The 72,089-nt window shown below is 40.1% G+C and overlaps 1 protein-coding gene across 2 annotated transcripts; it reads left to right on the top strand.

Annotated features, from left to right (window-relative positions):
- The first annotated feature begins 6,895 nt into the window (after positions 1–6,895).
- On the top strand, positions 6,896–32,394 carry Npbwr1 (neuropeptides B and W receptor 1). Of its 2 annotated transcripts, XM_052718024.1 has the most exons (5): positions 6,896–7,643; positions 7,848–7,932; positions 10,719–10,843; positions 27,341–28,451; positions 28,748–32,394. In XM_052718024.1, exon 5 carries the CDS (start codon positions 28,943–28,945, stop codon positions 29,930–29,932), a length of 990 nt encoding a protein of 329 aa, XP_052573984.1. In that variant the 5' UTR covers positions 6,896–7,643; positions 7,848–7,932; positions 10,719–10,843; positions 27,341–28,451; positions 28,748–28,942; the 3' UTR covers positions 29,933–32,394. The 2 variants fall into 2 exon arrangements, with proteins under 2 accessions (XP_052573984.1, XP_052573985.1); XM_052718025.1 differs by having other exon boundaries at positions 27,341–32,394.
- The last annotated feature ends 39,695 nt before the right edge of the window (positions 32,395–72,089 follow it).

Raw genomic sequence — 72,089 nt, forward strand, 5'->3', positions numbered from 1 at the left:
TACTGTAGGGCTTTAGTGGACACATGTTGTCTTGGCTGTTATTATGTTTTTACCCTGGTTTCTAGGCATCTAGGTTTGGGACAAAAGTTTTGTCTTTGTTGGATGGATGTTCCATTTGTTGATTTCTGTTGTTCTCTCTAGTTCTTAGGATAGTGAGGTGGCTGTTTGTTGTGTATTAGGGAATGTTTCTGAGATTCTGCCAGGTGAAGTTACTGGGAGTTCTTGGTCAAATGCATTTCTGGGTATTGACATTGATGAATGTGGATGGGCTAGAAGCAGGGACTTAGGGGGTGCACAGGAAGGAGGAAAACATGGTGTGCTATCAGGATCCCCATAATTCTCTAGGAATGAGGACAGCAAGATGGTCTGCTACAGAGCTGGGGATGGGTCTGTGGGATTAGATTTGGAGAAGAGGGAGAGTGAATATAGTCTACGTGTTTCCCTGCCTGGTCTGCGTGGCAGGTGCCCAGGGAATGCCTGTAGAATTTGGCAGTTGAGACAAAGGGATGTGGTAGTGAGGAAGGGGGTAGAGGATCTCTGTGATCTGCTGGAGATGGGACAGAGAGGAATGGGAAGCTGCAGCTGGTGTTCTGCTACAGAGCTGGGGTTGAGACTAGGGGTTTAGATATTGCTGAGAGGAGGAAGACTGCATATCACCTACCTGCTTCCCTGGCTGATGTCAAAGCTCTAGATTTTAAAGTAGAAGTATCTGGAGAGGGCAAAAGTAATAAATAACATCATGTAGAAAACACAATCATGGTGAAATGGGCATAAAGCATATTTGATTAAATATTCTCTCAGATGAATATTAGTGTTTCAACCCCTGCTTTGCCAACTAATTTTAAAATGTAAATTTAGTTCCTACTGTGTTTATCTAACACCATGACACCAATTGCCAGGAATTTACAGCTTATTCAGAGACCCACACATGTAAACAAGTTACTTTACACAGAAGTACAGTTGTGACATCAGAGAAATAAAGTGGAGGAGGTATCAGAAGCAAACATACATACTGAAGTACTGTACCACCCAATTTGTTCTTCCGTTCATTTATGCAGCTTCTAGATCTCAGGAAATGCCATAGAACTTAAACCAGAAGGGATAATAGTATCTTTCTAGTTTTGCACATCCTTTTTTCCTTTCTTCTAAATTGTGTTTTAAATATTGTCTTTGCTATTTTGCATAGTTTTCTCCTGGGAAAAGCAGAGCATTAGCATAGTCATTTAGGTAGACCAAACAAAATGTTTTATATGTATTTTTTCTACATTTCAACCTAGATTATAGAAGCATTATTTCAGCTTTGAGTTAGATTTATTTTGAAGCCAAAGAGAGAAAGGACAAAGAATGGAAGATCTAAAAGAGTCTATTAATTTTTCTCAGTTAAATCTTGAGTGGCTGCACTTCATGAGGCTCTTGAAACTGCTGGAGGATAAAAGCCTCAGAGAGGCTCTTGACAGCATCTTCCGCCCTCCCTTCAGAGCCCAGTCCTCTCCTGCTGGGGTGGGTCCAGGACATTAGAGACTGGCCTCCAGGGCCCACACCCACAGCCTCCTTTGCACCTTGGCTTCCCCTGGCTTTTCTGGTAGACACCAGCAGGAGGCCAGAGGGCAGGATGCAAATGGGGGTGTTTTCTCATGGACTCATTCCTGTGCAGCAAATGCCGTGCCCTGTCCTGTCATACAGGTCTGACCATAATACGATCTTGCTTATTCCCTTCAGACAATGTTCACCCCTCCTGCCCTGAGGCTGGTTCCATAGTGCATTACTTTCCTTTTTTCTCCCCCCTTCCTCCCTCCCTCCCTCCCTCCCCCCTCTCTCTCCCCCCCCCCTCTCTCTTTCTTTCTTTCTTTCTTCTTTTTTAAAACTCAAGGCAGGGTCTCACTATGTAGCTTAGGCTGTTCTGGAGCTCACTATGTAGACCAGACTGGCCTTATGGAGATCTGCCTGCCTCAGTGCTGGGATTAAAGGCATGAGCCATTTGTCTTTAATGGTGCATTTTTTTCTATCTTTTGTTATTTCTCTAGGTGTTACCTACCTTTGTAGTTCTTTTAAAAATTCTTGGAGTACCCAGAGTTTCAGGATGCTACTGGATTATCATGGGATGGGACAAACTGTATAGTGTATTTCAACAAAATCTCTGACAGATGATCAATGTATAAATTGACTAAATTGAGATTTTAAAGAGCACCTTCCTTAGTAACAAAGAATAAAGAGTTGACCAATTATAAGGGAAAACTCTAGTTCCTCAGAATTTTATTTCATTATAAATTTATGTATTAGATTTTGTATTTAACTAAAATAAACTTTGCCCACTTAGAAGCTTTGCTAGGAAAATCATAATGTATGAATGTAAAATATGATATCATGCTAGTGTAACATATGTAACTACAACTGAACCTTACAAGAATATCAGTTCATACTTACTAACAAATGAATATGACAAAAGTGAACATTATAACTAAAAATAAAAATGTATTCATAATAGGATTAAATTAAGTTAAATTTAAATTAAATTTCATTACAGAATTGAAAATGCGCACAATTTTTAAAACTGGTCTGTCTTCTGCTTGAAGGTTGTATTATCCTTGGCCTGCAAATGGAAGAGGTTATTATAACATAGCCCATAGTCTTCTATGAAGACCCTAACTGACACATCAAAAATAGACTGGAGAGATGGCTCAGAGGTTAAGAGCACTGACTGCTCTTCCAGAGGTCCTGAGTTCAATTCCCAGCACCCACATCGTGGCTCACAACCATCTGTAGTGAGATTTGGTGCCCTCTTCTGGCGGGTAGGCATACATGCAGGCAGAACACTGTATACATAATAAATAAATAAATCTTAAAAAAAATAGACATGTAGCATGGATCTTAGCAGGTCTTATTAAATAAGAACAAACCTGGAGCCAAGTATTGGGGTGAATGCTGGAAGATCTGAGAAGCAGAACAAGCCACAGCTACCTTACCTTGCCATTTTCCTCAGCTGATCCTTTTTCCTCAGACTGGAAGCCTCTGAGTCCTCATTCAAATGAATCTCAGTCAAACTGATGCACAAAAGCCTAAAAGCTTAACCAGGCTCTAAGTTCCTGGTCCTCATGCCTTATGTACCTTTCTGCTTTCTGCCATCACTTCCTAGGATTAAAGGCATGAGTCACCATGCCTGGCTGTTTCCAGTGTGGCTTTGAACTCGCAGAGATCCAGATGGATCTCTGCTTCTGGAATGCTAGGATTAAAGTCATGCTAGGATAAAAGTCATGTGTGCCACCATTTTCTGGCCTCTATATCCAGTGTCTGTTCTGTTCTCTGACCCCAGATAAGTTTATTAGGGTACATGATATTTTGGGGAACACAAAACATGGACTTAAAACAATCTTGATGCAAGAAGGTTAGAATGGTAACTACCATTTTAGCAGCACCAAGAACTGACATTTCCAGCAACATTTTACGAGGGAACTAGAAGTGTTGGTGTCTGGGACAATATTAGGCAAACTGGCTGATCTTATTGAGTCTAATTTCTGTGCCTCATTCCATAATTTTTAATTCTAAGAATTTTCTCTTGTGCAGATTATTATAAGGCATCTTGGGTGTTACATGTTGTTCCTTGTTATTCTGTAGAAATAAAGGAGCAGTAGCTCAGGGTTTAAACAGGGAGCAAGGGGCATGGCCAGGCTCTATGGTCTCTGCTAGCCACTCTGTGACCTGGATCAAGTGGCTTACCTACTTCAATGCCTTACTCTCTGCACAGTGGTTCTGATGACTGAATGTGTTTGGGATTGATGAACCACTTTAGACAGTACCTGGCATTTCGCAAACATTCAATACATGTAAGTTATCTTTTCTTAAACAGGGTTTTCTTGTGGGCTAGCTTCAAACATACCCCATCTCCTCTTAACCATAACAGATGGTAAAATGAAATATTCCCTGGAGCCAATCACCAAGGATGCAAGATTTCTTGACTATTTCTTTTTCTTTTTTTTGACTATTTCTTAATCACTAAATAATCTTGAAATAATTCAATCTTTAGAAAGAATCCAAACAACCCTGACTCACTGTCTTAGGTTGACTACAGATAGGAAGGTGCTACAGGCCTCAACTTGTAGGCTGTTTCCTTATTTACCCCACGGAAGCCCTTCAGTTTCCCAGGATAGACTTGCATACTGCTGATTTGGTGTCCTATAAGCACCAGTGCTTACTTACCGAGCCAGGGTTACCTGATTATGGTCAGAGGGAATGTCATCTATCAGGGACACGTCAGAAGGGTCACAGCAAGAATAATGCTGTGACAAGTTTATTGTAAGCAATCAGGCATTTTATACCCTTATCAGAAACAGAATATAATGGCGGTTGCCAGGAAGAATACAATTGTAGTTTCCAGGATACAATGATGTTTGTAAGCTCTACATGATTAATGTCTAAGATTAATTGTTCTGCCAGGCTTCTGTATGCTTTGCTGATTTTTAGGGAACACAGAGATAAAAAGGAAGCCTGTACACCCCACTGCCTAAGGGAGTGTCTCAGTTTCTCAGGGACTAAAAGGCACACAGTACCCCAGGATCCACAGACTATAACTTGAAAAACCTATGACGTGTGCCTCTTAAGGCAGCTAGACCAGGCCAACTCCATCATTCCCTGCAGTGTCTGAAGACAGCCTGGTCTGGTACTCAATGTGCTACAGTTGGTAGTTAAAATGCTCCCAGCCCACCCCCCCTTCTCTCTTTTCCTCCCTTCCCCAGCCTTGCACATGCTAAGCTGCTGCCCTGTCACTGAGCTGTACCTTGACTCGGTCTGGTTTCCAGAATCTGTGCACTATCTTGAAGAGCAAAGGTCATCTAAAGAGAACCCACTCAGTGAGCACAGCATCAGAATTCTCAGACCACAGCAGGAAGGGGAAATATTGTCAAGAAAAATAAAATCTGAGTAGAAAATTGCCATGCAGATGCAGTGGTTATCATGCCATGCACACCATCTCCTGTTCTCAGTACTGTATTCTAAATACTAATCTCCAGGAATTATCAATAATAACTCCGTGATACTATAACAGAGAACAGATAAATGACAATAGCCTTCAGTCCTTTATTAAAGTTCTGTGACCTTTAAGCTACAGAAACTTGGGCCATACATAAATTGCCAGCTAGGCGAGCTGACTTGGTGCCAGAGCTAAGCTGTAAAAATGGCTAATTTTAAGGGCAACCACAAAAATGACTCAGCTGGTTAAGAAAGGTGATGGAGAAACCATGAATAATGATGTGACACTAAATGCTTACACCTCTAAGTGTGCACCCCACAGGGAACATATCAACTGTGATTTAGGAGTGATCAGATGCAGCGTGGACAGCAAATGCTTCTCCATTAGCGGCCATGGACCTGAAAATGAACAGGTGTTCTTTGGGTTGAAATAATGCTGAAATACTTCAAATAACAAATGTTCCCTGATATAGCTTTCGACCAACCCAGTGGCATTCTTTGATGTGTTTTGGGGTTTGTCCATTTATTAAATGCAGCCTGAGTACCTCCTATGTGCCTGTCACTAAGAGTACAGAGATGACACCTACACTCTTGTCTTGTACCACTCAGTCAGCTTAGAATCAAGCATCGGATGAGGCTAAGGAAGGATGTGCAGATGAGACCAATTGTCATAAAGATGTATGAGGAGTTAAGTGTGGTTGATTGGCTAAAGTACTTGCATTCTTTTTTACAATATGCAATTAAACTGATACATTTTAATCAATGAGAAATGAGATTAGATTTCAGTTTGATAGATATTACTCAGGAGAAAGGCTGGGAAAGCAGATATATCAAGGCAGTTGTTGTCTAGGATAGGTATGGTGTGCATGTCTGGCTTAGCAGGAATACAAAGAAGGACGTGGACTCAAGTGGGACTCAAAGTCCAGGTTGAGCAGTTCTAACTAGAAATGAGTGCCACAGGGAAGGTCTCTAGTCAGTCATGTCATATGTAAGTTGGTGCCATTTCAAAAAAATTATGGCAGATTTGAGGGATGGGAAGAGTGGCATGGACAGCTGAGTGAAAGATGCTTGTGCATGCAAGGAAAAGTATCAGTGGGTGCCTAGATAAAAATATATGGACTACGGGGAGAGATCTGGGATGGCTGCAGACATGGAGGAGACATCACCAATACAAAGAGGCAGCTGGACCTAGGTGTGTGTGCAACCCATTATAGTTTGGACTCCACATGGTCCAGACAGACCATGACAGCATCAAATAAATAACAGTGTAGGTTTTGAGTGAAGGGTGCAAGCATGTTTTCCAGTGTTTAGTGAAAATATTTTTCAGATGATGTTTTGATGTTACTAGAGCTCTTAGAATTCAGTGCTGTGTTATAAAGCCCCATGTTCTCTTTACTACTATTCTAAGTAATTCTAATTTATTTACCACAGCAAAAAGGGATATCATATTCTCAGCAGTCACAAGGGACTGTTCTTTATCTACTTGCTAGAATTTCCAATAAGAACATCTCCTTCCTCTTTAAAAGTTATACAAGTGCATGATTTATTCATTATGTCCCATTCGCATTCCTAGAGATAAGTTTTGTCTCTGACTCCTGCACTGTGACATGGTAAAATGTTCGTAAGGGCTTTTTTTTTTTAAATAAAATTTTGTAAATTTAAATGGTATAGATTTTGATTTTCAGTAATTTGTGTACTTACCAAGTACAGTTCTTAAGCAAGAAATACAATCAGTATGTCCTGAGGGCACAACTCATTTTTTAATGATAAAGTTCAGACTTCAAAGTCTAATTGGCTATAACAAGATCATGACCAATATTAAGGGAAATTATATTATTTAAAGGTATACTCAAATGAGCAAAATTCAGCTTCTAAATCATTTTTAGACAAAAATCTTTATTTTGACATTTAAAGAGAGCCCTCCCAGTTAAAACCTGAGATGGTGCTCTTATAACAGAGATAAACATGTGGACTCTTTTGGCTTTATTACAAAGACATTGAAAATTGTGCTATTCCAGAAGGATTGCATGAAGATGACTTTTGAATGCATCCTCAGTCTTAGATGTAGGTGAGGCCTTGCTAATTGTTGTTTGTTGATGCTTGTACCCTCATAAAATATTTTTTCAAGTAAAGACTTTGTTCATTTAACAGGAAAGGTGAAATAAAAGTATAGCAGTTGAACTATTACTGATAAATAAAATCATGGAATACTATAAAAAATATCCAAAATTATCCTCTCCAAACATAGCATTTAGTATTTCCATATATTTATTAATGAAGTGTAGCTAGCACTTTAAAGCCCTGAAATTGAAAGCTAGTGGTCAGAGGCATAGATAGTTGATATTTACATGCATGCATATTGTATTAGATACTTTTCTCATTGCTGTGATAAAATATTTTGCAAAGGCAATATAAAAAGGCAGAGCTCATTGTGACTTATAGTTGAAGGTAGCTGGATATTATAGAAGGGAATGCATGGCAAGTGGACTATGAGGCAGCTGGTTGTACTGTGACTGAAGTCAGGAAGCAGAGAAGGGATGTCTATGCTCCACTCATGGTCTCTTTTTTATTGGTACAGACTCCACCCATCAAATGGTGCTACCTGGAGTTAGGGTAGTTTTCCAGCCTCAATACACTCAATGTAGAAACTTCCTCAAAGATGCCTGAGGCTTGTCTCCTAGGTGAGTCTAGATCTTGTAATGTTGAAAGTTAATATTTACCATCACACATATGAATAATGGTTAAACATTGTTGTTAACATTACTGGATCGAAGGAGCCTAAAAAGTGGGTGAAGCACACTTCTGTGAGTATCTGTGAAGATATGTCCAAGAAGCCTGGTGTCTGGGCAAGTGAACTGAGTGCTAACTTTCTGCCCTGAATGCAGACAGCACCATCCAGCATGCTGTGAGACCAGACGGAACGGAGGAAAAGAAGAGGAAGGCAGCCCCACACACTCACTTCTTGAACAGGTGTGTTTTCTTGCTGTTGCCACTGTGTTCATCAGACTCTGGGTTTTTCACTCCTGGGAGATAGGATTGAATGAATACTTGAAGGTACCCAGGCCTTCAGTCTTGTATCATTGCAACCTGCTCACTGCCCTCTCAGTACCTCTTTTTAAAATATAATGTTTTAATTAATTCTCATATTACATATAAATTGACTTGACTACATATAAAGGGACTTGATGAGTTCATTTAGTACTGCTCGTATGTATGTGGATGCCCACAGCCTGGTAGCAGGTCCATGAAGGTATTGTGACTCTGAGTTCATAAAAATGTACAGCGGCAACTGATATCCACAGAACACATTTGCTTACCTGATTGCTGAGAACCTCCTCTGCAGGGGATGCTTGATAAGTGTTCACACAAGAAGGATATTTGTTACTTTTCTTGTTTAGGTGATAAAACATCCAGTAACAGCAACTTAAGAGAAGACCATGTTGAGGGAATATATTCTGTTATGACAAGGATGGCATGGTGTTCTTGGTAGCAGGAGCTGTCAGCATGACAGCTTAATGGATCATGATGAAGAGGGGAATGGAAGCAGGGCTAACCTACAATCCTCAGAGTTTGTACCTAGGCCTCTAGCTAGGCTCTACATCCCAAATGTTTTACAACAGTAGTACCAGCTGGGGACCAAGTATGCAAACACACAAGACTGTAGGGGAGAAGGAGGAAGGACATTTTAGATCCAAACCGTCCAGATGATGTGGAGGACAGTATGTAGGACTGGTCAGCCCTGACACCAGGGGCTCATGCTCCTCTTGACCGGGTGCTGGACCCTGGAAACAAAACCCTGCAAAGACAATGAAATGGCACTTTTGAAGACAGCTGTGAAGACTGATCTCTCTCTTGCTTGCATCCCTCTCTCTCTTCTTGCCTTCCTCTTGGTTGAGAAGAGGGTTACCTGCCTGAGAATAATGGTCAATCACTGGCCAGTTGCCAGCAAGGGACTGAAGTATTCAAATTTGGAAACTAATTCTTGCAACAACCAAATAAGTGAGCCTCAGAATTGATCCTTCTCTGGGAGATAGATCTTGGAAATGGATCCTTGCCCAGAGATCCTTCATCTGAGGTCCTGATTGACACTTATGTGTTCCTGAAGCAGAAGGACCCAGCCAAGCCAACACCAGGTTACTGATTTAAGCCACTCAATTCTAGGTGATAATTATTAATAGTTATACAGAAGCAAGCACCTCACACAAAAATATCATCTTTATCTATGTCCACTTTGGAAGACTTACACGTTTCTCCTCATCCAACTCCCCATCACTGCTCTTCCCATCTCTTCCCATCTCTTGGTCAGCTAGGGCCCACAAATAAATGCAAGTGTACCTTTCCTAGGAAACTTCATCTTTTTCTATTTTTTAAAATGTCACTTACAGGAGTAGATAAAATCCTTGCTATCTTTTTAGGGGTCCTTCAAATCTCTAGTGTTGTCTTCAATTTTGTCTTGAAAATTTTTACCTGGAATTTCTTCACCATGAGCTTAACAAGTCCAAAATATTTATTTACTTCTATGTTCTACATGCTGTTACCTTCAGTTCTAGGCCTTTAAACTAAATTGTTTAAAAATTTTCCTGTCATTGATAAATAGTACCATCATCTCCCTAGTCCTTAGAACAGAACTTTTAAGAGTAATGCTACACAGGAGGCTGTGCTCTGTTCTCTCAAAGCAGGGCTGTATTCTTTCTCATCTTGTCTGTCCCCCAGAGACTCATTTCAAAGCCACACCCGTAATGACACCTTCCATAATTTTCTCCAATTGCCAAGAACAATTCCTTCTCATGAGCTTCCAAAGACTCTTCTGAGCATTAGTTTGCTTTTGTTACAGTGCTGTGTTCTGCATTACATTTTCTAAAGTTTGTTCTGAGGAATACCAATCTGTTAGAAGCATTGTTAGGTAATGAACTCAAAGAATTCTGCCCCCTGTCTTTTATTTTATTTTATTTTTATTTTACAATACAATTCAGTTCTACATATCAGCCACGGATTCCTTTGTTCTCCCCCCCTCCCGCCCCCCTCACCTTCCCCCAAGCCTACCCCCTATTCCCACCTCCTCCAGGGAAAAGCCTCCCCCGAGGACTGAGATCAACCTGGTAGACTCAGTCCAGGCAGGTCCAGTCCCCTCCTCCCAGTCCGAGCCAAGCGACCCTGTTTAAGCCCCAGGTTTCAAACAGCCAACTTATGCAATGAGCACAGGACCCGGTCCCACTGCCTGGATGCCTCCCAAACAGATCAAGCCAATCGACTTCCTCACCCATTCAGAGGGCCTGATCCAGTTGGGGGCCCTTCAGCCATTGGTTCATAGTTCATGTGTTTCCATTCGTTTGGCTATTTGTCCCTGTGCTTTATCCAACCTTGGTCTCAACAATTCTCACTCATATAAACCCTCCTCATTCTTGCAAATTGGACTCCTGGAGCTCCACCTGGGGCCTAGCCGTGGATCTCTGCATCCAGTTCCCTCAGTCATTGGATGGGGTTTCTAGCACGACAATTAGGGTGTCTTGGACTGCCCTGGTTTAGATGAACATCTGGAGGACTCCAAAAGGATCTCTAGTAGAGATCCTTAACTTACCCTGTTTTACCATTTTCACATGTTATCTGCTGTTATGTTGCAGAATGCTTTTGCTCTGTATAATACCTACTTTCTGTGCCTTATATGTGTGTTGAGCATGGTAGTTTTTTAGTGATTATTGGAAGTGCTGAATGTTCAAGTGCACATCAAATAACATCTTATTGATATTTCCTTTTAGGCAGCTCTGCCAAACTTCATCTGGACCATCATGAACTAAAGAAAATAAACTATTGAACTGCTCCCTGAAAAGGTTGATCAAGAAATTGGAATTTCTGGAGGCCATGATCAGTGGGAAAAGTGAAGGTAATGAATAAACTACACCATAGAATTTAAAATGGAACAATTACCAACATTGGGAGATATTATCTCTGGCTCATGGAAAACCAAAATAAGAATGATCAGAAACTCAGTATTCAAACTAAATATGACATCATTGATTATTCTAAATAAAGCTCTCATGAATCAGGTCATTCAGAGACACACTCTACATCTTATGACAACTTCAATAATGCGACTGTTTTTTTGTTATTTGGCTATTGCAGTGCATGTAGGCACCATATGCTAAGAATTTAAGTCTCCAGATGCATCAGTCAAGATGCTGGTCATCTGCTTTGTAACACAGCAAAGGGAGCTGTTCTCCACTGGGGTCTGATTAATAGATGCAGTGGCCTCTTTGCTCTGTTTATTGTTTTCTGTGGTGATCAGGAGCACAGTGTGCAGAAAGTGGGAAGTACAGTCATCTGTTTAGTGTCATGAAAAACATTTCATTTTGAAACAGTAATAACCAAGCAGCTCTAAGTGGCTTGATTCCAAACACTCAACACAGATGAATAGTGCAACTGACTGCATTATGTGGCATGTCATACAAGAACATCTGAGCAAACAAAACCACATTGTGCATGCACTTTTGTTCTATGACCATGGGATGGACAGACTGTTGTCCACATAAAAGGACATGCGGCACTTGACCATTCTTTCATTATATTATCTTTATAAGCTATGTGTAAACAACAACAAAGAAAAAAATAAACAAACAACTGCTACCAGAATGACCTTTTATCTCTATTGGCCTCCAGCTTAAATTCTGTAACACAAAAATGATTAATTAATCAGTAAACACAATAGTTGACCACCTGTGACTAATTCTATAGAAATAAAAAACAAAACAAAACCAAACAAACAAAAAACAAAACAGAAAGCAATTTGCACAGATTGTAAAAGGTCATTTCCTTACACCCGAACAAGTCTTTCATCCTAAAGCTCTTGCTATGAGGTTTAAGTCTTATGCAAAAAAAGGGATGATTTGTTGTGCATTTCTAAGTGTCCTCCTGAAGCTTGGTCACCAGTTGGACCTTCTAGGAGAGGATAGAACCTTTAAGAGTGAGCCCTTAGTGGAAGAAAGTTAGGTCATGGAGGGATACAGGGACTCCCAGCCCCTTCTATCTCTCAGTCACTAAGGAAAATACTTATCCTAAGGATGGTTGATTGATTGGCAAATGTTTCCTCCCCTTTGGCTTACATGAAAGAAATGGATTAAATTCAAATTCAAAGTGTAAAACATACTAAGATTTATTTAATATTTGAATCTGACTTAGCACTGAAATGGATATAGTAAAGCACTTAGAATTTGACATTGAAAATTCTTAATTCATAAGCAAATGTAAAATTTCATCCTTGGAATTTGTGCTTTGGCTTACAAATTCTAGTATAGTAAAACCAGAGAGATATGACAACTTATATGATTCAGGATGTCTTCTTGTGTTTCTAAATATAAATTTACAGTGGTGTATCAGCTTAGGAACTTAATCACACTCATAGGTTTTTGAAAAGCCCTCCCAGTTTTAGAAAATTCTTGCTAGACTTTTATGTTGTAGATAACTCTTAGGTATACAAAATAATTGAGGGAGGTTCAGTGGGTAAAGGCATTTGTTGTCAAGCCCAATCTCTGGGATCCACATAGTAGAAGGAGAGAACAGACTCTTAACTGTCTCTTGGCCTTCATGCTTTCCATGGCATGCATGTGTATGTATGTACACACACACACACACACACACACACACACACACACACACACACACAAAATATAGAGGATCATTTTATGTTTTACCCCAGAAAATATGGAGAATTCTATATCCCTACCCTGACTTCTTCAGTTGCTTGTATGGTAGAATCTTGAGTTAATGGTGCATGTATGATCATTGATAAGCCAGTGTTGATACATATCATTAACTAGAGTCCGTAATTTACATTACACTTGGCTCTTTTCATTGTTTGGTTCTACAGAGAAATGCAAGCTGCAAATCCCCAGTTACAGATAGTTTCACTTCCTTTAAGAAAATCTTCTAGACAAAACCAATATAGCTTTCCTGGCTCCCATCCAGCAATCACTGATCACAAAAACTGTCTGTGTTACTTTATCTTTCCCAGAACACGATACAGCTGGAACCAGACTGAATGGTGCCTTCTTCACATAGCTCTTTTGCTAAACACTAGTCCCTCCATGACTTTTCATTTGCATTTGCAGAACCGGCCCCTTCACATGCTCCAGAAGATCATAGATGGGGTGGAAGGTGGGGTGGGCCAACTCATAGCCCTGATTGTGGGCCTGAGAAGTTTTAGGATTGGTCAGCCTCTCCGCTTTCATTTCCCTCATGGTAACCGTAAGGATGAGCATTGCCCTGGCTCCTTTACCCTATGCAGTGATGAGATAGTGGTGGGACCAGCTCTCCTGCTTTCATACCCCCAGGGTCAAACACCCCCATGCTCAACCACACCTACACCACCAGGGCTAACTCTACTATGTTGCCCAGGTGAGGTGGGGAGCTCTCCTGGGGTGCTTCAGCTATTGAGAGGCAGGACAGCTCTCCCACTTTCATGCCCTCAGGGCCAGCTCACCCACATCTCTGAGAAAGGGTCAGCTCTACTGTGCTGCCCAGGCAAGGTATAGGACCTGCTCTCACAAGTGCGGCAGCTACTGAAGGACTGGGCCAGTTCTTCCTACTGTTACAGCCAGTGAAGGGCTGATCCAACTCCGTGCAGCCTTATCTGCTTTGCCATAGGTGGTAAGAGGAGCCAGGAACATCAACACAGCCCATGGCTGCAGCAGGGTCCCAGACCCAGACATGGGTCTTAGCAGAAGCCCAGGCCCGGACATCACCATGGCCTTGGGTGGCAAGCAGGCCACCTACCTCAGCCAGCTTCTCACCACCTTCACCTCTTCAGATGTGCCTCTCTCCATAGGATGTGAACCATTCTGTCTCTCTCTTCTCCATACTCTATTATATATTTGCTCACCATAATAGTGTCTGATCACCCAGCACTGCAACGTGCCAGGCGGGTCATGTTTTTTCCTCTCCGCCCAGGGTAAGCTGCCCCAGGCAGGCAGGCACGTGGGTCTCTTTCTTGTGCTCAGTCTTAACAGTGCTGAGCAGGATCATGTTTTCTCCTCACTGCCTGGGGCAGGCAGTCAACAGTTTTATTATTTCTATCCCTGTAAACCTGTGGCAGAATGTTTAGGATCCAAGCTATCTTTGTAACTCAGTCATGTGAGCTTGAGAAATATGTGGCACTCCTTATGAGCAAAGTGCTCTGTAAATGCCGGGTAGGTTAGTTGACTGAAGGTACTCTCCATTTTTATCATATTCTTGCTGATGTTTTTCGGGAGAGGGTGGTTATCTGTTCTTTAAAAGGAGGGAGCTTGGTTCTGGAGAGAGGACTCAGCTGTTAGGAGCACTTGCTGCTTTTCCAGAGGACCCAGAGTCCGTTCCTAGCTCCTACATAGTAGTTCTTAATTGTCTGTAACTCCAGGAAATCTGACCTCATTTTCAGGCCTTTCTTGGCATCCACAGGCTGCACATGTATAGGCTGGCGAACACTCATGCACATATGCAAATAAATCATTAAAAATTGAGCTTAGAGAGGATTTGAAGCCTCCAGCTATAAGAGTCAATCTTTCTCTTTGTAGTTAGCCGATGTTTTTTGTCATATATTTTTATACTCTGTTGTCAAATACATACATCTGAGATGGTTACATCTTTTTGGATAACTGATCCTTTCATCATCAGGGATCAAAAAACCTGCTCTATCTGAAATCGGTATAGTTATTTCAGTTTTCTTTTATTATTGTTACACAGTTATCATTTTCTATCCCTTTGCTGTATCACTTTACATAAATTAAATTATCTGGGCCGGGCGGGTGGTGGCGCACGCCTTTAATCCCAGCACTCGGGAGGCAGAGCCAGGCGGATCTCTGTGAGTTCGAGGCCAGTCTGGGCTACCAAGTGAGTTCCAGCAGAGGCGCAAAGCTACACAGAGAAACCCTGTCTCGAAAAACCAAAAAAAAAAAAAAAAAAATTATCTGTGCCTTTATACTTAAATGTGATTTATATATTTTACTTGGTATATTCAACCTATTTTAATTTTAAATTATTATTGCTATAGTTATATTAGTATCTATCATGTTTATACCTGTTCTCCATTTATTTTTTTGGTTATTTCTTTTTTCTTTTTCTTTTGTCCACTTTTTCTTTATACTTCTATTTTATGTCCTTTCCTAGCATATGCTAATTACAGCTTAAATGTTTTGTAATGGTTGCACTGGAATTTAGAATGTGTTTAAATATATATACAACTATGTAAATCTATTTTCAATCACATGTACTCAATCACATGTTCAATCATCAGTATAAGTGTCTTATCACACTGTTTCTAGTTCTTCTATCCTTTACAAAATTTGTCATTAATTTTACACGTGTAGAAGCTATAGTCATATTCAATATTGTTAGCATTGTGTTGCGCCATTACATATTCATTTAATTTAAAAAAGCAAAAGAAAGATATTGTTTTACTTTTTCTTCATCTTCACTAATGTGCTTCCTTTCTTAGTGTAGCCCTAAATTTCTGACAATTTTTCATTCTAATTGAAAAATTCCTTCAATATTTCTTGTAAAATAAATTTATTGTCAACAAATTCTTTCAGCATTGTTTATCTAAAAAAACTCTTTATTCATCCTTCTCCTTTCACTGTTAAATGTACTGGGTACAGAAATCTAGACATTGGGTTTGCCTTTCAACATACTACCTTCTTTCTTGAGTAGTTTCTGAACAGAAATCCATTGTGCCTTCTCTGTAGGAAAGGTATTTTTGTCTCTTATTTTTTCTCCTGTTCTTTTTTTTTTCTGTTTGAATATTATAGCCTGACATGTACAGGTTTATCTTTGTTTTCTTTGAGATAGCACTTCTCTAGGTAGCCTTGGCTGTCCTGGAACTCACTATGTAGACCATGTTTGGCACTGAACTCACAGATATTGGTCCTTTGCTTCCCCTGTGCTGGAATTAAAGGCACCACCATGCCTGCCCCCTTTTTTGCACAGTTTTTAATATTTACTCTGGCTGAAATCCTCTAAGTTTCCAGAGTCTGTAGAAAATTCTCATCTGTTACTTGCTTGAAACATTTTGTCCTTTTGACATTACCATCATCCATAACTTCTACCTTTTGTGGTAAAATGTATGTGGATTTTGTTACATTTCTAAAATTCTTTCTTTTTGCATCTACATTTTGGAGGAATCAGAAAGAATAATGAAGACACAGGTCCCTAATGAGTCTAAAATCTGGTATTGCAAATAATATTAACATTTGAGTCTTGAGAATAATCCTGTGGCTTGATGCTTTGCTCTCTAGACCCACTGAGGCAAGGGGTACCTTGCTTCCTGTCCGTTCCTATGGTTTGCATGCCTCATTTTCCCCAATTTTGAAAGGTCTCACTGTGTATTTCTAGGTGGCCTGGAAATCACTATATTGATCAAGCTGACCTCAAACTTGTGGTAATCCTCCTGCCTTAGCTACTAGAATATTGGTATTACATAGGTGTACACCATTCCTGGCTAGCTGGGGCCACTTCTGTGGTAGCTAGCTCTATGCTTGAGTTGTGCCTTGTATCCCAAAGGCTGAAATCACACACTGGTAGTTCTACTGATCTTGGGTTTAGCTAGATTGTGCATTTGCCTAATGCTTTCTCTCAGATGGCTGCATGCTTGCTGGATCATATATTTTTGGTCTGTGATGGGGACTTAGGCAACATTGCGATTTTTACAATGTAGTTTTCTGTGCACTTAGACAGCAGAATATGTCCTGATTTCTGCTCAGGTCAGTGGTCAGTCTTCTTGTTAGATGCAATTGTTATCTTGTTAAATTCTTTATAGAACAAGTGTTCTCATTCCTTTCAATATGGCTATGCCTTCAGTTTTCTGAATCTTTAAGTTCTGTTACCTTTTTGATCAACAATTCCATCTTTGGGTCATTTCTTTCATCCACAGTTTTACCGTATGTGTGCAAGAACTAAATTGTTCCTTAAACATTTGAATTGCTAGATTTTCCTAAGCTCACAAGTTCTACTACCACAAGCACCAGGACATGCCCACATTCTTTACCACTTAATGACAAGGAGCACTTAAAAAAAATCCAGTTTCCAATAATATGTTCTTCATTTCTTGTTTTTACTATTCTACCAGCATTCTGTTTCTGATACGTATGGATTCTCCAAGACTGAAACTCTGTCTCCAGCTTTCCACTTTTATTTCTGAGCCCTCATAGAATTCATGGCACTTTAGGTCCAAAAATTCTTCCTGCCTTACTGTTACCCAGTCCCCAAGTCACTTCTAGAAATTTTAGGTATTTGTTACAGCAGCAGCCCACATCTTGGTACTAATTTCCTGTTTTAGTTTCTTTGGGCTGCTGTAACAAAATATCATAAACTAAGTGGCTCATAAGAGAAACCGATTTCTCATGATCTTGTAGGTTTTGAAGTTCAAGACCAAGGGATCAGCAATATTGAACTTTAGTAAAGTCCTGCTTCCTGGACAAATATCTTGTCACTACTACACATTACTGCTCTGGGATGTCTTTCTGCATCCTATGAATATATGTTGCTCTCATTGATTGATAAATAAAGCTATTTGACCAATGGCGAGGCAGAATAAGGTTAGGCAGGACATTCAAACTGAAGACAGAGATGAAGAGGCTAGAGTCAGGGCACATGCTGTGAGTTGCCCAAGAAGCAAGATGTGAAAGAACCAGGAAGTTACAGGCCATGTGGCTATACATAGATGAATAGAAATGGGTTAATTTAAATGTAAGAGCTAGCTAGTAATTAGCTTGAGCCATCAGCCAAGCATTTATAATTAATATAAGCCCATGAGTGATTATTTAAAAGTAGCTGCAGGATGGGGCAGGACAAAGAAAAGCCTCAGGTTACATATGGCACGCACCATCTGGTGTGGATCCACATTTAAGACCTGAGAAAACTTAAAAAAAATACTGAACACTTAGAAATGGAGCAGCACTGTACTTCCTAGTCTCACAGTCTCATGCCAGCAGCAGTACAGAGATGAGTCTCCCAACAGCTGCCTGCAAGATGGATCCAGCCACCAACTGCCATGCGCTAAGCTACATGGCAGGCTCCCACAGGCCCTCACATGAGCCATGGTACAGAGAGACTTCTGCCAGCCACTGCCTGTGGGCTTAAGCTGCAAGGACAAGCTCTGCCAACACATTGCATGGAGGGTTTGAAATTTTGCTCACGCAGACAAAAAAGGATTACAGATACACAATAAAGGCAGATTCAGACAGAAAATACTCTAAACAGGCTAAAGTGTGTTTCAAATATACATAGGCTTGGGAGAGAAAAGAGAAGGTATAGACAGTCATAAAAAAGAAATAAATAGTTTTAAAATAATAAAGTCCCCAAAAGGGAGTAAAGTCATAAAAATACATAAGGATGAAAAATACACAGAGAGAGTCTGGACACTGTATGTTACTGTGTTTTCTTCGAATTGTTTGACAGCTGAGGAAGGAGCAACAGCTGCTAAGAAATTTTTGATTATAAATGTTGCTGGATTAATCCAATTTATATATTTTAAAAATGCCTTGACTTCAAAATTTAAGTCAAAATATATGTTACTTTGGAAAAGAGGTTCTGCTTTTGTTTCCACAGGAAACAAGAGGCTGTGGATTCATTCCAGGTTAGTATGGATCAGGTATGATCAAAGGAGATCTCCTGAACCTTGACAGGTGATATCATCAGCAAAGATTATAGTTAATTTTCCAGGACTTGGTCATTATCTCAATTTTTCTCTCTGGGACCCTAACAATGCTTCACCCACAGACAGTAGGAAGCAGTTTAGAGAACATGACATTCACATTCCCAAGAGGGTTGTGGGAGACTTTTGATCATTTGGTGGGTTATGGATGTTTGTTCTCATTTAGGGGAATATAGTATATTGATAAAAATTTAAATTTATTTTTGCTACATGTATATATATATATATATATGTAACTATATATATATATATATATTTCTGCTATTGTTTAAGGTATTGTATCTATGCAGCTCATTTTAAAATGTAAGGTAAAATCCTGGTTTTTGAAAGCTATTATGATAAACTATTTAGGGTAATCAAGAAACATAGGTTAGTAATTAGGCATCTATAACAATCAAATTTGTAGATATGTTAGACATGTTTTCTAGATCATACAGTGATATATTTTAGATAGATGGTTTTCAAACACTTTGAAGAACTACAGAATATGGCATTTAAAATATTTTGTTAGGGATTTTCATGACAATGAGACACATCTGCTCCTGGCAGCAACAATTTACTTCATAAAAGGATGATGGTCATCTAAGAAACTCCAGAGGTGTTTGATTTTATAATAGCAAGATTAGCTGTTTGGGAAAGAAATGGCTCTTGGCTTTGACTGCTGACAATGTGCTGTGCAGACTAGACACTAGACTAGCAGGACACACAGGAAAAAACTGTTGAACTATGTCAAAACAAGGCAGGATGCTCCTTTGAGATTCCTGCTTCACAGAAGAGTCTGTTAGACATTCTGTAGGACACAGGGGAAAGTGACTGATGAACTTTGCGAATACAGGTGGGACAATCCTTCAAATTTCCTGCTAAAGTCTGCCAGATACTCTAGGCCTGTAGGCTGAAGATGGATGCCCCAAGATTACAGAAGAACTTTGGGTGACTGTCTAGGCTGTCAGATGTCTCTGTCTTTTCTAGAGTTTTGGAAGTTGCTGGCAATGCACTTCCTGTTTACTGAGGGAATATTGCATCCTTCTAGGGTCTTTGATGAAGTTGAAGACTAGATAGTTATAATCATAGTTCTCCTTAGTTATGATAAAAGTTAAATTCGATATGAAACTTTAGATTCACAAACATAGGATAGATGATGGAATATTTTTTTTAATTCTGCCAAATACAAATAGACTGGATATTGTAACTGTAATTCTTGCTTGATAACTGTTTTGCTATATGTAATTTTACTATGTTAAAGTGAAAACCTCCTTTTTTGATTAGACAGAAATGGGGGGAATACTGTGGGATGTCTTTCTGTACACTGTGAAAATGTGTTGCTCTCATTGGTTGATAAATAAAGCTGTCTGGCCAATGACAAGGCAGAATAAGGTTAGGAGGTACATTCAAACTGAAGACAGAGATGAAGAAGGGCAGAGTCAGAGCAGACACTGGGAGCTACCCAAGAAGCAAGATATGAAAGAACCGGTAAGCCACAGGCCATGTGATGATACATAGATGAATAGAAATGGGTTAATTTAAATATAAGAGCTAGCTAGTAATAAGGTGATCCATCAGCCAAGCATTTATAATTAATATAAGCCTCTGAGTGATTATTTAAAAGTGACTGTGGACAGGGCAGGACAGAGAAAAGTCTATGGTTACACATTATAATATAAAAGGGAACCAGAACTTCTCTGCAGCCTTTAGATGATTATAAGGGCACTAGTCTTATTATGAGAGCTGTACTCTCATAACCCGGTGACCTCTGAAGGTCACATACCATCACATCAGGAGCTACATATTAATAAAGATTCTCTTCAGTTTAAAATAAGGTTATATCCTCATAAAGATACCAAATTAAAATACCATAAGTCAAAATGCATTTAATGTATTGAATTTACTGGCCATAATTGCTTGGCAACCAAATATACTGTAGAAAATGGATTGTTGAGAGCAGTGGCTTGCTTCTGTTGCTCAGCAAAATTGTAACAGGAATATAACCAAATCCAAAAATCAAAGTACAGTTTCTATTATATATTATAAAATTGAAAAATTAAGCCAAAGACTACAACACTATTTATATTTGATGATTGAAGGTTATATTAGTTACTCTTCCAATGCTGTGATGAAATACTATGTTGAAGGCAAGTAATAGAAGAAAGAGTATTTGTACCTATGGTTCCAGAGGGTGAGAGTCCATAATGACAGAGTGAAGTCATAGTAGCAGGAGCAGAAAGTTGAGGACTCACATATGAACTGAAAGCACCAAGCAGAGAGGGAAAACTAGAAGTGATGTGAGCTTTTAACTGTCAAGGCCCACCATGAGTAACATACATCCTTCAATAAGACCACACCTCCTAAGCCTCCCAAATAATGTCACCAACTAGGGACTGAATATTCAAATGCTAGAGACTATGGGGAACATTTATCATTCAAATCACTGCAAGAAGGACACAAACATTCAGACAACAGCTGGCCTAATAATCACTTATAATTGCATTAGATATATTATGATCTAAATTTTCCACTTAAAAGACAAATAACTGAACTTGTCATGGTGTCACATGCCCATACCTTCAGCAACTCTGGAAACTGTGATGGGATTGTTCATCACTTGAGCTCAAGAATTTGTAATCAGTATAGCTAACATAGCCAGAATCTTAACAACAGGTGAATATCATAACATTGGTACACTAGATCAAATTACTTTATAATGCTCACATGGAGCACATTTTCTATGTATTGATTTATTTACTGCAAAGTAGAGAAAATTCATTTAAAAACAACAATACTGATCAGAAAGAAATACACTATGTGAGAGCAGTGGCCACACAATTGAGAAAATACTCATGGGCACAGTGTGTGACTCTTTATTCACACAGAATTTGAAACTTCAGGTGATGCAAATTCCCATAGACTAAAACAGAATGGATGAAGGAAAGCATTATCTTGCTTGTTCTGTTGGGTATGCTCCTGGTAACCTGAGATCTTTCTCAGTATGTCAAGTGCTGATGCCATAAGAAATCACACCTGCTCTTTATCTGAGCCTTACCTGCTTTAGTGGTTGAAAGTTTATTAAAGTTTAGATTTTGAATCAATATTTTAATTTGTTGATCTCCCAGATTAAAGATGAGAATAGGGAAAATAATTGTAAAGAACTAAATAATCCTCAAAGGAAAAGGTGATATGCCTTAGCCAATTTACTCTCTGGAAAGAATCCAGGGTCTGGGAGACAGCAGAGGCCAAGCAGGCAACTCTGCTTCCTTGGCAACCCCAGGCTTGCAGGCAGGTACCTCTCGTTAGGAAAGACTCAGAGCTATTTAAAAATCAGAAGGATGCTGAGCAACTTGCAACATTTCATGTAAAACACATTAAGTCAAGGAGCATTACAGGCTTTCAGAAGCAGTTTGCCTTTGCTAAGTTCTTTCATGTGCTTTGAGAAAACATGGAGGTATCCCAAACAATCATGATGTGTCATAAGTGGTTTTCTAACATTTGAAGACTACAGTATCATAAAATGAGTCATTTGTGTTTTAAATTGCACTCATTTTTCCTTTTTGTTTACTAATGTGGTATGAATGTAATTTAAAACTTCAAATACTCTAGTTCATTTGGGGCATTGCAGACGAATTGCTAGACGGTCTTATGAATAAAAACCTGGAGCCAGATATTGGGGTAAAAAGCTGAGAGATCAGAAGAGCAGAAAGAAGCCAGCCACATTCTCACCACTTGGAGATCCTCAGCCAAAGAGACCTACTTCCTGTATACCCACGCCTGTATGCCTTTCTGTTGATATCTCATTTCCTCTCTCTGCCCTGCTACATCATTTCCTCTTCCTGCCCAGCTCTGTCACTTCCTGTCTGTCTGTATGGTTAACTAATGTTGGAATTTAAGTCATGTGCCACCATGCCTGGCTCTGTTCAAAGTGTCGCCTTGAACTCACAGAGATCCAGATGGATCCCTGCCTCCTGAGTGATGGAATTAAAGGTGTTAAAGGCATGTGCTACCATTGCCTGACTTCCATGTTTAATATAGTGGCTGGCTTTTTCCTCTGATCCTCAGATAAACTTTATTAGGGTGCACAATATTTTGGAGGACACAATATATCACCACAGGGCATATTTTTTTAGAACATGGAATGGGACAGATCTTCATATTTCCTTTTGCTCCTCTGGATCCAATTCTCCAATTTCATCCCCAGCTCTGCAGCAGAAAACATGTGGAAGACTCAATCCCATTTCTATCGGATTATGTTCCCCTCTTAACTTCTCAACCTCTCATTGCATTATCCTAGGCCCCAACTCCAATAGGCACTCCACGGGAACCCACAGGCCACTCCTACCAGGGAAACAGGTAGGCTAACTGCAAATCTTCACCTCTCCCTGCATTTCTCCAACTCTAGTCCTCTAGTCTCATCCCCAGCTGGGCAGCAGAACACACATGGCAACCTCCCTTTCCTCCGCTGTTCCCATCTCCAGTGGATCCTACAGATCTTCCCTCCTACTCCCTTCCCCAACTCATTGCTTTGTCCAAGACCCCAAACCCAGCAGTTACACCCTGAGAGCCCACAGAAGCAGATAAGCTACATACAGCTCTTCACCATTCCCTCCATTCTTTCAAGTCCAATCCCCCAGTCTCATCCCCAACTCTGTATCATCCCCAAAACTGCTGTGGTCTCTCCTCAATCTTGCCACCAAGAAGATTAAAGAAGCAGATTCTGGTAGAACACCTTGCTTTCCTCCATCTTATGAAGCCCTTCCATCCCAAGGCCCATCCCATCCCCATTTCTAAGTCTCAGGTCCTAATACCCAGAAACACATTTTACACAGAAACCCCAGTGCCCACAGCTATAAGGACTCCAGAAGATTTTCCTATCAGACAATGCACAGTCACCACACTCTTCTAAGAGCCTGAGAGGAAACAAAAACCAAGGAACAAAGCATCTATCCAATAAAGACAAGGCCAGATATCAGCACATAGAATTACAATCTTCCCATTCCAAGACATAGATAACACTGTGAAAACACAATCAATAGCAGCCAGGATAATATGTCTCCACTACAGCCCAGCAACTCAGCCACAGCAGGCTGAATATTCCAATATAGCTGAAGCATAAGACCTTAAAATCACCTGTAAGAAGATGGTAGAGGTCTTTAAAGAGGAGATGAATAAATCTCTTAAAGAAATCGATGAAAACACAAACAAACAGTGGAAGAAAATGAATAAACCATCCAAGTAGAAATGCAATCAATAAAGAAAACTCAAACAGGCAAATCTGGAAATGAAAAATTTAGGAACTCAAACAGGAACAACAGAAATAAGCCTCACCAGCAGAATACAAGGGATGGAAGAAAGAATCTTAGGCATTGAAGACACAATAGATGAAATGGGTAGATCAATAAAAAAGAATGTTCATTATAAGAAACTCATGACCCCAAACATCTGGGGAAATCTGGAAAGGAAATCTGGGACACTATGAAAAGACCAAATCAAAGAATAATAGGAATAAAGGAAGGAGAAAACACCCAGGTCAAAGGCACAGAAAATATTTTCAATAAAATCATAGAAGAAAATCTCCTTGGCATAAAGATTGAGATGCCTATCAAAGTACAAGAAGCTTATAGAACAACAAATAGACTGCACCAGAAAAGGAATTCTCCCTGACATATAATAATCAAAGCACTCAACATATAGAACAAAGAAAATATTATTAGCTCTAAGGGAAAAAGACAAAGTAACATATTAGAATTAAACTTGATTTCTCAATGAAGATTCTAGATGCAAAAAAGGCAAGGATGGATGTGCTGCAGACTCTAAGAGACCAAAAATCTCTCCCCAAACTACTCTATGCAGTATAGTAGTCACCATAGATGGAAAAAAAAGTCATTCCATGATAAAAATCAAATTTAAACAATGTCTATCTACAAATACAGTCCTACAGAAGGTGCTAGAAGAAAATTCCAATATAAAGATATTAATTATATCCAAGAAAACACAAACAAACGATCCCACACAAGCAAATTAAAAGAAGGGAAGCACACAACAACAATAAAATAACAATAAAATAAAATAACAGCAACCAACAATCATTAGCCAGTGCTACCTCATGGTCTCAATTCTTCAATAAAACAAAACAGACCAAGAAAATAGATGTAAAAACAGGATCTGTCATTCTACTGCATCCAAAAAACACACCTTAACATCAAAAAAATCAAAATAGCATCATGCATTCTATTTGACCATCACAGATTAAAGCGAAATATCAACATAAGAGAAAACAGAAAGGTTACAAACTCATGGAAATGGAACAACTCTCCACTCAAAGAAAAATGGATCAAGATAGAAATTAAGAAAAAATTAAGGCCTTTATAGGATTGAATGGAAATGAATACATAACATATGTAAACTTATAGGACACAATAAAGAATATTCTAAGAGGCAAGTACATAACACTAAGTGCCTCTGTAAAAAAAAAATTGGAGAGAAATCATACTAGCAATTTGACAGCACACCAGAGCTCTAGAACAAAAAGAAGAAATCATATCTAAGAAAAGTAGACAGCAAGAAATAATCAATCTGGGGACTGAAATAAGTTAAATAGAAACAAAGTAACAAAATAAAGAATCAATAAAACAAAAAGTTAGTTCTTTGGAAAAATCAATAAGATTGACAGGCCCTTATTTAAATTAGCTAAAAGAAATGAAGGGGGGACATAACAACAGACACTGGGGAACCTAGGGATCAGAGGAACACACTTTAGAACATGTATTCCATCAAATTGGAGACTCTAAAAGAAATGGATAATATTCTCGATACATACCACCTACCAAAGTTAAATCAATATCAGATAAGCAATTTAAATAGATTTATAACCCCTAGTGAAATAGAAGCAGACATTGGAAGTCTCCTAACCATAAAAAGCCAGGGGCTGTTGGTTTTAGCACAGAATTCTATGAGACTTCCAAAGAAGAATTAATGTCAATACTCCGAAGTATTCCACAAAAGAGAAACAGAGGGAAAATTGGCCAATTCATTTTACGAGACCACAGTTACCAATACCTAAATCACACAAAGATTCAACAAAGAAAGAGAATTACAAATCAATTCCCCTATGAACATTGATGCAAAAATACTCAATAAAATCATTACAGACTGTGTTAAGAACACATCAAAAAGATCATCTATCATGATTTAGTAGGCTTCATAGCAGAAATGCAGGGATGATTCAATATATGTAAATCCATAAATATAATCCACCATATAAACAAACTGAAAAACAAAACCACATAATCATTTCATTAGATGCAGAAAAGGCCTTTGACAAAATCCAGTAGCCTTTCATGATAAAAATTCTCAGGAGATTAAGGATACAAGGAACATACTTTATAATATTAGCTGTTAAGTCAATGGTCAATGATAACCAAGCTACAATATGCAGAACCACAGAGGATGGGTATAGAGGGAGGGACTAGAGTGAACAGACATATCTTGCCAGGAAAGAGAAATAAAATAGATAATTATGGATGGATAGTGGTGGTGGAACAGGAAGAGCAAGTAGAGAGGCTGGGGGATAGGAAGTTGTGAGAGGTAGAACAGTGAGAGGCAGCTAAAATTAAGGTGCATTTGAAAGGTTATATAGAAACCTAATACAGTAGAAACTTTATAAAATATATACACATATGAAGATGATCTAAATGAAATTGCCAAGTAATGGGGGAGACAGAGTCCAAATTGGCCATCTCTTGTTATAAAATGAAGCTTCTAGTACAAGGATTGGATTATATCCAGTTGAGTTTTTGGCCAAGGGGGTTCCATGGGAATCCCTAAACAACCCAGGCTGTTGCCAAGACTATGGATTACTCCCCACAAACTGACAGCAAGGCCCCATTGCTGAAGACAACACCTACATAACTCATTAAACATGGAGATATCAAGTAGGTGCCGACATAAAGCCTCCACTTCTACATTCTTCTGTCTTTGGCACAGAAAGGTACTCCAAATTCTAACAGAAGAGAAATGTAAACACCAAGCCAGCCACAAACACTTTGATCTACATGATGTAATGTTTGTAAGATATGCCAAGGCAATGGTGACACAAAGCTTGTGGGAATAACCAACCAATAACTGATTGCACTTAGGGACCACTCTACGAGATGGAATCCATAGCTGATATTGTTGGTTGACCAAGAACCAGAGACTAGATAGCCCAGAGACCTAGGGTAAAACCAAATAATATTTCTCTTTTTTTTTTTTTTTTTTTTTTTTTTTTTTTTTTTTTTTTTTTTTTTTTTTTTTGGTTTTTCGAGACAGGGTTTCTCTGTGTAGCTTTGCGCCTTTCCTGGAACTCACTTGGTAGTCCAGGCTGGCCTCGAACTCACAGAGATCCGCCTGGCTCTGCCTCCCGAGTGCTGGGATTAAAGGCGTGCGCCACCACCGCCCGGCAATATTTCTCTTTTAAAAAAATGTAGTGATAAAATGACTCCTAATGATGTTCTGCTATACTCACAGGTCACTGCTGTATTCAGCCATCAGCAAAGAAGCTTCCTCCTGCAGCAGATGGGAAAAAGTATAAAAACCCATAGCTAGACAGTATGAAGAGAGAGAGAGAGAGAGAGAGAGAGAGAGAGAGAGAGAGAGAGAGAGAGAGAGAGAGAGAAGAGAGAAGAGAGAGAGAACAAGAGAACACCTGGGTCTAAATTTGATGTCTCCTTCATTCAGGAAAACACCCAGAAGAAGAGGCTGAAAGTACAAGAGCCAGAGGGGATGATGGACACCAAGAAAACAAGGCCCTCTAAATCAACATGAACTCACAAAAACTGAAGCAGAATGCATAGGGCCTGCACAGGTCTGCACCAGGTCCTCAGCATATATATTTTGGCTGCCAATTTAGTGTTGTTATGATATTCCTAAATGTGTGAACGAGTAGGTCTCTGATTCTTGGCCCTTCTCTTGGGTTCCTTTCCTTCTATTGGTTTGTCCTGTCTAAATTTGATGGGAAAGTTTTTGTTTTTTCTTATATTTTATATTGTTATATATTTTAAATAATGAATGAAAACCTAGACATTAGAGTAAAGTGTAAATTTATACTTGCTGGGAGAACAAAAATTAGTTTTCTCCAATGGAGTGACACTGGGTATATCATCCTCTTCAGGGCAGGCCTCATGTTCAGGAGTAACTAACCAACATATAATGGTCTTCACAGCTATTTTGTGTGCTTTTATTTGGTTACAGATTTTTCTTTCTTTTTGGATGTTGTTTTATTTTGTTTTCTTGGGTTGGGGGATTGTTGTATTGGGTTTTTGTTTGTTTGTTTTGAGAAGGAACTTAAAGTTGGGTGGGTAGGGAGAGGAAGAAGATTCGGAAGACTTGGGGAAGGGGAAGAATATGATCAAAATACATTTAAATTTAAAATTTTAAAATAATAAAATATAAAAAACCTGATATGGGAATCTTTTCTCCAACTGTTCTTTAAAAATAGAATATTAACATTTGAACTTTGTTGTTCTTAGATTCAATTCCTGACAGGAGAGCTTTTCATGATTCCAACTGAACTGTGAGGAAGGCAACAAAGAAGCCTTTTGGGGACGCTGTTTTCTGTTAGATCTGAGGGTTTTCCTGGGAGTGGAGTGGACAGGGTGGCGGGTTGACAGAGACCTTTACTGTGGCTGTGTGCTGCCTGCACTTCAGCCTCCTGGGAGACACTGCCTCTGGGCAGACTCTGGGAGGCAGACCAGGCTGGCAGGCACCAAGGCTGCAGCATCCTCCAGCAGGCAGTGGCGTTCTACCCTGACCTTCCCAGGAAACACAGATCTTTTCTGGGACCAGCCAGGTAAGATAAAGATTGTGCTGGTAGTCCTATTATCTAGCAGAAACGTGCCTCTGTAGAATTCGGTGGGGTGACCTGAGTGTGTCCTGGTGCTCTAAAACAGGGCGTAGGGTAAATGTACATGTTCTTAGGAGTTAGAGGCTTCTGCGCGGTACTTTGATGTATTCAGTGGGCTGGAATCAGATTTCCACAGGTGGAGGCAAGAGCTTGGGAACCTGCAGCCACCTCCAACACTGGACCTCGCGTCTCCCTAAAGCCACACATCCAGGAATCTAACCTGTGTTTTTAATTCTGCTTAGCCTGGGACTCCCGGCGACAGTGGGCTGAGTAGCTTGCGGGGAACGCCCCTCCGGTGCACACACAGCCAGAGAAAGGTTCAGAGACTTTGGCAGTGCCCGGGTGCAGATCCCTGTCAACGCAGACTTACGGAGTCGGGTCTCGCAGGACTGCTGAGTGAAATTGGGGTGGCCGCCGGGTCTCCTGCAGTGGCCAAGATGTACAACTTGTCGCTCTCCGAGCCTGGCGGGGACAATGTGTCCTGCGGCGGCTTGACTCTGGGCTGTCCCAACGGGTCGAGCCCTGCGCCTCTGCCGCTGCCGCAGCCACTGGCGGTAGCAGTACCTGTCGTCTACGCGGTAATCTGCGCGGTGGGACTGGCGGGCAACTCAGCGGTGTTGTACGTGCTGCTGCGCGCGCCGCGAATGAAGACTGTCACCAACGTGTTCATCCTCAACCTGGCTATCGCCGACGAGCTCTTCACCCTCGTGCTGCCCATCAACATCGCCGACTTCCTGCTGAGGCGCTGGCCCTTCGGGGAGGTCATGTGCAAGCTCATCGTGGCCGTCGACCAGTACAACACATTCTCTAGCCTCTACTTCCTCACCGTAATGAGCGCGGACCGCTACCTGGTGGTGTTGGCCACAGCCGAGTCGCGCCGGGTGTCGGGGCGCACTTACGGTGCTGCGCGCGCTGTCAGCCTGGCGGTGTGGGCGCTAGTGACTCTGGTCGTGCTGCCCTTCGCGGTGTTCGCCCGGCTGGACGAGGAGCAGGGCCGACGCCAGTGCGTGCTGGTCTTCCCGCAGCCAGAAGCCTTCTGGTGGCGTGCCAGCCGCCTGTACACACTGGTCCTGGGCTTCGCCATCCCGGTCTCCACCATCTGCGCCCTCTATACCACCCTGCTGTGCCGGCTGCGTGCCATCCAGCTAGACAGCCATGCCAAAGCCCTGGACCGAGCCAAGAAGCGTGTGACCTTGTTGGTGGCGGCGATCCTGGCTGTGTGCCTCATCTGCTGGACGCCTTACCACCTGAGCACCATAGTGGCGCTCACCACCGACCTGCCGCAAACGCCGCTGGTCATTGGCATCTCTTACTTCATCACCAGCCTGAGCTATGCCAACAGCTGCCTCAATCCCTTCCTCTATGCCTTCTTGGATGACAGCTTCCGCAGGAGCCTTCGGCAGCTGGTGTCCTGCCGTGCCGCCTGATGCCCTCTGGACCCGAGGCAGCAATGCCATCGGGGTTCAGGGGAACCCCGGGAGTTCAGTTCCCAAGCAGCAGCCCCGACGTCCTGTCCTGAGGCCCCTTCCTGGCATGCAGAACCGCAGACTCTACTCAGAACTGTGTGATTCCGGATTTGCTCAGCCCCGAGGTGAGGTAGAGGATAGGTTGGTTGGGTAAGGACACAGCACTGCTTTCTCCTTACAGCTAAGTGCAGAGCTTGACCCTGAACTTAGGGTGAGTGACTTAAGCAGTGTTGTTGAAACGTGAGTCTAATTTTCCCGATGTCTTAGGCGCCCCCCTCCAGCGTCTCAGCGCTTGCTGTGTATTTTGCTTCTTTGCCTTCCACAACAGATGCCCGTGCTGTTGGTCACGCCGGTAAACAGCCTGTCCTGACCCTTCTTAGGTGCATTCTAACTGCCTGGTAACAGGGTTAAGGCCATGCCTCACTGGAGATGTTGGGGGTGGGCGTGGGGGTGGTGAAGGAGGCTGGAGCCTGGCTATGACTGACAAGAATAAAGATAATCACCTACCCAGTTTCCCCGACAACCTTTCTTCTTTCCAACCTCTGGTTTCACCCTAAAGACGATCACAGAGGCTGCAAGGGCCAAGAGTTCAGAGAAATCACCAGAGCCAGGTTCCAGCGCCCTCTTGAGGAGCCAGGTATCCAGCGAGTTTCTGAGAGCTGCTTCTGTAGTGGGGTGCACCAGTCAACAGCTCTTAACAACATATTGGTCCTTTGGGGTTTCTGTAAAGTACTCCAAAGCATCCCTCATGGACTTCACCGGTCTCATACGACTTGGACCATTGCAATTGTTTGTGTGCGCAGTTTTTGAGGAGAAAGAACTCTATAAATAATACATGTGTCTTAATCTCATAGGCTACTTAGAGGACTGTAAAAAATAAAAATGCAACTTGTTCCATCCTTGGTTCCACTTCCTGACTATTCTTCCAGGATCTCCCTTCAGTGACAGCCCCAAGTGGGACCCGCCTCACACCCCAAGCTTTTTCTTGGCTAGACCCTTGCGTACACTCTAACCACAGGGAAGTCCTAAGCTTTGTTCAATTCTCCGGGTTTGCCTCTGGAAGCCCTGGGAACATCTGTCTCTGATTTCCCATGGGGATCAGCTGGTACCTGCTTTTATATCTTTTATCTCTACCTGTGAAAGACAAAACTGGAGGAGGAGTCTGACCAGTCCTCTGCAGTTCACACCTCAGACACAAGGCCTGGGGTAACCAGACCCATCAGTCACTGCACTGTCTTACATGGTGTCTTTAGGATGAATGACAGGAAGGAATGATATGATTTTAAAGTTTGTTTCCTATAGGAAAGTTCTCTTTCATGCGTATTACGAGTGTTGCCAGCAGATTTTGTTTATCCAGTTTGGCATTTAAGCCAGTTTCTCAGTTATTCACATTCAAAATACCCTTCAAAAATATGCAGAAGGAGGGAGCCCAAGCTCCTCTCTGATTTTGGTGAATGAGAATTGGTTCTTTAGTTCTTAGGGTTGTGGGAAAATTAAGATAATTTTCAAGTATTAGTTGAGAAAGTGAATCTAAGGCTGTGTGTCTTGAGTGCAAATAACAGTAAATTGTTCAAAATAAAGCTTTCCAACAGTCATGCCTTTGAATGATGGCTATCCCGGACTCAGAATCAGCCTCTGCTGAGCCTTCAGAGGTGTCTGGAATGTGTTCAAATAGTCTTCAAATTTCTGAGTAGCATTCCACAGATATTTCTTTAAAACTTAATTCTTGTATGAGTGCTCTGTAATTTTTCAAAAATAGTGTTTTAAAACTTATCGACTTTTAGATTGTCCAGGATGATGGATAAATGACATAGTGGAAGTTTGACTGCAGATGCCAAGAACTGTCACTTTAATTGGAAATTCAGTCTTCATAAACGCAGCAACAACACAGATCAGAGGGAGGTCCACGAAGTTTTCTGTCTATTGTATCACCCCTACCTGAGATGGACCTGTGTATGTCCTGTAGTCTCTGGATGCTGCTGGGAAAACACAGGTATGAGTATTATTTTGTCCCTCACAGCCAGGTACAGACACTGAAAACCTAGTTTTCAGGAAGAGGACTCAGTATCAATGTCACTTTCTAAGTCCCTGGTAATCACTGTATCACCTCTAGGCCACCACTATTTTTGTGAGATTTGGGAGTCCAGACAGTATGTCTTATAACTACCTTCTATGTCTTAGGAAATACATAGAGGAAATAAGCAAACAAATCAGACAGGAATAAAATTTATAATTCCATGTTAATTCTTACAGTCTTTGTGTAAACTATGCTGTTTGGCTTTACCCTTCTAACATTTAAAAGTGTAAATTTGGTTTATTAAATTTAGTGTAATTGTAAAATGTGGGTTTTATGCTTTCTCAAGAAATGCAGAAATTTGCTAATCAACTGCAGATTTCAGTCTAGAATAAAAGCTGAAACATTCTGTGTGACGAGTGTATATTATGTTTCCAAAAAAAAAGAAAGCAAAACAAAAACCAACCAAGCAACACCCCCCCCCCCACACACACACACACACAAACCAGGAGTCTTAACCCACATAATGGGCTTGCATCCCATGAATAGGAAGTCAAAACTAGTATGGCCTTTTAGAAAGTGGAGAAAAATTACCTGCAGCAGGTAAGAAGAGCTTGAGAAATAATGAAAGACCATGTCTTCACTGGACAGGGGAGTATAGGGAATTTATCTGGAAATCCTGTACATATACCTATGGGAAAGTACTTCAGGGACAAGCATATCCAAGCATATTCAGTTAGGTGGATGCTACTGAGCATGCTCAGTTGAAGGTTATAATTCAAGAGGGAAAATGGTGACAAGAACACATCTGGGTACATTCAGCTTTCATAGCAAATATTTGATGGACAATATTCTTGGGTGTGCTCAGTTTGCATTATGTGTGGTGGGTGGTCAACCTCACAGTTGTTCTGCAGTTCTGGGCCATAACTAGTGCACAAGGGGTATTCCCAGAAATCTCCTTTCCAAGTAGGTTTTAGTTATAGCCAAAGACATGGATCCGTTGAAGGTGAGTTAACGTGGGAACCACAACCTCACTTAATTGCTAACCACTTAACTTGCTAAGTTTAGAAAATATTGCCTTTATGGAAAAGTCATACAAAGAAACAAAGAAAAAATTTGATAAGAAATAAAGATTTAAATTCCCATATATACCTTTTAATTTAATTCTTATAAAAATGATACAAAGCTTGGTCAAGGATTCTAATACTTATATTGGCCATAGAAAAGATAATAAGCTTTTACCGTACAACTGTAAACTTCCTTTATTGAAAATTTGAACAACCATGGGGAAGGTGAGAAAGAAAGGATTGCTAAGTTACTAGCACACATATGCCATTCCATTAGCAGTGTACACATTCACAGCTCAAATATGTACATGGCAGAGAACCTCACTAAAACCCCTCCTTTCTCCAGCAACATGCCTTAAGGAGCCTTAATCTACTATGAAAGGTGATATAGACTGAAGGCCAAGTGTTCCCCGTAGGCTCCTGGGTTTGAATTCTTGGTCATTAGTTGGTGGTAATGTTTTGGGAAATAATGGAAACCTTTGAGATAAGGATTCTGGACGGCAGAAATGGGTCTTTGAGTGACACCATGTTATTAGCCTGCTTCTAGTACTGTTCTCTGCTTCCTGCCTGCTGTGATATAAGAAGCCACCTTGTCCTCCCACCACTAGGAACTGACTGAACCACTTCTACCACCATGCCATCCTGATCATGATGGCTAAAACTCATTGAAACCATGAGTCAAAATAAAAGCTTCCTTCTTTAAATGGCATTGGTTAGGCATTACATATGGTGACAAGAAAGTACCTTGTCTTATTCTGTTTTGGCAAAGAGATTAATTTGCAATGTAATTTGCTTTAGTAATACTAAATATTGAGCTACAGAAAATTGATGTATTTGAATTATTTAATAGAGAAAGAAAGGTATACCTATTATTTCATCACAGAGGATAATAGCTGTAGCAGGCTACTGAACTATAGCTATGCCATCTCATGAAAGTATTCCTAAAAATACTCTAAGTCTAAAACAATCGGGTAAAACTGGTCTCTGGAACAGCCCTAAATTCCTATACAGTGTGACCTTGAGCTAAAGGTTAGCTGCCTGATCCTTTAACTGTTATCTCTCCACTTCTGTAAACATTTGCTTTCTGTATACATAACAATTGCAGTTTTTGCTCTTAAAAACTCAAACCAACTGGAGGTTGGGGCTGCTTCCTGCTTATCTGCCTGGAACAGCCCCACTGTCAGTAAATAAAGACTCCATTCATCTTGTTTAGGCCTCTCAGGAGTTCTTTTCTTCTGGTACTTTATAACACTAACAATAACAGCAGCAACAACAATACTACTAATAATAAAGTTTAATAATCAAACCTCAATGTTGGGGTGTTGTCCTGTGATAGAGTGCTTACTTAGGATCCAGGAGACCCTGATTTTGATCCCAAATAGAGGGAGGAGTGAGAGAGAATATAAATAAAATGACAGTCCTAACTCAGCCTTGCAAAACATATGGAGCTGTTTATATACAAAAATAAAAGTACACTCCCCAGAAAAAGCCCCTTGGTCAATTGCAAAGGCACTTCACACTGCAGCTTCTAGGCACCATGCCTATGGAGGTATGCTCCATTAGTGCTCTATAAATAGAATGTTGAGCTGCCCTGCTTCATGTGGAATACAGTTAGCAACACATGACACTCTTCTTGGATGTCTGTTTATACCATATCTCATGAGGTTACCTGGCAACATCACATCAATTAGAAGGACAATAGCAAAAGATGAGCAAAGAGAAGAAAATACAATATGATGTATTCCAGGAACTATCAGAATGGATAGAGTGTGTGCATGCACAATGCAGAGCAGTCTTCTTTTTGTGACAGATACTGCCCTGCAGCAAGAACACGTCACACTCCACAGAGTGTTCTTGTGTACCATTTTGTGAAATCCAGATCTAACAGAGAGAGTGTCTTTATGGTGCCTGCCTTTATTGGAAGAGACCCGAAGAACAGACTCAATGACTACAGTGACCAGCCAGCTGCATACCACAGGGAGACAGGTGGCTCTCTATATTCAGTTGTGTACATTCAATAAAGTGGGAGAGATTGCCAGTGCTCCCAAGAACAAGGGTCTTATAATTTATATACACCAAGTAAATAGAACAAAACTCCACATGCTTCATCTGTCTGACCAAGTAGCTTATTTCAGGTAGCAAGGCCTTTGTCTGCCAGAAGAGAAAAGCCCAGCCATTTTCAGGCTAAGTGGCAAGGATGAAGCAACCAAACTGGAAGGAATGAAAATATTTACACCTCAGGAGTGCCCATTGAGGGGTCTACGTGCTTGCTCATCAGACTTATTTGGTTGCAGTAACTCTGCTCTCCTGTTAAAAACTCCACCCATACCCATTTCTCAACCTGTTCTCTTTGTAAAGGCATACTGGTTACAGTCACTGGTCAGAAGGGAGGATTTTTTTTATATATTATTTCCCTTTTTAAAAAAGTGTAATTTACGTTTATTATTACAGTTAGTTGTTATGGTTAGGTTATTCCATCCACAGAACCAGAAAAAAAAGTAAAGGCAAAAACATTTCAAATATGCTAAAGTGAGACTTCTTGAATCTTTTTTGTTTGCATTTGAAAGGAAGATTGCATCTAGGTGATTTTAAATCTTTCAGAAAAAGCCCCAAAACAATAGGCCATGGGCAAGTGAGATGGCTCAGTGGATACAGTTGGTGGCCGTTCAAGCCGGGCAATATGAATTTGATTCCAGAAACCCATGTAAAGATGGAAGAAGAGAACTGCCTCCAGAGTTGTCCTCTGCCACATTCAAGCCATGATTTTCCTCTCATGTAACCATGATGTACACACACACACACACACACACACACACACACACACACACACACACACACAAACACACACACAGAGAAGAAAGAAAGAAAGAAAGAAAGAAAGAAAGAAAGAAAGAAAGAAGGAAAGAAGGAAAGAAAGAGAAAAAAAGAAAAAAAAGAAAGGAATGAAGGAAGGAAAGAAGAAAGAAACCAATAACCCATGTGGTCTTTCATGTAAAAATTTTAAGTTTTATACTTTAAATAGTTTTATTTTTATCCAAATAATACACATACATTAGTTGGGTTTTTAGAATTGTCCTGGACAGCTTCATTGAACCAGGCACACCAGTTTAGTCCTTCGAGACCTGAGTCCCTTTAAGAGCTGTTTCAGTTATTTATTCTGGGATTAAGTTTATACTTCACTGTTTAATTCATTTGCAAACATGATTAGGGAAGAAAACCACGGTTTTTCCTTCCCTTCCCCTGATGCAATTCTGCTTAGGTGGGTGCTAGACATTCATGAGCCAGCCAGAAGCCTTGTAGTGATGGGCAGGTAGATCCCATTATGATGAGAAAATATGTGGTTGAGAAATGGAAGAGAAAAAGTAAAATAGTCCATGTGCTGTGGAAAGAAGCAGAATGGAAGAAATGAAGGCAGTGAGTAGTAGGCTGAAGTGGTAGGCCTTCTTGCCATAGGCCATGATGACATGCAGACCTAGGCTGCTGCCAAAGGCCATGTCTGGGTCCATGGTCCTACCACAGCCAGGGTCTGTGTGGATATCCATGGTCCATATTGCCACCAAATGCCCCGAGGATGCTCAGCATCTGGACTGCCACCTGTGGACATGTAGGTGTCTGAGGGCCACTGCTGGAGCCAGGCTGATCTGAGTGGCCTGTGCTTATCCAGGCCTAAGCTGCTGGCAAGGACCCTGTCTGTGGCCCTACAGCAACCAGAGTCTATGTTAATGTCTGAGGCCCATGTTGCCACCAAAGGCCACAAGGAAGACAGGGGTGTGGGTCCAATGTGCAACATTGTTGACGTCTGAGGGTCATGCCATCACTGAAGCCATTCTGGTCTGCTGTGGGATGTTCTGTATGGCAAATGTGTTGCTCATTAGTCAATAAATAAAACACTGATTGGCCATTGGCTAGGCAGGAAGTGTAGGCGGGACAAGGAGGAGAATAAAGCTGGGAAGTGGAAGGCTGAGTCAGAGAGACACTGCCAGCCGCCATGATGAGAAAGAGCATGTGAAGATGCCGGTAAGCCACGAGCCATGTGGCAAGGTATAGATTAATGGAAATGGATTAATTTAAGCTGTAAGAACAGTTAGCAAGAAGCCTGCCACGGCCATACAGTTTGTAACCAATATAAGTCTCTGTGTTTACTTGGTCGGGTCTGAGGGGCTGTGGGACTGGCAGGTGATAGAGATTTGTCCTGACTGTGGGCCAGGTAGGAAAACTCCAGCTACACTGGTCTGGGTGGTCTGTGCTGCCACACAGGGCCCTGTGCTGCAGCTGAGGGCCATGTCTGGGTCTGTGGCCCTTCAGCAAGCTGGGTCTGAGTTAATATCTGTGGCTCCTGTTGCTACCAAAGGTCGTGTGGTTGCCTGGGGTCTGATCAGCCACTTGGGACCATGTTGATGTCCAAGGACCATGCTGTAGCTGGGGATATACAGACCTGAATGACACATATTACTACCTGTTGCCATGGTAATGTCCAGGGCTGAGATGCTGCTGAGGGACATGTCAGTGTCCATGGCCCTATAGCAGCCAGAGTCTGAGTTAACATCCATGATCCCTGTTACCACTGAGGGCTGTGTGGAGGTCCAGAGTCAAGTCGGCCACCTGAGTCCATGTTGGTGTCCAAGGGCTGTGCTGTAGCCGGGGCCATGCAGATCTGAGTGGCCTGCACTGCTACCAAATGCTATGGTGAAGTCTGGGCCAGAACTGCAGCTGAGGACCATGTCTGGGTCCATGACCCCGCTGCAGCTATGATCTGTGTTGTGCTATGTCTGAGGCTCCTGCTACCATCATAGGCCATGCAGAAGCCCAAGGTCTGGGGCCGTGGTAATCTGAGTGGCCTGTGCTGCCATATAGGGCAATGGCTGTTACTGTGGACTATGTCTGGGTCCATGGTCCTACTTCAGTTGGGTCTATGTTGAAATCTGAGGTCTGTATTGCCACCAAAGTTCTCACAGAAGCCCAGGGTTGAGGCTGCAGCTTGTGGTCTTGTTGGTGTCCAGGGGCCATGACACCACCAGAGCCATCCTGTATTGTTGCTGTGAGGACCAGCCTCCAGCAGCACAGAGTTTGGGGGGAGCTTACAGAGTCAGTGGACTTGGACTTTGACTTTACTATTTGAGAGAGTAAAACTTAACTCTTAGGGGCTGATGAGGGGGGCTAAACTTAATTCTCTGGGGCTGGCTCAAACACACACACACACACACACACACACACACACACACACACACACACATCTCCAACATGTCAGGATCTCACCTAGGGTGCTGATGAATGGCAAGACTTCAGCATGTCAGAGAAACTGAAGAAGAGATGCAGAGCAAGTGAAGTACTGGACAGACAAACAGACACACAAGGACTTTTCTGAGGGCCAAAGCTTCTTTCTTCATTTTCTTACTCTTGCTGTTGTTTGTTCTGCTCTATTCTTCTGATGTTTACCTTCTGTCTATCTTGATGTCTTTCTTCTGACTTTCCTTCTACATCTTTCCTGGTGTTTTCTTTTTCTCATGTCTTTATTTTTTGCCTTACAGCTTATAAGCAATACAAAGATTACAATGTGGTTACATTCTATTTTTTAAGGGAATATTACAATGAATGTAAGTGAAAAACAGCATGCTTCCCATATCCCTTACACGATTAAACATTTATGTATTACAGGTGAAGAGCAAATTATTCCCAAGAACCCACATCCATTCATACCCAAGCAACTTGTTATGGATTCACAGAGTGTAAACAAGCAAGGCATTTTCCTCAACCAGTTCTTTGGCTGGCAGGCTGCATTTTGCAGTTACAAAGAAAGGACCAATCATTTTATTACTTACCTCAAAAGGTAATCTCATATGAAATCTTAAAAGAATCACAAATCTAAACTTTTATGTCTGAAAAATAGTCAGCTCTATTTTAAATCTTCAGGATGTGTACCCACTCACTAACAGGAAGCTGAGGGCAGAAATGGGATTAATAAGGAATTAATCATTGCCTTTGGTCACCAGCTAATCCTACCAAGAAAGGCCCCTCAGATAGTAATAATTGGGCTGCTTTGTTCTTGTTGTCTGATCTTAACTAGTCCCTTGCTCAGCTATAAAAGGATGCCTTTTTAAACTTTAAATTGTTTTCCAAGATTTTCTACCTCAGAGCCATTAACAAAAATATCTTAACCTAAGTTATTTTCATGCTTTGTTTTAGCTATGATACACACCAAAACCTATAAACACATCTCTCAACATTAAGATTAAAAGAATTTAAGCTAACTGGGCTTCTGGGACTCAATTGTTTTTCTTAATCATCAACCTAAGGTACAGTCTATATGGCTCCTCAATAGAAACGTATGTATATGACACTTCCTTGTTTTATTTTTTACCCTCTGTAGCCTCTGGGTTATCAGAAGCAGGGACAACATTTTATCTTACTTTTACATATATTAATTTTCCATTAAGCTAACCTCTATCTATATTTATAATATACTATATTTATTAAAAACTCCCAATCATCAAAATTCTATTTAAACTGACATTATTATTATATAAAATCATTGCTTCAGTTAAACAGTATAGCTTAGGAGGAAATCATTTTCATAATAATCCACAGGTAAAAATGCTCAGTAGAAGGGGATATTTCCATGAGATAAATGTGGTGATATTGTGTTCCCCAAAATATTGTGCACCCTAACAAGCTTGTCTGGGGTCAGAGAACAGAACAGCCACTAGATGTAGAGGCCAGAAAATGGTGGCACACACACCTTTAATCCTAGCATTCCAAAGGCAGAGATCCGTCTGGCTCTCTATGAGTTCAAAGCCACACTGGAAACAGCTAGGCATGGTGACACACACCTTTAATCCCAGGAAGTGATGGCAGGAAGTAAAAGGTATATAAGGTGTGAAAACCAGGAACTAGAGTTAAGCTTTTAGGCTTTTGAGCAGCAGTTCAGCTGAGATCCATTCAGATGAGTACTCAGAGGATTCCAGTTTGAAGAAATGAGATCAGCTGAGGAATTGGCGAAGTAAGGTTAGCTGTGGCTAGTTCTGTCTCTCTGATCTTTCAGAATTCACCCCAATACCTGGCTCCTGGTTTTGTTTTTGTTAATAAGACCTTCTAACAATTTGTGTTACAGATAAACACACCACATTACAGGCAGTGGGTATCCCTCCACACCTATTCACACCACGCCAGATATCAGAGAAAAATGGCATTGGCAAACATGTAAAGACATAGCAGTAGCAAGAGACATTCTGGGGCCAAGGGTCTTGGGGGCCTTGCCTATCTAAGATTCATCCATCAGAGCTTCACTTTCTGGTGGGACCATTCCCTGAAGTCAATTGCCAGCTGTTGCTCCTCCAACACAGTCGTTGTCAATCCTGATCTGAGTGGCCAGTTCTTCCACTTGGAGCCAGGATGTCATCCAGGCCTGAGCTGCTGCCGAGGGCCATGTCTGCATCCATGTTCCAGCTGCAGCTTGGGTTTGTATTGACATTTGTGGCCTATGTCATCTCAGGGGACCAGAGAAACTATGCTTGATGAAATCAGAGGGCCATGCTGAACTGCTCCACCCTTCGCTGGTCCTGGAAAAGCTGGCCCTGCCTCTTACTGGACACTGCAGCAAGAAAGCTGGCCTTGACCTCCTCAGAGCTGGTCCTTGTACTTGAAAGAGATGGCCCCACCCCTCACCATAGGCAAGGAAGCATTGATCTTGATGACATGGGCATTTTGGAGCTGGCTCCACCCCTTCGCCTGAGGCAAGTGGCCCCAGTGGCCCTAACTGTTCAACTCAGCTACTACCCAGGCCCATAGGCAGGCCTTGTGTTGGCCCACCATAACATCTACTCCAATCTAGGACCTTCTGGAGCCAGTGAAGGGACTGGTCCTGTAGAAAGAAACCCACAGGATCTCCATGACTTAGGGCAGCCACAGGATATCCCAGAGAAGTTTCAATGAGGATTCAGTGATGATGGTGTTCCAGAAACCAGAGACCTTGAACCAGACCAATGACTCATTACATTGAACATTTGCTAGTAAAGCTGACTGGACAAAAGGGTACACTGTGTGACACACAGCTCCCAGTGTCACCAAGACAAATGAAGAGGTGCTGGAGAGGCGAGAAAGATGGAGAAGTGAAGAGAGTTTTTTTGGTTTGTTTTGTTCTTGTTTGCTTGTTTGCTTTATTTTGTTTTGTTTTGATTTTTTTAAAATTTTCTTGAATGGGTGGTGGTGGTGCAGGCCTTTAATCCCAGTACTGGGGAGGCAGAGGCAGGTGGATCTCTGAGTTTGATACCAGCCTGGTACAAAGTGAGTTCCAGGACAGCCAGGGCTACACAGAGAAACCCTGTCTTGAAAAAACAAAACAAAACAAAATTCTTTTGGGGGTTGCTGCAGGGGTGAGGGGAGGATATGGGAGGGACTGGAAGATGAGCAGAATTAGAATGCATGATGTGAAATTCTCAACTAATCAATAAAGAAATTATGATAAAGGAGAAACAACAATGACATCAACAACAAAACAACATGATGGTGTTGTACCTGCTATGCAAGACCCCCGAGCAAGACCACCACAGAGACAATATCTGATGTAAAACACAAAGGGGTTTATTGATAGCAAGCAAGCTCAGGCTTGGTCCGCATCCAACATCTGACACAGCGGGTGGAGGAGGACAGCCCGAGCACTCACTTGAAGGGGTTTATATAGGAAAGGTTTACATGAAGCTTGGGATTGGACGAGGGTTGTCCTCTTTCAGACTTTGACTTCATCTCTATTTTTGTGCTTGGTTCCCTGTATCCATGAAAACTCTGAGGTGAATTTCATGTTGTGACTTTTTCCAAGGGGCTGGAAAGCAGAGATGGCTGGTTGCAGGAGTCAGATTTGGGCCTATTCTTTATTCAAACTTTCCTTCAGCCTCCTGTTTGTGACCCCTGAGCTCCCTCTCCAACTCAACAGAGTTCTCTGCATTCTTCTAGAGACATTTCTCCTCTCTGTGGCTCACTACTCCTGGTTATCAGCTCTAAAAAGCCATGCATGAGACTTGTGCAGGTGTAAACCAAACCTAAACTCCAGCACAGAGAATGGAGCTAGGTAACATGAAACCTTGCAGTGAAAATCAGACCAAACCCTACCGTGGAGAAGGGAGCTGGGTACCATAAGACAGGCTTAGGCATAAGCCAGACCAAACCTCAGCCTGGAGAGAGGAGCTAAGTACTAAGTTTCATCCTTAGCCAAAGAGTGAAAATTTGACCATACTCCAGGGGAGGACTACACATCCACAAATATTTAGGCAGCACAAAATGGCCTTGATGGAAAACAAAAGAGAGGGCACAAAGTTGGGTGGTTAAGGAAGTAGAGATGGGCTTGTGAAGAGTTGGGGAGGGAGGGTAGATATGATTAAAACATCTTGCATGAACATTTTCAAGAACTAATAGAAAAAAATTACTCATACCTCTGCTATCTCTCATCCACTTCCTTTTGCCCATTCTAATTACCTGTTTTCTTTTACTATAGTAGGGTTTTGGGGGGAAACTAAAAATGAGTATTATATGGATATAATCATTAAAAATGCCTCTGTGTGTCAGTGTGGGTATATTTATAACACATTTGCCAAAACCTTGATGAGCCTGGATAATTTAAAAAGGAGCTTGTCACTTGGAAGAAATTTGCTGTATAAAACCCAAAACTCATAAAATGCCTGGAAATGAAACAACCTTTAGCAGTCTGAAGTGTTGGATTTCTCTGACATTAAGTACTTCAGTACTTACAAATACTTTAAGTGACTGTCAAGAAATCATGGCCTACCTGCAGCAGAGCAGAATCTCTGTAGTTCCTCCTTCTTAGCCCATCTCAGACTCAGTAGGCAAGACACATGCACTATCCACACGTGCCAGGCTGCCTTTGACATCAACATTTCTAGTGCACAGAGCCTGAGCTTCAGAATGAGACATAGAAGGAAGCCATGCAGGTGACACACAACAATGCGAACAGGAAAATAAATGCTGCTGCTAGAGATGAATACAGCACTTCCAAAGTTCAGATGTTTGATTTGGCCCCATATGCAGCAGTATTGATAGAAGAGACCTGTTGGAGGAGACATTGTCAAGAAGGCTCTTTACTTTTCTATTGCTTTGAAGAGAAAACCACAGCAAAGACAACTTATAAAAGAAATAATTTAACTGGGGGTTTGCTTACAGTTTCAGAGGGTAAGTTCATGACAGTCATGGTAGGGAACACTGTGGCAGGCAGGCAGGCATAGCACTGGAGCAGTAGCTGAGAGCTTATATTTGATGCACAGGTTTCAGGCAGAGAGCTTGTGACTAGGCCTGGTATCGGCTTTTGATACCTCAAAGCCCAATCCCAGTGACACACCTCCTTCAATAGAGACATACCTCCTGATCCTTCCCAAACAATTTCACCAACTAGGAACCAAACGTTCATATATATGAGTCTATGGGGGCTATTCTCATTCAAACCACCACAAAGGCTGTCTTAGGGTTTCTGTTGGAGGAGACACCATGACTGCAGCAACTCTCATAAAGAAAAGCATTTAATTGGGGCCAGTTTACAAGTTCAGAGGTTTAGTCTGTTATCATGATGGGAAGCATGATGGCTTGCAGGCAAATATAGTGCTGGAGAAGGATCTAAGAGTTCTACATCTGGATTGGCAGTCAACAAGAAGAGAGAGTGAGCGACTGAGTCTGGCTTGAATTTCTAAAACCTTTGTTTTTTTGTTTTTTGGTTTTTTTTGGTTTTTCAAGACAGGGTTTCTCTGTGTAGCTTTGCGCCTTTCCTGGGACTTGCTTGGTAGCCCAGGCTGGCCTCGAACTCACAGAGATCCGCCTGGCTCTGCCTCCCGAGTGCTGGGATTAAAGGCGTGCGCCACCACCGCCCGGTGAATTTCTAAAACCTTAAAGCCCACCCCAAGTGATACACTTCCAACAAGGCCACATCCACTCCAGCAGGGCCACATGTCCTAATCTTTTCAAATAATGCCACTCCTATTAGTCTATAGGGGCCATTTTTATTCAGATCACCACAAAGGCCTATCACAAAAATGGATTGTCTACTCATGGATAATGAAGCAGTGGATTAATGGGTTATTTCAGGAGTGGTCTTGCTATAAAAGACTGGCCTCTGCCTTGTTTGCTCTATACTATAATGGGACCAAGAAGGAAGGCCCTGACTGGTAGCTGGTCATATGCTCTTGGCTTTTCCAGTCTTTAGGACGATATTTCCAGCCTCTAGCAAAATATATTTTTATATTTCTTTATAAATTACCTGGTCTCATATGTTCTGCTATGGCAAGAGAAAGTTGACTGAGATTATTTATCATCATAGGATATCAAGATGTGGGGCATTATTATAGAAAAGACTGAGACTCTTGATTCAATTTTTTTTTTTTTTTTTGTACTCCAATGGCTCCTTTGGTACTGGCTTTGAAATGATTCCATTCAGAAGGTTCCAACCTTTTCTTTCCTGATTCCTGTACATTGGAACACAGTCCAAGAATGGAATTGTTCAAGGAGACTCCTGAGTGCTTGTGAGAAAGCTCCAAGAAAACAAGACAAGTGTCTGTGACCTCAGTTTTTTTGAAATACTGAATTGTTCTTGGAATGCGTTTCTGTACTCATCCCAGGTGCAGAAAATCGGAATGACTTTACTTTAGATTATTCATTGCAACTGGCTATTGTTATTTGTTTATATGCCTCTACTGAAAAACTTGTTTTTTTGACACATGCAGCTTGTCCTTGTGATTGTACACTTTACTCATGTGACTCTTCCTGCCCTCAGGGCAAATTTTCTGATGCTCTGAATAAATTTGGCTATTGCATGGGACTTTTGTCCAGCTCATTTATCTGCTCAAGTCTCTCAGGTTCCATTGCCTCTACAGTGGTATAAACATCTGCATAAACTCTATTTTATAGTAATAAGCTAAAAATCTCTTTTATGTTACACACACTAGACTCAAAGTCTGAAACAACACTGTTTGTCTTGGCACCAGGTAGCAGCTTTTCTTGATTGTAGGATCTTTTAAAATCGTATAAGATTATTTTTCCTTCTTGGTGTGCTTCATAGCTCTGTTTTTTTATTACTATGTTGTATATAAACATTTCCCCAAATAAATACTGTTTGTGAATATAGTTTATGCTCAGTAATGAGAAAGAAAGCTGGTTTATTAATTGTTTGCTTTCTCAGCAGGGTGAGCCAAAACTGCTGAAGACATCTACACGAGTTACTCATTTACTTTCTCTTGTTTAAGACTTCTGTGAAAAGTGGAGCAGCCTAACATCTTAAGGATGGATTACCCAAAAAAACAGACTTTGAAGTCGCAGCAATGCTAGATTAAAATAATAAACAAAACATAAACTAAACATGAAAGTCAGAAAGAAGAACCATGATGTACTTATAAGAAAACCTCAACAACAATGAAAATCCTGACAACCCTTGTTGAGTTCTTATCTTTCTCTAATATTCTGAGTTATCATTTCAGTGACATAATATTTCCTAAAAATTGAACTTATAGCAGTGCTTTCCACTTCTCTGTTGCCACACATTTGAGTATGCTAGTCTAACTAATTACTATAATGGGCATAATTATGCATATATTTTATCTTTATCTTTTTCACCATTTTTAGGGTTTTTCCAGATGTGGAATCATTCCTTCATCTCACATTGAAACTGCCAGCTGTCCCCTTTCCTCCTGCACTGTGAAAGGCTTGTCTTTCCAATTAAACACCCACTGAATTACCTGCATGCGTGTTTCAATTTTTTTCTTGTCACCATCTAAAGTCTCTTCATTTATCTACTTGTTTATTTACTATCCCTCTTCTCATTATAACCACCTTGTATTTCATAATGATCATGGCCATTCAAATGTTCTAAAATTATCTCAAAATACTAAAATGAGAGAAGCTACATTCAACTCTTCTTTGTGAATAAAGAGCTACTAAAAACAGTATTAGAAAAATCATCACATTGCAATTAAAATATCAACCTCTTTAGAATTATTGATTTGAGCAAGGTTTGTCAACACATATCAAAACTACTGTATACGAAATATTCTGGGAACAAGGATATTGGCATGATGCCAGAGTGTCACCTCAAACAAATGCTTTCACAAAGGAGCGAGTGTGATTAGGTTACCAGGTGACCCAGTCTTGAATGACTAATGACATGGCATTATTTACATGTAGAGTGGCACATGCTGAGTAACACCCACCTGGGATGTGTTCTTGCCCACATTGTTTAGGCCTCTTCATAAAACTAATTTCAAGTTAATAGGGGAAAAGTAAGAATAAGGAAACATGAAAAATAATATCATGAGAGAAAAATCATACTAATCTAGAAGGTTGCTAATTGTGTAAGCATCTCTTGGGTTGGACTTTACATAAATTCAGTGTTACATACATACACTTCCAAAAGATCAAGGAAATTCTGTCAGTTAAAACAGAATAAAGAAAAATCATCATCAAAGGCAGTGTGTGCCCCTTGACTGGGGCCTGACTTAGAATGCCAGCCACAAGGATCTCTCAAAGACAATGGGGGATTTGGATATGAATTGGACTTTAGAAATTATTAGATGTCAGAGACCAAACATGGATCATGGAAAAGTACTAGCTAAGCCAGAGAACAAGCCCCTACCCTAAACCGGATGCCCCCGAAGATAAGGAACAGGTCAGGCAGGTCAGGTAGCATAGCAACAGAACAATGGGCCCTGACCAGTGACCTTACCACCTAGCAGCCTCACGACTTGCATGACTTGCACGTAGCCCTTCACCTGCACGTCCCCCTTCACCTGCACATACAGCACGTCGTGCACCCCTTCCCTCCTCCCCTCCCCCTCCCATACTATATAAGCCCAGCTGAGGAGAATAAAATTTGCAGCTTGATCAGAACACACTGTCTTGCTGTCATCCTTTCGTGTCTCCCCCGTCCCTCTCATTCTCTCCCACAGGTGGGTCGCCCCCGTTGATATCCCGCTGGCCGGGGCAATTAGAATACTTTTTCTTTTTCCTGTTTACAGTGGCTTAAGAATTTCATTCTCAAAAATAATATTTCCTATCAGTTTTAAGAGCTATTGATAAAATGTGTCATTCTATTGCTCTAAAACATTCTTGCTCTAAAATGTCAAATCCTTCTACGTTTCTAGAAATACTAAACAGAAGAACTTGTTCATGGGGCTGGAGAGATAATCAGTAGTAAAAAGCACTGGCTGCTTGTGTAGAGGACTCAGACTTGTCCCTTATAAATATAACAGACTTGAAAAAAATAGATATGTATAATAAAAATCACAATTTAAAAGTCTCTGACACATAGACATCATTGTTTTAAATCCCTTCTTTCTCCACAAACCCAGTCAGCACAATGGTCAAGTTTTCAAAAGACAATCTCTCCTAAAAATATTCATACAGTATCACTGCTCTAGAGACAGGGGGACCTGGGAGAATGAAACCAATAAATGAGGCAGACTAAAGTCTCATGGAATAGCCAACTTTATTCAGAGCCTCAGATAATTTATACTCTGAGGGTTAAGCAAAGCCAAATGAGTGAAGTTCTCAGGAGGCAAGCTGTATACAGTCAAAAAGACAAGTTTCATGTGGCAGAAACATGTTTTTACATAGAGATGTATAAAGGATTGCTTAAACATTTAATTGAATAACAACAGCAAGCAATAATGAGTGATCTAAGTAAACTCACTCCTATCTGCTACGCCTGGGAGGACCATAAAAACACCTTCCAAGAACAATTCTGTTTTGAAGAAACTTGGGTTACAAGCCTCTTGCCTTGTTTGCTTGGAAGATTCTCACAAGCACTCAGAATTCTCTTTATACAACTCCATTTCTGGACTGAGTTCTGACCATTGTTGTGTTTCAACAATGCAACAAAAATTTCATGTTCAATACTTACTAGTTTACTTACATCTTTTGTCACACACAGACAACCTTTTTCACATCTCAGAAGATCTCTATCTTCTGGACTTATTTATACACGATATACACAGCTAAGTAAAACAAGATGTACACACCAGATGTATCAGCTACTTTTCTGTTGCAGTATAAAATACCACCACCAAGATAAACTTGAGGGAAGAGTTTATTTGGGCTTATGGATGGAGGGTAAGAGTATGCTGTAGATATGGAGGACATGGTGGCTGGTGTAGCAAGCTGAGATCTTACTCCAAAGCAAGAAAGCAGAGAGAGTACATTGAGAGTGGTGTGAAGTTTTGAAACCTCAAAGCCAACCACCAGTGACATACCCAAATAGTACCACCAACAGGGACTGAGTATTCAAATGTGTGAGACTGTGGGAGATGTCCTCATGTGAACTATCACACCTGACAATGAGTCTTTCCTGACTTGTGAGCATGTTGGTATAGAGCTCTGTGCATGTCCAGCTCCTCCCTTCTTACAGATACAAAAAGTCTCCTCATACTCAAGAGGAGTTTAGTTACCTCCTGAAAACTGTTAATAAATCAGGCTTAAGGTCAAAATACCCGTGACCTTAGAGTTTAACTTCTTCAGCACTTTTTCCCCTCATGTGTAAATCTCTATTTTTTTCCAAGAAAATCATACAGACAAGATTCTAATGTTTATAGTGAAAACATATACCTTGAGCTCCTTGCGACCTAAGGACACTTTTCAGCCTCTTTGGTTCATTTCTACCTGATACATTATGTGTGAGCTTGTACAATGCCTCTCAGAAGGCACATTATGCCATTTCCAAAAGAAAAGTTTTTAGACTAAAAAAAGTTACATCCAACATTTAAAAAAATATAACCTTGAGATTTAGGTATAGATTATGTTATTTGAGAAATGTAACTTCTAAAGACATAACAATCACACACACACACACACACACACACACACACCCTACTGTTAAGGCATGCAAGTGTGCCTTATTTTTGAGAGTCCTGCATCCATGCCTTTGTGTGTACCTTTTCTTTCTTTCTTTTTCTTTCTTTCTTTCTTTCTTTCTTTCTTTCTTTCTTTCTTTCTTTCTTTCTTTCTTTCTTTCTTTCTTTCTCCCTCCTTCCTTCTTTTTTCCCCATTCTTTTCTCATATATTTAGGCTAAAAGCCAGATGTGGCTGCATTGGAAGATTGCAGACAGGTAGGTCCCAAGAGCTTGCTGGAAAGCTCCCATAGCCAAAAACAGCAAGCTTCCAATTTGGTCTCAAGGCAATTAGGCAGAGAATGATAGGGGAAGACATCCAACATCCTACCTTGGCCTCCATATGTTTACACATGGCACACTCACACGCATACACCACACCCAGGACAGAATATATTTTAAGAAGTACATTCAACAACAAAAAAATAATTCATTAAAATACATAACCACAAAGAAATTTAATACCTGAAGAATACAATGAATGAAATAAAAAATGTAATAGTCTCCCATGCAGACTGTTGCACACACAGACTGAAGAGTCGGTGAACTAAAGAAGAGAGTTTAAAGTGGTCCAGGCAGTAGAGAACAAGAATGAAAAGACTAACAAAAACCTTCAGTGTTTGTGGGGTAGATGGAGTCTCCTCCCCTGATCCTTCCCTACCTACATTCTCTAGCCCTTCCCCAGAACCCAAAGCCATATGTGTAATTAGGGCAGAGTTGTTTACAACTGGTTGAGAGAGGGCATTTTAGGACCCTCTCTGAGTCCTCCATCCATCAGTAAACAAGCCCAACTGTATCTGAGGGTTCAGGGTTCAAGTCCCTGTTCAGGAGCCAGATATAGAGTACCCAGTGTCCCAGGGGGTTAGCTACGTCTGGCGTGGGATATCTGAGGGAAAAAAATCTACATACACTATGTTCTTATGTCTGTTAACTTTATTCCTCTAACACAATATTCTATCAATTCAGCTGTAGCATTCAAGGCAGGAACAACTCTAGACATAACAAGCTCTATATCCATCTACGTTATTTCTCTGGGATGAAATCCTGTCTCCATAACTACAGGTCTGTCCAGTTCCCTAGCTCATAGTCCTGCTAATGACTAAACTCCTATGCTTCCAGCCTCATCTTCATCCTCTGTATCCTCTTTCTCCATTTCTGCTACTCTCTACTCCTGGCACTCAGAAAACTCTACCCAAGATCTGCTTTACCTTCTATGGAACCTCTGTTGTCCACTCTTCTCTCTCGCCATGATGTTCTGTCCTTGTCTACAGAAAATGCCTGCCTTTTCTTTCCCTGGGCAAGTGGTTCTCTGCCTCCTCAGGAATGTTGTTTCACTTCCCACCTTGTGGCCCACAAGAATATATAACATCCTGACCAAAGTTTTTCCATCCTCCTCTCCTCCCAATCCCCCCCCACACACACACATCTTCTCTGTTTCCACAGATCCACTCTTTCTCTGTTTCCCTTCAGAAAAGGGCAGGCCTCCCAGAAAAATCAACCAAATGTGGCATATCAAGTTGCAGTAAGACTAGATACATCCCCTCATATTAAGGCTGGTCAAGTAACCCAGTAGGAGAAAAGGGGTCCCAAAAGCAGGTAAAAGAGTCAGAGACAGTGCCCACTTCTACTGTTAGGTGTCCCATAAGAAGACCAAGCTACACAATAACATATATGCAAAGGACCTGGGTCATATCCATACAGGCTCCCTGATTGTTAGTTCTGTCTCTGTAAGCCCCTATGAGCCCTGGTAAGCTGATTTTGTGGGTTTTCCTGTGGTGTCCTTGACCCCTCTGGCTCCTACAATCCTTCCTCCCAGTCTTCAACAGGATTTCCCTCTTCTACACGATTCTCTGAACTCTGCCTAATGTTTAGCTGTGGGTCTCTATGTCTGCTCTTATTAGTTGCTTGATGAAGCCTCTCTGCTGACGATTATGCTAGGCTTCCATCTATGACTATAGCAGAGTATCATTAGGAATGATTCCCTTGACCTTTTTTCTGCCAGTCATGTTTGGTTCTACCTTAGGTCTCTGGGCTGCCCAGGCCCTGGTTCCTGGCCATCCAGGCAGTGTCAGGCATGGACTCCCTCTTGTGGCATAGGATTCAGGTTGGACCAGTCATTGGTTGGCTTTACCCCAGCACATCTTGCGAATAGGACAGACTATAGGTCAAAAGTTTTGTGACTGGATAGGAGTTCCAGTCCCACTGCTTGATTGGTTACAGAAGATGGCTAGTTCAGTTTCCGCATCCCCCATTACTAGAAGTCTTTCTTTGGGTCACTCTTGAAGATTCCTGGGATTTTCCATTGTACTAGGTTTCTATTTCACTACCAAAAAGCCCACCCCTCAATTCCTGTTGTCTCTCCAAGTACTCTTTCCCTCTATTCCAACCTGTTTCCTCCTGTTCCCAGTTCCACCTACCCCCAGTCCACCCACAAAATCTTCTATTTTCCCTTTCCAGGGCAAACCCCAACTTTGCTTCATCTTGATGAGGAATGCAGCTTAAGTCAAGACCATGGCTTCTCCTGAGAAGAGGGCTCTGTGGAAAATTCCTCAGACAACATAGCTAGCCAATGCCCAGTTGTTTCTCCCATTGCTAGTGACATGTATATACATTCAAAAACAAAGTGAATACATAAAAGCATTTACAGTTGGAAGGAGAACAGGCAGTTCTTGCCCCTCATGTTCTTTTGAGACAGGCCTATGCTCAGGCTGGCCTTTGAACTCATTTCCTGCATACCTTGGACTACCCTTAGATTCATGGTTCTCCTGTGTCAGTCTCCTGAGTGCCAGTGTTAGAAATTTCTGCCACCACACCTAGTACTCTTTATACTAGTCTTTCAACTTTTGTATATTTTAAACACTTTCATAAAATTTTAGAAAATAAAAGCTTTATACTTCTAAACTGTACTTAAACTTATTTTTATATTACCTTAAACTTTGGATTTCTCAAAATATAATTACTTTAAACAGTTACATGAATGCCTCCATCAGTAAACATCTTATTATCTATATTTTTTCTTCTGATGATATAAGATGATTTGATATCTCTGAGATGAAATGGGGTGAGATCATTCACTCATAAGTGTGATGTGGCATTAGACTATTGCATAGCAGTATCATGAGCACAAGCATTGAAATTGTGTGGTAGTATATCTGAAAGCACACACTGCTTGAGGGAAGGTAATATAAACAGGAGAAATACTTTGGGTAAAGAGGTGTTTCACATCCCAGGAGGGATGGAGTGCAGTGAAAGATTGTACTGCACTACTCAACTGTGCAATTAAAATTTTTTTAGAATTTTCATTTTTTCTGTAACTTGTATTTTATTGATTATAGTGTACATGTGAATAATGTGTGTGTGTGTGTGTGTGTGTGTGTGTGTGTGTGTAGATGTGGCATGCCATAGTACATGTATGGAGGTCAGAGGACAACTTCCAGGAATTGGTTCTCCTTCCTGCTTGTTCTGAGGCTGTGTCTCAGATTGTAACCTACCGAGCCATCACATTGGCTTCCATTTACATTTTTTCAAATGCAGCAGACTCAGGTAATTCAAACTGCAGAAAACAACTGAAGATAAAAGGAGACAACTGTGTCTGCAGAGCAACACAGAGTGGTGAAAGCACTCATGGATCAATGCCAAAGCATTGGTTAGATTTTGGGACTCCCTGTGGCAGGGATCCATGATTGTTCTTCATGTTTTGCATGGTTAAATGCTATTTGGTACAGGGAGAGATCCTTGGCAGTGGATGGGTCCTGCAGAGGGTGTAAGGAGTCAGCGGGAGAAGGAAGTGAGCGAGGACGGGGTGGCTAGGAGAATCTTGCAGCCTGACTGACTAGCAGCCAGAGTGTTTCTTTATCTATACAGAATTTAGTTAGCAGGGATACATTTATGATGTTCCAAAACATAGATCATATCATTTTTGGTTTTGGACATGTGTTTCACTTCCTTTTGCTCATCTTTTAGTCATCATTAATAAACTATGACAGAACAGAGTTATCATTTCCAATCATTTTCCCTCAAGTTTTGATATCATTAATAAACAAAGTTATCATTCTTACTCATAAACTCCATAACCCAATTTTTGAGAATCTAGAGGCATATGACAGCCTGTTCTCAGGCTGGTTGCTTTGGTTGCTTCAAGGACAATAGACCAAAACAAAAATTTTCAATCACCCTGGCATTTTGCCATGTCTCAAGCAATATATTATCAACTCTTAGTGGTCAGAGTGACCAGGAAAAATCCTCATGCCAAAGTTGCTGCAGTTATTATTCAAATTCTGACATAATACAATCAATGTTCACATTTATAGCCTTATAGAATTTGTCTATATGTCTAATCCTGGCATTCTGTTGTTCCTTGGTCATATGACATTGTAGTGGCTCTACATGAGTTAACTTCTAAGAGAGGGAGGTCCTAACATCTCATACTTTCACCATCTTTCCTCTCCATACTTTGCTCATCAATATGTCTCTATGTAGGGCAGAGTTGTATGCCACAAAATTGAGTGTACAGCGAGAAAAGGCTTATAATCTCAACGGCGGACAATTCCTCTAGCCCACCAAATTTTGTTGACCTTTTAAATTTTACTTTGTTTTGAATATCTTGTTCCAGTGTAAGTACAGGGACACATGTTTCAAGAATGTCTCATAGCCTAATGAAGAAACCTCTGGCTTCTTTATGTGTCATAACCTCCAAGGCATAAGGAAGACCTTCAAGTAGATAAGGATACCTCCCTCAAAGTGTGTGTGTGGGAGAGTATGTTCAAGACTTTCCTGGATAAGCTTAGAAGCAGCATTCCTGGGAGAAGGCATAAATGATTCATAAGGAATTTTCCATCAATTCAATATCCTCAGATTGTACAAATATTAAAAGTGCCCCAAGTATGTAACAGGTGGAGATAAAAACCAAAGGTGGCATGGCAACCATCATGTGGCTCAGCTTTGCTGGATCTTTGTCAAGCAGTTGTGCTGGCTCTATGACTTCTGACATTCCATTCAGATATGGCTGTGCCAATTTGGAATATATCTAAAGACCCTCTAAGTGTCTTCTAAGGTTTATAGTAGTGTGGAACCAGGCAATGCAGGAGTTAGACTTCCTGAAATGCGTTTGCGTTAATGGATTTGTGTATAGTGTTTAAAAGTATAAAGCTAAAGTTCTCTTGCTTTCAATAATTGTAGCTGCAGTCTGTGATGTTTAGTGTCTCTTTCTTTTTTAAAATTAAATTAATTTTTAAAAAGTTTTTTTAATTTTACATACTAATCGCAGTTCCCCCTCCTTACCCTTATCCTGTTTCCCCACATCCCATATCCCACCTCCCTTCCACTCCTCAGAGAGGGTAAGGCTTCCCTTGGGAAGTCAACTAAGTCTGGCATACTAAATTGAGGCAGGACCAAGCCCCTGTCCCCTGTGTCAAGGCTGAGCAAGGTATCCCACCCTAGGGAATGTGTTCCCAAAGGCCAGTTCATGTACTCAGGATAAGTCCTGGTGCCACTGCCAGGGCTCCCCAAACATATCTAGCCACAAAGCTGTCACCCACATTCAGTTTGGTCCCATGCATGTTCCCCAGCTGACAGGCGAGAGTCCAAGAGCTCCCACCAGCTTGGGTCTCTATGGTTTTCCCCATCATGATCTTGACCTCACTTGCTCCTGTGATCCCTCCTTTCTCTCTTCAACTAAAGTCTAGGAATTCAGCCCAGTGCTTGGTTGTGGATCACTCCATCTGCTTCCATCAGATTTTAGTGTCTCTTTCTGCATGACACCATTGGTGAGCATTTTAAGATATCCACAAGTTACTTTGCTAATTCCAAGCTTTGCAGCAGTCACTGTAATCTCTGTAGATTCAGAAAATTGTTGCAATAACTCTGGTCCATAATAATTACCTGACAATGCTTTCATGTCCCTTAGAAGGGGAGATAAATTGAACATCACATAGCCTGAGCCAGAGTGGAGCTCAACAGAGATCAGTTAGAACCTTACTTCAAACATAGATGTGTCTAGGAGAGGCAACCACAACTTGAAGCACTGCAACAAGGGGTGGTTCCAAGGAAATGATCTTCAATCTTATGTTTCTTTAAAGCCACCCTTACTGAGCTATTCACCTTTTCTTTTACTCTATAGTTCAAAAGCTGTGACTAATATGTGCAGCTGCATAATCAACATCTCAGTCAAGATGCAAGAAATTTGCATTACCCTTAAAATATACCTTTCCCATCCTCTACACCAGTCTTGCCTGTTAAGCTGCACTCTACTTTGTACACATTGAGATAATTCAGTCAAGAGCAACATGGACCTAGTAGCCATGTATTCCTTTGTTTTTGGGTCTAATCCTTGCAAGCAGAGTGCAAGTGTCTCTTGGTCCCTGGTATGATGCCACCTTGTATATGCATAAGGGGTTGTGTGTGCTTCTTTGGGTCATGTTTATTTTATGAATGCAGTTATATATTTATGTGTTTATGTGCTTATTTGTATGCCTACATACTATATATTATTTTTATTTATTCATAAACATGTGCTTGTCTGCATTTCTATGTGTGCATTTTGTGGATGAATTCTTCCCAGTAGAAGACAGAAGTGTGCACTGGACCCCAGTGTGGAGGCAGGTTCATGTGTGCATATGGGACTCTCTGCTTTCCTTCAGTTATGTGTACTTTATACCTCTGTATTCATATAGTAATGGTTTGGTGACCCTGCCCCACAACCATTTATTTTCCTCTGTTGTTTGGTTTTGCTTGTTTAGGTATTTTAAGATTATCTCTCACTCTATCTCCCATATAGGTCTTAGAACAGGTGCTCCTCCTGTCTCATCCACTTGAGTGCCGGGATTACAAGTGTGCATCACCATGCCCAGCTTCTATATATAAATGTATATTTGAAAATGTGTGTGTATGTATGGGAAAACATTCATTTTTTTTCTTCTATATTGCTTGATGAAGCAGATACATGTACATATTTATATGAATAAATTCATATATACTATGTATATATTCCTGTGTTATATAATTTAAAAATCATTTATATTCTTATGTTATATAATTTAAAATCATTTGCATATTTTTCTACTTACAAATACATTTAAATAAATATTATCAAATGGGCTTTAGTCCTGCACTGAAGACACAAGTGTTGTACAGACTTTGGTACAAGGTCCTCAGACCAGCTCAGCTGTGGGCCTCACCTATGGGCCTATCTTGTATGTGGACATTTCACATACTACAAACTCCAGCTGGGTCAACAAGCTCAACATTACCTTCTTCCATACCCCTTGGAAACAGGACCCAAGGCTGTTGTCTTGGACTTTGTTCTCTTCCTTTGCCACTTGATTTGGTGGCCAGACTCTTCCTCTTTAGTTTTAATCAGACACAGGTCACTAGACTCAGGCAACTGTCCCACAAACAAGTGATTCCAATGCAGGTAATAATAACTCCCTTTTTGTAAAACTAACAAGTTAGCTATGACTGGAGCATATGTAGCCTCCTGTGTATATATGAGATGGTGTGTTTCTCTGTAGGCTGTTTGTTTCCTGTGTTTATATGCAATGTACACATAAGTTTTTCATATACCTCTAGAGTTTCTCTTGTTAACTGCATTCAGTGATCTGTAAATATGTTAGTCTACTGCTTTTTAATTTGCCAGGAGAAAGTTTTGTTTTGGACTCCAGTCCATGGTAGCTTGCCTCCAGAAAGCAAGGTTTCACAGTATAGAGAGAGTGCATGGTTAAACAAACCTGAGTCTTATAGCTAGGAATCAAGAGTCAAGAAGAGGCTGGTATCCCATTATCCTCTTTGGGGGACATACCCAAGGACCTAAAACCTTCCTCTTCTGTACCACTTGTTAGAATCTTCATGCAAGTAGATTTGCCCTGAGGCATTTTGCCCAAACGATGATAACTCTTGTACATCTGTTTGTGCTTGCTCATGTGCTTTGTCTCCCATTCTTGTCAGTAGATGAGGAGAGCTCACTGGCCTCTAGAATAAGGGTATTTGTGTGTTTGTATATGAAATTCTTAGTTTCCTTGTCTTATACTAATTTAATATGCATCTGTCTTTCTAATTATATATCTATATATCTAATATGTTTCTATATTTATAAAGAAGTATTAGCTCATATTTTTGTGTTAATGTCCTTATTTATGCACTTTCTTCTACACAGTATCATGAGGTCTTCTTAAATGACAGATAAAGCAACTAATTTATATGACTATGTTCCTATATTTTACATACACAAAATATATTTGTAAATGTTACATGTTAAGTGCATATTCATGTAAATTGATCAAGTGGTGTTGATTTTGTTTTGGGAGTCTTGCTAACTAGCCTAGCAGGCTTGAACTGAAAATCCTCCTGTCTGTCTTGAAAATCAAAATTGTGCTAGTTATGATCGAAAAGGCCATAAACCACTTTGCCTAGCATGCATGGCCAAAGAAACATCTTTACATCTTAAAGAGTTGCCTGATGGAACTGTTTGCCTGGTCAAAGGCCTTGGCTTTCCACAGGTTCAGTGAAGACAAGAAATAAGCACAGTATTTAGCATGGTATTCTCCTACCCACACCAACATAGGTATAAGTATCTCCACACTTGCCAGTTTTCAGAAGAAATTAAGTAATATTTTTAAACATTACCAATAGAATCAATAAATTCAACTGAATCAAGTGGGAACATATACATGAAAAATTATTCACCAGTTAAGCATAGACATGAGAGTTTATTATCTGAAGTGCTACACATTGTGTGTCTTAGTTAAGGTTTCTATTGCTGTGAAGAGACACAGAAACTCTTCTAAAGGAAAACATTTAATTGGGGATAGCTTATATTTCAGAGGTTTAGTCCATTGTCATCATTGGCAGAAAGCATGGTGCTGGAGAAGGAGCTGAGAGTTCTGCATCTGGATCTGCAGGCAGCAGGAAGAAAGAATGACTTTGGGACTAGCTTGAGCTTCTAAAACCTCACGGCCCAACCCTAGTGACATACTTCCATTAACACCAAGACCACATCTATTCCAACAAGGCCACAACTCCTAATAGTTCCACTCCCTATTAGTGTATGTGTGCCATTTTCATCCAAGCTACCACATTGTATAAATGACTTCCCATAAAAGCTCTAAAGAGTGAATGCTAAGTACTAAGAATGGAAGTACTAAGAAAAAGTGTAAATGTAAAACATAAAAGTTAAAATACCTTTCTAATTCTGTGAAAATTATCTCCAATTTTTGAGGACATGGATATCATTAAATTATAATTAATATTTATTCAATAAGTAATAAAGATAAATTAATTATTTTAAGAAGGTTATATTACTCAGATATTAAGTTTCCTGCATGCTTTCTCATGCCTTCACTGTCTTCTGTACTTTGCAAGTCTTCATTAGTTCACTAGGTGGCGCCAAGAGATCAGCTATGCAGCGCTCAGGTCTTCAAAATGCTTTCAAGAGTCACTGAAAAAGTGTTAGAGGCTACAAAAATTAGAAGACGCTCATCTAATACATGTATAGGCTTCGGAGCTGGGTGTGATTTCTCAATTAGACTCTCTATCATAATATATAAAATATATTTATCCAAATTATGAATTTAAGATGTTATCACCAGGGCCAGGAAGATGGCTCAGCTGGGAAAGGTATTTGCCAACCGGATTTGTATCCATTGGATCCATTGGTGGAAGAACAGAATCAAATTATTCTCTGACTTCTCCCCAAGTGCTGACATGTGTACATGAGGAACAACACACAAAATAAGCAAGTAAATAAAGGAAAGAAAAAAAAACTTTGAAAAGATAATGCCAATCTGTAAAGGAATAATCTGTAAAACAATCAGTACATGAGAATATGATGACAGACTAAACTTCCAAGTATTGGGGATGGAGAGAGCTCAGTGCTTAAGAACATGTATTGATTTTGTAGAGGACCAGGTTTCAGTTCCCTGGACCCATGTTGGGAAACTTACAACTGCTGGTAAGCTAGCTCCAGCTCCAAGGGATACCTCTGACCACAGACACATGCTTTAAAAATAACAATAAATATCTTTTTCTCATTTTTTTCTTAGTTCTTTGATACTTTAAAATGTGTTTTGTCCTATATTTCTCTTCCCCCAACTCCTCTCTGATCCAGCCCTGCTTCTCTAACTACTCAACTTTGTGTTAAAAAATATTCATTAAGTCCAGTTTGTGTTGCCAATGTATTCCTGGATGTGTGACTTTCCACTGAAGCATGGCTCACTTAGTAGAGGTTATACTCTAGAGAGAACTGTTTCCCTCTGTCAGCAGTTATCAACACCTCCAATGCCTAGGGGTGGGACTTCACACCCATCTCCCTTCTCCAAATTGTGATTTTTTTGAATTGAACTTGTACAAGTGTTGTACATTTTGTCACAGCTACTGTGAGTTTACATATGACACTGCCCTGCAGCACCCAGAAAACACCATTTCCTTATACTTATCCTCCATCCTCAGCTCTTAGCATCTTTCTGCCTCCTTTTCTGTAATGATTCCTGAGGCTTGGAAGGGAGTATGATAGAGATATCCCATTTAGTGCTGATCATTAGTGGTCTAGTATTCTCTATACCTTGACCAGTTGTGGAGTACCCATGTTAATAACCATTTACTTTAAATAGAAGATTCTATGATGAATGTTTATGGATACATTAATCTATGGTTATAACAATAAGTCATTAAGATTCATTTGAATCCTACATCCATTAGCATGATGTTCTCCCTAAGGAGACCCATATAGCCACAGACTCATGGCCCATAATGGTGTTAGATATGTGTTTCACTTTGTGGAGTTTGACTTAAATCTGATCATAAGTAGCAGAATACTCCCATGATGTTCATGTCACTATTGCAATAATGGATGTGTCTTGGCAGGAAAGTCATTATTCCAAGTTTTTTTCTTTTTTCTTTTTGTTTTTTTGAGTCAGGGACTCTCTATGTAGTTTTGGTGCCTGTCCTGGATCTCACTCTGTAGACCAGGCTGGCCTCAGACTCACAGAGATCCTCCTGGCTCTGCCTCCCGAGTGCAGGGATTAAAGGTGTGCACTACCACCACCTGGCTATGTGCTTTGTTTTTAAACTTGATGAGTTTATTTAGTGCTACCTGTCTGGACATGGGTGTAGACTTATCTACTGGAACATAAGGGATCTCTCCATGATCACATCGGTGAAGAAAGATGCCTCTCACTCTACCAACAACTATTACTTGCTAACAGCACCTCAACTAGTGGTGGGGGCCTCATAAACCTTTTCTCTTCCAGCCTGGGATCTTGATTAATTTGATCTTTTCAGGTCTTGAACATGTAGTCATAGCCACTATGAGTACACATGTGTACAGTAGTACTGTCATGCCCAGAAAATACAGTTTCCCTAGAGATGTCCACTACTTTGGGTTCTTATAAACTTTCTGCTACCTCTTCTGCAGTGAGGGATGTGATGGATGGACTATTTAGAGTTGAGCACTCTGTAGTCTCTTAGTCTCTGCACAGTGACCGGTTATGAGTGTCTGAATTAATCATCATCTAGTGCAAAAAGAAGTTTCTCTGATGATGGCTGAAAGATGCACTAACCTATAATGTACAAGGGTAAGAAATTATGGGGCAGTTTATTTCTTTGCCTATTTAGGAGGATAACAGTATTAGGTTCTCCCATATGACTTAAACAGGCATGGATTCCATTTATTTTGTGTAGAGTGTCTTAAATCCAAGTAGAAAGTCATTGGTTACTCCTGTAACACCCATGCCACCATTGCATCAGTGGGCACATCTTACCAGGTCAGCTGTTACTGTTGTTCAATTGGTTATTAGCTGGATAAGACTATTTATTACTTTTATTTTCTATCAGGACACACCTCTCACCACTATGAAAATTAGCCAGTAGGGGTGGTAACAACTTAGTTTTTCCATGCATTTGGTGTTTTCAGAAATAAGGCCTTACAATCAAGTTTTGTAATGTAACCAAGAAAAATGGCAATATCCTATAATGATTGTGGGAAATCTATGGGGCCCAACACATCAACAACTTGAAAAGAAGAAGCCCATATCTGGCACTGGGCTTTTCATTTGATGGACTATGGCATCTGGAAGAGGCATTGTCTCTCAGCACAAAGTAACTCCACATGAATGTTTTTCACACAGAAAAGGACCTAGACCCAATTTGGGAAGGGCATGAGAATATTTTGCAGAGGTCTTTATAAATACAATGTTATTAGATTGATGGTACAATTTGCTTTCTACATTTAGTAAGTTTATCACAATTTTTTAATTAAAAAAGAAGTAGGAAATTCCAGTTCTAAAATGTGAACAAGGTCATTGCTACTCTATTCACAAAAACTAGGAAATGACCATGCTAGTTCCTTTTCTGAACATTCTTGTAGTATCTATCCTCTAATTGACCTACACTTGACTTGAAGTTCTTTGAAGACATTAACTGTGTGATATCCACTATTATGTTTTCAACATCAAAAATTGTATGTGTCACAAGCTGGAATGTCTTTGAGTTAGCAAAAAGAAGGGTACAAAATAGACTGGATTGTTTTTTAATCCTACAACTTATTTAAGTGAGTTCTGTAATCAAGGGTTAATGATAATACTTAATTATAGTAGATATTCCACAAAATTTTGGCAAGTTTTAAATGATTTAACAGATATAGTCTCTTGAACATAATAGAATATTATAAAGATTTTATTTTTAATTCTTAATGATGTGCTTGTGTTTGGGTATGTACATGTGAATGTAGTACCCTTGAAGGCCAGAAGTAAGTGTCAGATCCCTTGGTTGTTGGAGTTACAGGAAACTATGAGATTCCCCTTGTTATGGGTGCTCGTAATTGACTCTGTAAAAGCTGTATGTATTATTAACTGGTGATCCATCTCCCTAGCTTTGTAAGGAAGCCCAATAAGCAAAATGGTTTCCCAGAGTGAACTTCAGTAGAATTACACCTTGATGTGTCACTGGAACCTTAGGAAAAGGAATAGATATTGCTTATGTCCTCCATGGAAAGAATTTTAGCAACAGCAGGTTTTTTCAGTTTGAATCATCAATGCTCTGGTCTGAATGCTTATGCCCCACTTCCCAATTAAGATGTTGAAAACTATTTCTGAAATGATGATAATAAGATGTGAGGCTTATGCTCTCAATGGTTGGTCCCCAGCTGGTGGTGCTATTATGGGGACCATAAAGTTCTGGAAACTTTAAGATGTGGGGTCTGGCTAAAGGAAGTAGGTCACTGGAGATGGATGCTTGGGAACATCTTGTCGTTGGGCCCCTCCTTTCGCTCTGCCTCCTGCCTATTCCAAAGTGAATAACAGCCTCTGCCAAACACTCTTTTCACCATGATATTCTTCCCAAATGCATAAAGTCCATTGTCTGTGGGCTAAAAGCAATTCTTCCAACATTTAGTTGTTCACAGCTCAAAGCCATGATTATGTAACTGCTACATGAAGGCTCTGCTTTCATGAGTGATATTTTAATCTCTTTCATAGAAGGTTGTGGGAGCTTGTTTTTCAGTATACCCATGTGAAAGCATGGGGAAAATACTATTTATGTGAAATCAACTTCCCTTGACCTATCAAATCATCTGACACCATGATCTTGAATTTCCCAGTAATAAACAGTGAGTTTCTACTGTGTATAAAGGACAGTCTAAAGGCTTTTCTTTTTTTTTTATTCTTCACTATCTCAAATAACTAAGATAACTAAGCTTGCTATGGTACAGGCCCTTCTCTTAATTGGATGTATAGAATTAGAGGTAATGGTTAACTGATGCTTCCGGGATCCATTCCCAGCAGTGAATGGGTCCTGCAGAGGATTTAAGGAGTCAGCAGGAGAAGGAAGTGAGCCAGGCCATGGTGGTCAGGAGAATCTTGCAACATGACTGACTAGCAGCCAGAGTGTTTCTTTATCTATACAGAATTTAGTTAGCAGGGATACATTTATGATGTTCCAAAACATAGATCATATCATTTTTGGTTTTGGACATGTGTTTCACTTCCTTTTGCTCATCTTTTAGTCATCATTAATAAACTATGACAGAACAGAGTTATCATTTCCAATCATTTTCCCTCAAGTTTTGACATCATTAATAAACAGAGTTATCATTCTTACTCATTAACCCCATGACCCAATTTTTGAGAATCTAGAGGCATATGACAGCCTGTTTTCAGGCTGGTTGCTTTGGTTGCTTCAAGGACACTAGACCAAAACAAAAATTTTCAATCACCCTGGCATTTTGCCATGTCTCAAGCAATGTATTATCAACTCTTAGTGGTCAGAGTGCCCAGGAAAATCCTCAGGCTGAAGCTGTTGTAGTTATTATTCAAATTCTGACATAATACAATCAATGTTCACATTTATATTCTTATAGAATTTGTCCATATGTCTAATCCTGGCATTCTGTGTTCCTTGGTCATATGACATTGTAGTGGCTCTACATGAGTTAACTTCTAAGAGAGGGAGGTCCTAACATCTCATACTTTTACCATCTTTCCACTCCATACTTTGCTCATCAATAAGTCTTTGTGTAGGGCAGTTTTATGCCACATAATTGGACAGTGGGAAGAGCCTTGTAATCTCAGCTGTGGACAATTCCTCTAGCCACTGAATCTTGTTGACCTTTTTAATTTTACTTTGTTTTGAATATCTTGTTCCTGTGTTAGTACAGGGACAGATGTCTCATGAATGTCTCATAGCCTCATAAAGAGACTTCTGGCTTCTTTATTTGTCACAACCTCCAAGACATAAGGAAAACCTTCAAGTAGATAAGGTATCTCCCTCAAAGTGGGGGGAATAGTATGTTCAGGACTTTCCTGGATAAGCTTAGAAGCAGCATTCCTGGGAGAAGGCATAAATGATTCATAAGGAATTTTCCATCAATCTAACATCCCCAAATTGTGCAAATATTAAAAGTGCCCCAAGTATGTAACAGGTGGAGATGAAAACCAAAGGTGGCATGGCAGCCACCATGTGGCTCAGCTTTACTGGATCTTTGTCAAACAGCTGTGCTGGCTTTATGACTTCTGCCATTACATTCAGATATGACTGTGCCAGATGCCATTCTATTTGTAGTAAGCAATGACTTACTGTTTCTATAAGAACTTGACAGAAATTTCTAAAGTTTGGAAACTGGAAAATGTGATTGTTGGATTATCTTTCTGTGCAGTGCTGCCCTTGTGTTCTTCTAGTCTGGACAATCAGGCTCTAGAAGCACATGTGAACTTGTAGATGTTATAAAATATTTGTTTGCTTATTTATTTTAATTTGTGTGTGTGTGACATACGTGTCCATGACTATAGAGGCTAGAAGAGTCTGTTGGGTCACCTGGATCTGGAATGATAGGCAGCTGTGAGTGACTTGAGGGTGCTGGGACTAAACTTGAATCTAGTCATTTCTTCAGCCCCAACTTGTAGATTTTTTTTCCAGTGGACATAGCCAAGATTTCTGTCATTAATTAGGGAACCCAAAGATAGTGGTAGATGACCTTGTTGAACTGAAATTAATTTTGTACCTATTACAACACTATTTCAATTTTTATTAAATATTTTATGCATGGAGAAATTCTTAAGTGATTTTAGCTTAGCTTACTTTCTTATTGGTTCTTTCATTAATTACTAAGTTAAATTATTTATGCACATATTAATTTTAAGTCAGCATGAGTATCACAGGTTTCAAATGGTGTAAAAGTCTACCCCAAAGGGATCAAGTACCTAAACATAAGATCTGAATCTCTAAAACTATTAGAGTAAAACAAGGAAGGTAGACATTGGTAAGGGGGGTGGCAATGATTTTCTGAAGCAGACCTGAAAGTGCAGGAAACAAAAACAAAAACTCATGAACAGGATTATAGCAACCTCAAAAGCTTCTGCACAGCAAAGAAATCCACCAGAAGCACCGGAGGTGAGCTATAGAATGCAAGAAAAATATTTGCTAATTATTCATTTGACAGAAAGAGTAATACTCAGAATATGTAAGAAACTACAAAAGAATAAAAACAATAAAAAGAAACCCATTTAATAATGGGCAAATGACCTGAATAGACACTTTTCAAGATAACAAATATACATGATCATCAAATATATGTATAGTATTATTAAAATATTTACAGGTATGCAAATCAAAATGGCAAAGAGATATCATTTTGCCTCTGTTGGAATGGCTATTATTAACAAAAGGACAAACATGGATGTAAAGAAACTAAGCAAATGATAGCAAGACTGTAGAGGGAGAAACTGGAACACTAACATGTGGTGAAGCATTATGTACCCTAACAAAATTTGCCTGAAGATCAGAAAATAAAATAAGCCACTAAATTAAACATACAGAACAGGCAGTGGTGGCATACACCTTTAATCTTAGCACTCAGGAGGCCGAGATTCATCTGGTCTCTGTGAATTCAAAGCCACCATGAACTACATGACATTCACTCAGTCTAGGAAAAAAAAAATAGAGCAAGGCAGTTGTGGTACACACACCCTTAATTCCAATACTGGGGAGTCATACGCCTTTAATCCATGCACTTGAGATCTCATGCCTTTGCTTGGAAAGCACACATCCCTTTAATCCCAGGACGTAATGGCTAGGTGGAGGAAAGTATATAAGGTGTGAGTAGACAGGAACTAGAGGGTTTTTCAGGCTGAGGAGTTGCTGGAGTAAGAGGTGGTGGCTGTGGCTTGCTTTGCTTCTCTGATCTTCATGCGAAGTTTACTAGGGTACACAATATATCACCACACTAACACATTGTTTGTGGCCATGTAAACCAGTATAACCACTGTGGGGGAGAACTACATGGAGGCTCCTAAAGAATGAAAGGCAGATCTACCTTGTGATTTATACATTCCATCTTCAGATATAAATGAATATATATGTATATATGTATATATATATATATATATATATATATATCTTCAGTATAGTAAAGGAATAGTTTCTGTCTGTGTTTATTTTGGTGCTAGTAATAATAACAGATACAGAATCAGCCTTGGTCCCCATCAACCAATAAATGAGAGAAAGAAAATATGGTGTATATTTACACAATGATGTATTATTCAGCCATAAAGAGGAACAAAATCCTGTCATATTCAGAAAAAATAAATAGAACTTCAGGAAATTATGCTAAGTGAAATAGGACAAATACAGGAAGCAAATGCTGCATTCTTTTACAGATGTGGATTTTTTTTAAGTTGATCTGAAAGTATAATAATGATTACTAGAGTTTGAGAACCTGCCACAGAAAAGGGACCTGGATTTGATCAGTGTTTGCTGTATTGAGGTTTGGAAATTTCACATTTAACCCCATTAACATACACAACCAATACATGTTAATAAAATAATTTTAAACACAAATGATACACTTTCAAAATCTAATAAGACAAATAGATCAGGCCTCTGTATAGAGGATGTCACTCTCACATTTGTGTGTTCTATGTTATTTTCTTTGATGACTTATCCTTAACACCATAATTCAATGGGGGATGTCTTAGATAGTGTTTCTATTGCTGTGAAGATATACCATAACTACAACAACTCTTATAAAGGAAAACATTTAATGCGATGGCTTACAGTTCAGAGGTTCAGTCCATTATCATCATGGTGCGACATGATGATGTGTAGCCAGACATGATACTGGAGAGGTATCTGAGAGTCCTTACATTCTGACTTTCATGCAACAGGAAATGGTCTCCAACACTAGGCAATATCTTGATCATATATGTGACCTCAAAGCCTAGTTCCACGGTGACACACATTCTCTAACAAGGCCCTATGTACTTCAACAAAGTCATTTCTCTTAATAGTGCCTCTCCTTTGGGAGGCATTTTCTTTCAAACCACCATAGGGGAGTAAGGCAACTCCAATATTTGTAAGTATTCATGAAATCCTAATGGCATATAGAAAAAATAGCAACAAAGAGTTATGACATCTTTGTCATATAAGGAAGCAACATCTGTCATACATTTTTTTTCCATTTGTTTGGTTAGTTTTGTTTTGTTTTGTCTTTTTATAAGGCAAATTACACAGTTTGTTTCTAAGTGACAGAAAAGTATCAAACAATTCAAGATGGACAGAAAAAGAAGTAAAGCTGCAGAATTCCTTTTAATAAAAATTTTATTATCATATTCCATATATAAAGTGATGGCCTTCATACTTAGGTTTGCCATATATTTGGGCATGTTCACCCCTCTATCTATCTATCTATCTATCTATCTATCTATCTATCTATCTATCCATTTATCTATCTACCTACCTACTATCTATCTATCTATCTATCTATCTATCTATCTATCTATCTAATTATCTATCCATCACCTATCTAGGGGATTTAGCTGTCTATGAATGGCATGTCCAAGAATCCAGTAGTTTCTCTGTCCACAAAGCTGGATGTCTCAGCTGGTCCTCAGTGTACACTAGAATCTCAAAGACAGGCTCTAATGCCAAAGAAGGAATAGACTTACTAACAAGGTGAGAGCAAGCAGAAAGACAGCAAATGCTTCCTTCTTTCATGTCTTTATGTAGCCTTCCAGCAAAAGGTGTGGCCCAGATTAGAGGTGGGTTTTCCAACCTCAAATGATCTGAATAAAAGTTGTGTTATTTCCCAGCTCAAAAGACTGGATTAAAGGTGTTTCTTCAACCTCAAAGATCCAGATTAGAAGTGAATCTTCCCACTTCAAATTAAACAAAAATCCCTCACAGGTGTGCTCTCCAATTTTTGGGCTTTAGTTAATTCCAGATGTAGTCAAGTTGACAACCAAATATAGCAATCACATTACCTATCTCTATTGTCTATCTATTATCTGGAGTCCACATATGAGTGAAAACAATATTAGCTAATGTATTCTTGTTTGATTAAGCTAATAGTTCTAACAGTAGCATTAATTTTTGGAAGCAGTATCTGAAGTTGCCTTTACTTGATTTCAATTTTAAATTTTCTATCCAAATATGTAAAACAGTAACCAAACTAAAGCCTGCCTTGGCTTGTTGTTGGCAAAGGAAAAATTCATGTTTCAAAGAAATAGCTCTGGAATTGCTCTGCAAAGCAAGCTGGGAACCTAGAAGCTCTCATCAAAGAAAACTCTATGACTAGATACAAAGGAACAAGAAAACTGGATTTGATGATGCTCACAATATTCTTGGCAAAGTGAAGTATTTCTTGTGAACCCTCAACATTTTAGCATTTATCACACATAGACACTAATTTTGATTATATTCATACACTAACATTGTCAACACTCAGAACACTTTAGCCAGTTGGGGGAAATGTGTCATAGAGAATGTGGCAGGAGTGAAAAGCAGATTCTGTTGTCATTATTGATAAATTTTGGTGAATACATATATGTACCATATCTAACTCCTTTCCTTACCCTAATTTGTTGGTCAGTTTGGTATTTCCCATAATAATAGCTGGATATTTCATTTGAATTAATAGTGTGTGTAAGTCTTCTCAAGCAAAAGCAAGAATGTCAGAAACCTCTATAACATGAAATACTTTGACTATGTGCTTTGGAGGAATGGACTATAGACATGCATATACTTATACCATTCTTCTGCAGTGTACAATAGTTTAGGATTCATATTTTCCAATGTCTTAAGCTGTGTTACGTGTTTGTTTACATATTATTACTTTATTGTAATTTTATTTTTTTCCATTTGTTTAAATACAGCTGCAGACATATCTGATAAGCATAATTTTAGTGATTATAAACACAAAAAGTATGCTTTAAGTAGCTTGGAGGACTCTACTATTCCCTTTTTGTTGCTTCTTCAAAGCAGAAAGATCACTGCTTTTATAGTGGTTTATACAGCATATGAACATTTTGGCTAAAAGAAAATTACTTCAGAGGCATGAAAGCAGGCCATAGGCACCCTATGACACAAAGTTCTGAGTGGCAATCACAAGCAGTAATTTCAGAGGCTTCCCATAGCACAAGGGCTTTTCAGCTGAAAAAGGACAGCAAGAAAACAACAGACATTCAGCTGGTTCACCAAGCATAGAACAGCTCTTCCCTGGTGAAGAGTGAGATCAGAAGCCCCATTTGTTTAGTTTTATACAATGGGAAGTTAACAAAGTTCATAAAAGAAGCCCCATTTGTTTAGTTTTTTACAACGGGAAGTTAACAAAGTTCATAACATCTAAACACACGAAACATTCAAGGAACACATCAAACAGACATTCAGATAAATATTAAATATCTAGGTTTGGTAATGTATGGATACTGTTCCAACAGCACTGAGCTTAAAAATTATTGTATATTCTGATATGGGAGTGTCCCTGCAGGCTTTATAAGCAGGCAGGGGGAAATGATCAGGGTAAGGTGGGAATAAAACTTGGATGAGATCAATTTTGGTAGCTAGTGCTGGGCCAAGACTTCTTGGAGTCTGACACCAGCTTGCATATTTTGCCATATTTAAGCACAGCACAATTTTGGAAAAAAAATTTTCAGATACCAATTAGCTTAACCCCCTGAGTACAACAAAAGCTCAAGATACGTTTACATTGCAGTACGTACATATGGCATCATCGGTAAGAAGGGTTCTTGTTGACTTAGGAACAATGCTCAAGATAAGAATCTAGGGAGAATGACTGAGGTAAACATAATGCCTGGAGATGGACCAGCCCAACTGCATCGTAGAATGGAAGCCATTTTGTTATAAGTTCAGAACAAGTTCTTTTCTATTTGCTACAAAATTCAAGCTGGCCGTGCTTTAACCTGTCTCTGGAACTTGACATGGTCCCACCCGTAGAATTTGACAAATACCTGGAATACATCCTGATAAGATGTTTTGGCAAATAATTTTGAAATGTTCAGCAAAGTTCCTACATAACCAAAATTCCTGTGGAAATCCTGCAACCCTTGAAAATCCCCTAGTACTGTAGTTTTGGGTCTATGTAAATCCTACCTTATCCTGGGTTTGATGCTATTTTATCAAACCCCACTTTAGGGAGATATCACTGTCTGACAGAAAACAAAGCTTGCTTAATTTGAGGCAAGAATTTGGGTACTCGTCTTTATCTTCATATGGTGAGATTAACACCTGGTACTAAGATAACAGAAGTCACGCAGGCTGTTGTAAAGTACAAATGACCTCTTACAATGATGTACTTTATGGCCTAAAAGTTTGTTCAAGGTTTTAGGGGAAAAGATTCTGAAATAAGTAAAACATAAATTTTGAAAGATATGGCCCAGCCTGGCTTATTAGACAGCAAATGATCACCAGGTTGTAAAGCTACATCCATTCCCAGCATCCCGGGAGGAGCAGCTAAGCACCTCATTTTGCTGAAGAGATAAGCTGTGTGTTTAACTATCCTGGCTTCTCTGGTACTTATCTGTGTGCACAAGGCCTTTTATGCCTTCTACATTCTAATACTGGCTCACAGATGACAATGACTAAATATTTGTATCCCTTAATTAACTCATTAATTAATTAATTCATTCATTCATTCAGCAAATTCATACTGGAAGTCTTGTTAGGAGCATGGTCTGAATTATATATTGACTATGTAGAACTGTGTAAGGGATGCCTTGCAGCTGCCATCATGAACAACAGATGGAGTTCATGACCATTGACTGAATGTTTTCATCCTGTTTGCATTGTGCTGACCACTCGAGCTACATACATAGGGTAAGTTTCCTGCTTCACGGCCTGGTATTCTAGGAACAGAGATTAACACATACAGGACTGGTATTATGAGGTACTATGTGAATTATAAGAAATACACCTACAGGAATATTTTATCTATTAGCTGCCACAAAATATTCTAGAAAACCAAAGAGAAACTATTTTGTATTATGACTATGTAGATGTACACACACGTGTATGTACACATGTGTGGAGATCAGAACTGACTGTGAGTGGCTTCCTTAATCATTCTCCACTTCATTGACTGAAGCATAATCTCCTCCTGAAGCTAGCACTCACTGATTTAATGAATCTAGCTAACCAGCATGCCCCGGGACTCCTAATTCTCTGTCTTTGGAGTGCAGGGATTACAGGTGAGCCAGTGTGTCTGCACTTAAACAGAAAGCATTTGTCCACTGAGTCATCTTTCCAGACTCCATTGCTGATAGACCATATGAACCACTCCATTTGGGATCTTAGGAGACTCTGCATTGACTAAATAGTACAGAAAATGGAAGAAAATGCAAATTATACAGACCTACATGATGAGGTGGTGTGTTCTTTGATGTGAATTTGCACTTACAAACAAGAATCTGAGGTACAAACCATGAGCATATTTTGAAGTCACCCCTGTGAACCTTAAGACTGGCTTTGCACACAGCCTCACCAGTCACCAGAGGGACCTCAACATCAGAACACCACCCCTTCTTTTCTTCAGTAACAGTCCTTTTGAAGGAAGTAATGTGATTAGTGTGGGCGTAAACTGCCAAGAATGTAAAGCCCATGTAATTTACCTTTTGTCTCACTATCTAGAAATCAGTTCTCAACTTCAGTTTAACTTAAGCAATGCCCAAGACTGCTTCAGTTTTAAAGAAACAGGATCCTTAATTATCATGTCTAAGTTTCATGTTAAAACCCTGGTTCAGACCTATTTAGGTCAGGCAGATACCTGTTCTCAGCAGCAATCTGCTGAGTGCCAGAAACTCAAGCTCTTTGTCATAGTTTCACTAAATGTTTTCTTCTCACAGTTCTCTGTCAACCATGGGTTGGGTCTCCACACTTCATTTGTTGTGTATAATTCAATGCTATCTCGGGTCATCATATATTAGCATTTTCAAGGTCTTGTTAACACAAATGCTGATAGAGCAGCTTTTGTGTTTTGAGATGGAAAAAAGCTTGTGTCTTTTCTTTTTAGCTAGAAAACTACTCTCTACAGTTGCCAGCTTCATTAAATGAGGAAAAACAAAGTGGTTTTAGCAACTAGCTAGTTTAATTTAGACTAGTAGATTGGTTAGGTTAGTCTGCCCAATTGCATTTTTGTCTCAGGTAAATGCATTGAAACTAGTTATCAAAAAAAAAAAAATAGGTCTGTTTTTAAGAAGCTGTTTTAAGAAATAGTCCAAATTATCTAAAACATCTACTTTGTTTATAGGAAAGAAAAATTCTGATACATGCTACATTTAATTACAAGAGCTGGAGGATGGGGAGAAGAAGAGATGACTGAGGTTAATAGGGCAACAGCTCCAGACATTCCTCACTGCATGCTTAAACCATGGCTCCCATCCCATTGTGTTCCCAAGGTACCT

The sequence above is a fragment of the Peromyscus californicus genome, unplaced genomic scaffold (genome assembly GCF_007827085.1).
Source record: "Peromyscus californicus insignis strain IS unplaced genomic scaffold, ASM782708v3 Scaffold_5__1_contigs__length_169319896, whole genome shotgun sequence".
Lineage (NCBI taxonomy): Eukaryota > Metazoa > Chordata > Mammalia > Rodentia > Cricetidae > Peromyscus > Peromyscus californicus.

Excerpts from the sequence above, each read along its gene's own strand:
- Npbwr1 (XM_052718025.1), top strand. The coding sequence starts at position 28,943 with ATGTACAACTTGTCGCTCTCCGAGCCTGGCGGGGACAATGTGTCCTGC.